Source organism: Hemiscyllium ocellatum (genome assembly GCF_020745735.1).
Source record: "Hemiscyllium ocellatum isolate sHemOce1 chromosome 38 unlocalized genomic scaffold, sHemOce1.pat.X.cur. SUPER_38_unloc_1, whole genome shotgun sequence".
In the NCBI taxonomy this organism is placed as follows: domain Eukaryota; kingdom Metazoa; phylum Chordata; class Chondrichthyes; order Orectolobiformes; family Hemiscylliidae; genus Hemiscyllium; species Hemiscyllium ocellatum.
In genome coordinates, this window is record NW_026867519.1 from 630765 (window position 1) to 702635 (window position 71871).

Below are 71871 nucleotides of genomic sequence, written 5' to 3' on the forward strand. Positions count from 1 at the left end.
ACAATAATGTCATTCTCTCCCAAACTGGACCATGTGAGGTCTCCTTGTACATTGTCCAAACTATGTCTCCATCATATTCCCTGTTCCATGTTGGTGCATCATTGCTGCTGTTATACACAGAGCCATACCCTGAGCAGAAAATGGTCTCGGTTGATTTGAAGGTATGTTTATATGGCCCTGCATCATTAAAAAATAAAATGTTTAATGTATTCAGAATACATAGAACATGGAACATAGAACAGTACAGCACAGAACAGGCCCTTCAGCCCACCATGCTGTGCCGACCATTGATCCTCATGTAAGCACCCTCACATTTCTGTGACCATATGCACATCCAGCAGTCTCTTAAATGTCCCAAATGACCCTGCTTCCACAGCTGCTGCTGTGGCAATGCATTCCATGCTCTCACAACTCTGTGTGTAAAGAACCCGCCTCTGACATCCCCTCTATACTTTCCTCTATCCAGCTTAAAACTATGAACCCTTGTGTTAGCCATTTCTGCCCTGGGAAATAGTCTCTGGCTATCAACACTATCTATGCCTCTCAATCTTGAATACCTCAATTAGGTCCCCTCTCCTCCTCCTTTTCTGCAATGAAAGAAGTCCGAGCTCTGTCAACCTCTCCTCAGAAGAGAAGCCCTCCAGTCCAGGCAGCATCCTGGTAAACCTCCTCTGAACCCTCTCCAAAGCATCCACATCTTTCCTACAATCGGGTGACCAGAAATGGACGCAGTATTCCAAGTGCATTCGAACCAATGTTTCATAGAGCTGCAACAAGATCTCACGACTCTTAAACTCAATCCCACTGTTAATGAAAGCCAAAACACCATGTGCTTTCTTAACAACCTTGTCCACTTGGGTGGCCATTTTAAGAGATGTATGTACCTGCACACCAAGATCTCTCTGTTCCTTCACACTGCCAAGAATCCTATTCTTAATCCTGTACTCAGCTTTCAAATTCGACCTTCCAAAATGCATCACCTCGCATTTATCCAGGTTGAACTCCATCTGCCACCTCTCAGCCCATCTCTGCATCCTGTCAATGTCCCGCTGCAGCCTACAACAGCCCTCTACACTGTCAATAACACCTCCAACCTTCGTGTCATCTGTAAACTTGCTTCAATCCCCTCATTCAAATCATTAAATAAAATTACAAACAGTAGACGCCCAAGGACAGAGCCCTGTGGAACACCACTCACCTTTGACTTCCAGGCAGAATATTTTCCTTCCACTACCACTCGCTGTCTTCTGTTGGCCAGCCAATTCTGTATCCAAACAGCTAACATAGATACCTGTGTTAAAATGAATGTTTTGTTTTAACAAATACGGAAATTGCTGGAAAAGCTCGGCAGGTCTGTCAGCATCCAGATGCTTTTTACATGATGTTGTTGTACCAGCCTCCACCACTTCCTCTGGCAGCTCATTCCATACGCACACCACCCTCTGTGTGAAAAGGTGTCCCTTAGGCCTCTTCAAAACCTTTCCCCTCTCACTTTCCACCAATGTCCTCTAGTTTTGAACGCCCCTAACCTGGGGAAAAACCTTGACTACAAACCCTATCCATGACCGTTCTGATTTTATAAACCTTTACTGCTGCGAAATGTGACTTCAATCAACACGAATGGCTGTACTTTCAGTCATCCTGGGCCTAAATTCTGAAATGCAACACTGACACCTCTTCCTTCTCCATCAAGTCACAATTCTAAACCAGTTTCATCAGTTTGTTCAGATATATTAGGAGACACTTCTGTGGGATTTACACCTAGACCTTTGTGCCCGGAGGTAGGGACACGAGCACCACTCGGCAATACCCATAAAGCTTTAACATTATTCTCCTGTGTGTTTGTTCATCAGCCTGTCCTGACATGCTGAGACATACCTCTGCAACAGGCAGGACATGAATCCACACCTTCTGGGCCAGAGCTAGGAACACTACCAAACAATGTCAGGAATTGGAATCAAACCCAGAGCCATGACTCAGAGACAGGGACACTACCCAGTACACTACTATACCCAGATTTTGGGTCACATTTTAAGGGGCAGCATTCAGCTCGGTATGGATTTATTATAAGCAGGTTACCATTACTGAACTACACAAAACATTTTGTTTTGTTGAACAAGTGCAAGATCGAAATTAACTATGAACATCTTTAATCGCTATTATCTGTAGTCTGCAATATTAGGGACAGAAATCCGGCAGACATACTCTGCCCAGTGAAGGCTCTCAAAAATAGATAGTTATTACTGAACACCAGACACGGAGAAAGACCATAATTTCTGGTCCCAAAACACCGATCAGTATAACCCAACTCTCACGTGTGTCTGCCCTCTGCCTAAAACCATGAAATGATACCAGGCAGCTGATTACTGTCCAGCCTCTCCTCCACACTGACTGTGTCTGCAATCCGTCTCTCCTCCGCCTAACCACACAAGGCAAACCAAGCTCAGGGTCTTTGTGAAAATCAAGGCCGGAGTGTGCAGGCCTCCTGGAGAGGGGTGGGCATTTTAAAATTAAACGGGGAAGGTGAGGAGGTGGTAATATCACTCACTGGCCGAGGCGTGGCAGATGGATTTAAGTTTGGATTAATGCGAGGTATTGGATTTGGTAAATCCAACAAGAGCAGGACCTGGACAATTAAACGCAGGGCCTTTGGCAGTGTTGTAGGACAGAGACGAAGGCCGTCAGGTATAATTCTTTAAAAGTTGCATCTCATATAAATAATGTGGTTAAGAAGGTGTTTAACACAATTGTCTTCAATGGTCAGACCTTTGAGTATCGGAATTAGGACGTCATGTTGTGGCTGTACAGGACATTGGTGAGACCTCTACCGGAATACTGTGTCCAGTCTGGACATCCTGCCCACTCATTCCATAGGCACACCACCCTCTGGGTGAAAAAGCTGCCCTTAGGTCACTTTTAAATGTTTCCCCTCTTACAACTATATCCTCTAGTTTTGGTGTCCACCACACTTATAAAATACATTGACTATTCACTTTGATATTATTGATTTTGATATTATTAAGCTGGAGAGGGTTCAGAAGAGTTTAACCTGGATGTTGCTGGAAATGGAGGGATTGAGCTATAAGGAGAGGCTGAATAGGTTGGGACATTTTTCACTGGAGAGTGTGAGATGGAGGGGTAAGTTTGCAGATGTTTATAAAGTGATGAGGGGTACAGATAAGCTGAAGGGCTGATGTCTTTTCCCTAGAGTTAGGGATTCAAAACGGAGGGATATTTTAACGTGCGAGGAAAAAAGATTTACAAAAGTCAGGAAAGGTAATTATTTTAGACAGAAGCTGGCTTGTGTGTGGAATGAACTTGCAGAGCATGTCGAGAAAGCAGGGACAGTTACAACGTTTAAAGGACATTTAGATCAGTACATGGATAAGACATCAGTTTGGATGGTGCTGTGAGCAGCTGCCCTCTCCCTCCCCCTCTCTGAATGAATCCCTGTTGGTTTTCACCCTCTGCCAATGCCTGTGCAGTGGCGTGTGGAGGCCAGCAGAGGGAGGCATTGCATCACTTTCAGCACCACAGAGACTGCCAGACCTGCCCCACACAGAGACACACAGATACACACACAGCAATTGTTAGGACACAACATTGAGCTCTTCTGGTAATTTAAACTAAACATAAATAAATGCTCAATTCGCCTCATAAACTGTTGAAATGTGAGTGACAGAGAACTCCCAAATTCCACTGTTTAAATAAAAACAACAATGTAGTTTTTAACACTGAAAGTGAACTGAAAGAGACCCTCTATCTCTTAACTGCTTATAACCCGACCCAGCTCTACAGCAATATACTGTTTCTGGGTCTGCCATCCTCTCATATCACAGTGACTTGTAAGCTCTCAGTTCAGAGCAGCATTCACCCTCGCTTAAAGGTACAGTACACACTTTCACCTTCATCCCATTACACTCTGATGAATATAGATAAGTGGAACCTATCCGGATTTCTCTTGCTCTGTGGTTTGTCAATATTTCATCTACTCTGTCTCGTATGTGTTAGGACTTTTGTTATTCCATTGACAGTATGTCATTATTCGATTCTGTCCTTGGGAATATATCAGTATTTCACTTGCTCACACTCCTGTGTGTGGGTCAGGATTTCAGATGTTTCATGGGGACTGTGACACTATGACAATCTCAATGTTTGTAAATGGTACCAAACCTGCAAGAATTGTAAAGTCTATGTCTGGCTGGAAGGAGACAGAGGGTAGTAGTTGATGGATTATGTTCATCTTGGAGCGCAGTTACTAGCGGTGTACCACAAGGATCTGTTTTGGGACCATTGCTTTTTGTTATCTTTATAAATGATCTAGAGGAAGGACTTGAAAGCTGGGTAAGCAAGTTTGCGGATGACACGAAAGTCGGTGGAGTTGTGGATAGTGAGGAAGGAAGTGGTAGGTTACAGCGGGATATAGATAAGTTGCAGAGCTGGGCGGAAATGTGGCAAATGGAATTCAATGTAGCTAAGTGCGAAGTCGTTCACTTTGGTAGGAATAACAAGATGATGGATTACTGGGCTAATGGTAGGCTACTTGGTAGTGTAGATGAGCAGAGGGATCTTGGTGTCTATGTACACAGATCTCTGAAAGTTGCCACCCAGGTAAATAGTGCTGTGAGGAAGGCATATGGTGTACTGGGCTTTATTGGCAGAGGAATTGAGTTCCGGAGTCCTGAGGTCATGTTGCAGTTGTATAAGACTCTGGTGAGGCCTCATCTGGAGTATTGTGTGCAGTTTTGGTCGCCATACTATAGGAAGGATGTGGAAGCTTTAGAACGAGTGCAGAGGAGGTTTACCAGGATGTTGCCTGGAATGGTAGGAAGATCGTATGAGGAAAGGCTGAGGCACTTGGGGCTGTTCTCATTGGAGAAGAGAAGGTTTAGGGGAGATCTGATAGAAGTGTATAAGATGATTAGTGGTTTAGATAGGGTAGATACTAAGAACCTTTTACCGCTAATGGAGTCAGGTGTTACTAGGGGACATAGCTTTAAATTAAGGGGTGGTAGGTATAGGACAGATGTTAGGGGTAGATTCTTCACACAGCGGGTTGTGAGTTCATGGAATGCCCTGCCCGTATCAGTGGTGAACTCTCCTTCTTTATGTTCATTTAAGCAGGCATTGGATAGGCATTTGGAAGTTATTGGGCTAGTATAGGTTAGGTAGGACTCGGTCGGCGCAACATCGAGGGCCGAAGGGCCTGTACTGCGCTGTATCCTTCTATGTTCTATGTTCTATGACAGTGTGGAACTCTAACAGGACAGTGACACACTGGTAGACGGGGATCAATGCAGGGCAGTGTGAGGTGATGCACTTTGGTATGAAAGATAAAGAAAGACAATTTAAAACAGGCTGTGCCGTTATAAAGGGGCTGCAGGAACAGAGAGCGCTGGGTGTATATGAACACAGATTGTTGAAGATGTCAGGACAAGTGGGGAGAGCAGTAACTATCACAGATTAGTGTCAGTATCTGAGCTGTTTATAGGGGGCGGTGAGGGAGGGAGCCGCCGTGCTCCCTTCCTGGGAGGCGGTGGTGACGATGTGTTGTGAGCCCACCCTGTTGCCCCCCGAGACCGTGGGGATTCCATTTGTACCAACTCGACACAGAAGGGAGATGGCATCAGGGCCACGGCTTCTAAGTTGTGCCGGGGGGAAACGGAACTGCCAGTGGGTTTAAAGTGAGAATTGCCCCTCACTGAACATTGCTCCTTACTCGGTCGGTGGGACGTGGATGTTTCAGAATCCCCACATGAGGCTTCCAGGGTCGTGCCAGGGCCCTCCCCACATGGCGGGGGGAGAGGGGGCGAGGGAATGGATATTGGGCACTCCACCACCGGCTTGGCCCTTTCTGTCCGACTGCAAGCTGTTTCTCCTGGAATGGGAGAAAGGGAGGGTTGGAGTGGGTGGCCCTGCTGTTAGTGCCGGTGTACATGGGGGACATGGGGAGGGGCTCGGATGGAGTCAGTCCACAGGGTTGTATCCATGAAGTGTTATGAGTGTGAAGGGTAAAGTGGAGGGAGGGAGTGAGAGAGAGGGAGAGAGAGCGGAAGAGAGGTTGGGGAGAGAGAGAGAGGGTGGTGAGGTGTGGCGGGGGGGGGGGGGGGGAGGGGAAGGTGCCATAACAGATATACAGTGAGCAGAGAGAATACAGTGACCCTTACCCTGACAGAGTGGGGAAGGTTATTGATGCTTGTCCTGTATTGCTGGACATTTCTGCAGACCGCAGATACTGCACTGAGCTGGGTGGGGAGCTCAGACCATGCTCAGTGGGTCTGGTGGTGTGGCTCCCTCTGGGAAGAGAATGGTCACCCTCTGTACAAGCCCATCCACCAGAACCGCCGTGGCACCAGTGCCAGGGGTCACAGAATACCGAGGGGCACGCATGATGGGTGGGAGAATCGGGCTAGTATTGAATGAGAGGGACACCATGGGTAGTTAATGAGGTGAGTTCAACACGATAGCACCAAGAAATTAGCACAGCCTCGTGTGGATGATCCTTCTATTCCTGGGGCCGCACGGTGGCACAGTGGTTAGCACTGCTGCCTCACAGCGCCATAGACCCGTGTTCAATTCATGCCTCAGGCGATTGACTGTGTGGAGTTTGCACATTCTCCCCGTGGGTTTCCTCCGGGTGCTCCGGTTTCCTCCCACAGTCCAAAAATGTGCGGGTCAGGTGAATTGGCCATGCTAAATTGCCCGTTGTGTTAGGTAAGGGGTAAATGTAGGGGTATGGGTGGGTTTCACTTCGGCGGGTCAGTGTGGACTTGTTGGTCTGAAGGGCCTGTTTCCACACTGTAAGTAATCTAATCAATGCACTGGGGTGGTGTAGACAGTCCTACATGCTAGCAGGATAACTGCTCCTGGGTTACAGCTTAATTCACGGGTGATCACTGCACAGGTTTCTGTGCTGGTCAGACTGAGTCTGGCTGAGGTTTATAGATAATACAATGATGTGGGATGTGCAGCTCCCCGTGCTGTATGGATATGTAGCCTGTGCACAGTACATCATGTTGGGAGAATGGATAGAGGGGAAAGGTGATGGACAGGTCACAGAGTTCCCCGGAACGTTCTGTCCGACATTCTATAACTGACATTCCCCGGAACGTTCTGCCCCCGACATTCTAAAACTGACATTCCCCGGAACGTTCTGTCCCTGACGTTGTTTGTTTGTGAACGGCCGGACGTCAGTGAATTGAACAAACGATAAGATCCCGAGGGAAGAGATCCCGTTCCAGGGAGAAGGAGGCACTGTTCCGAAGGCCCCTCAGGCTGTTAAAGGGGTGAATACGTTTTTCCCTGCGTTTACATTTCTCCACGACACAGGATCAACCACAATTTAGACCAAAATACAGAAATTCCCAAACTCCGTTTGTCTTCAGGAAACTGGGAGAGAATCCTTCAGGACAGCAACGTTCCCACCCTCCGTATTAGGAACTGGGAAGGAGTGACCTGTGTCTGCTCTCGAGTGATCGAGTGTGTGGGAATGTTCTAGAAACCATCTGTCCTTATGGATGTGTCTCTTTGTGTTTGGGGAGGGAGGGTTTCTTGTGGTTTATGTCATATTTTTGTCAGTAATTCCGACCTTCCCATTTGTTATTCCAGCTCCAATTATTTTAATAAATCCCTGAATATAGGGACACATTTGAAAATCTCACTGGGTCCCTGATCAAACGGGTCCCTTTGCCTCCAGGCTGATGGATAATGGGTTTGTTTTCCTTCCTCACAGTTAACGTAGTGACCATCTACGTCCTGCTTTATAAAGATTGTGGATTGTCTCCATGTGTCAGACGTTACCTGGGGGCCATGGCAGCGGCGGATCTCCTGGTCATTATCCTCGACCTGATCCTGAGACACATTCCCATTGTTTATCGGGAACAGTTTTATTTCCTGTACTCCGTCCCGTGTGTAATATCCACGCCGTCCTGCTTTATGCAGCCACTGACTGCTCTGTCTGGTTCACCGTCACTTTCACCTTTGATCGGTTTGTGGCCATTTGTTGCCAGAAGCTGAAAAGTAAATATTGCAGTGAGAAAACGGCGGCTGTGGTTCTGGGAGCAGTGATTGTGCTGAGCTGTTTAAAGAACATTTCCTGGTATTTTATGCTCACGGCTCGGTATGTGCTGGGGAACGGCCCCTGGTTTTGTGATGTAACAGACGCTGTTCGAGTCTCCAGGGTCTGGGTCACAATCGAGTTCCTCCACCACATTCTAACCCCGTGTGTCCCATTTCTCCTGATTCTGCTGCTCAATGTTCTCACCGTCAGACACATTTTAGTGACCAGCAGAGCCCGCAGGAGACTCCGCGCTCACACCAATGGGGACGCTCAGTCTGACACAGAAATGAGAAACCGAAAAAAATCCATCATTTTACTGTTTGTGATCTCGGCCAATTTCATCCTGTTATGGTCAACGTTAATGCTGTATTCTATATGGAGACGGATGTGGCGGATTGTGTATACCCCTGTGTATCTCCATTACTTTGTGCAGGAATTGGGCTTCATGCTGCAGCTCCTCAGTTGCTGCACAAACACCGCAATTTATGCCGTGACCCAGACTAAGTTCAGGCAGCAGCTGAAGAATGTGCTGAAATATCCCTTCACCCAAATCCATCCATCCATCAAATTCCCTCATTAATCACACCATCCGGGATTTTCTCATTTCAGTTCAGTGTTTCAGCGATGGAGCAGCCTGTCGCTATGGTAACAGACTGTGGGGAGCGCTGGTTTGTCCATCCTTATCCCACAGCGGGGTTACTGGGAAACATTTCAATGTTTCTCTCAACTCAGGGGCCAGTGAGAAAAGGCACATCCCACTGACTGTATCCATCACTTCCATTTGTAACCAATAAAAATGTGGATGAAAGCGTGCCGAGCAGCAGAGGGACCGATGTTGTTGTGTGTCTTTGTGTTGGAGAAGCTGGGCTGGAGAGAGACAGACTCAGCCCAAAGTCCTGGTCCTCAGGGAAGGGGAGGGCACCGCGCCCTGAGCTCAGGAGCTGGGGTTAACTCCCTCTGTTCCCCCCACTGGGCCTGGCCTCCCCATTACCTCTCTCCTACTCTTTCTGCTCAATTCTCTCTCTCTCTCTCTCTCATCACCCCTCCTCTTCACACTCCCTTGTTTCCCCTCTCACACACAATCCCCCCAACCCCGGTTTCTCCACCTGCCCACATCTTCCCTATCCCCTCACCCTCACTCTCTCTGTCCTGCTGTCTCTGTCTCCCTCCAGCAGTTCCATCTCTACCCCATTTTCCACTCCTCCTACCTCCCACATCTCACCCCCCGCCAACACGCAGCCTCACGACCAACCAACCCCGCACCCCCCAGTCTCTGGTTCAGAGGGAGAGGGAAGGACCAGGGGGACAGAATGTGTCTGAGACAGGGGGAGGGAGGGACAGGAGGGAGAGAGATTCAGTCAGAGAGAAACGGAGGAAACTGGGGGAGTGAGAGAGAGACTGATTGAGGGGGGTCAAGAGTGAGAGAAGGTGGAGGGAGAGTGAAGGAGAGGGGGGAAGAGAGAGGGGGCAAGGGAGAGATAGGGTGAGATAGGGGAGTTTGAGAGATGGGATGGAGGTAGTGGAGGGAATGTCAAGAGGGAGGGAGAGGGCGAAAGAGGGGATGGGAGAGAGAGGGAGCGCGAGGGGAGAGGAAAAAGGAGGGAGAGGGCGAGAGATAGGAGGGACGGAGGGGAGGGAGAGAGAGGGGGAGAGGTTGAGAGAGGGAGGATGAAACAGTGGAGTGAGGGAGTGGAGGGCAAGAGAGAGGAGCACGAGAGGGAGGGAGAGTGGGAGAGGGAGGAGAGAGAGGGGGAGGGCGAGAGTGAGGAGGATGAGAGAGGAGACGGCAAGAGAGGGGAGACCGAGAGACGAGAGAGAACGGAGGGGAGGGTGAGACGGGGGGGAGGGCAAGAAAAGAGGGAGGGTGTGAGAGGGGGAGGGCGAGAGATGGGGAGGGCAAGAGAGCGCAGTGCACGAGAGGCGAGAGGAAGGTGAAGGCGAGAGGGAGGGAGAGAGTGAAAGAGGGGAGGGCGAGAGAGGGAGGAGAGGGAGGGTGGGCAAGAGGGAGGGCGAGGGCGAGAGGGAGGGGGAGGGCGAGATAGCGGTGTGCGAGAGAGGGGGAGGGTGAGAGAAGGGATGGTGTGAGAGGCGATGGTGAAAGAGGGGAGGGAGGCGATGGCGAGAGAGGGGAGGGGGTAAGAGAGGGGAGGGAGAGAGAGGAAAGCGAGAGAGGGGAAGGAGAGAGAGAGGAGGGTGAGATAGGGGAGGGAGGGGAGGGTGCGAGGAAGGGAGAGGGCGAGAGAGGATAGGGCGAGAGAGAGGGTGGGCGAGAGTGGGCAAGGAGGGAGGGGAGGGCGTGAGGGAGGGTGAGGGCATGAGAGGGAAGGGAGGGAAGGAGAGGGCGAGAGAGGAGAGGCATGAAGGGGAGGGCGAGAGAGGGGAGGGAAGAGAGGGCGAGAGGAATGGAGAGGGCTAGAGAGGAGGGCGAGAGAGGGGAGGGGGAGGGAAGGGTGAGAGTGGGGAAGGAGGTAGGGGAGGCTGAGAGGGAGGGAGAGGGAGAGAGAGGGGAGGGAGAGGAGGGCGAGAGGAAGGGAGAGAGTGAGTGAGCCGATGGGAGAGAGGGGGAGCGCGAGTGGGGGCAAGAGAGGGGGAGGGTAAGAGAGGGGGAGAGGGAGGGGAAGGCAATATGGATGGAGGTGAGGGAGGATGGGGAGGGCGAGAGAGGGGACCGTCAGAGAGGGGAAGGAGGGAGGGGAGGCCGAGAGGGAGGGAGAGGGCGAGACAGGGAAGGGAGGGAGGGGAGAACAAGAGAAAGGGAGAGTTTGAGAGAGTGGATGGTAGAGAGGGGGAGCGCGAGTGAGGGGGGTAAGAGAGGGGGAGGGTGAGAGAGGTGGAGAGGGAGGGGAAGGCAAGATGGATGGAGAGTGCAAGAGAGAGGTGAGGGAGGGTGGGGAGGGCGAGAGAGAGGGAGAGGGAGCGGAGGGTGAGAGAGGGGAGGACGAGAAGGGGACAAAGAGAAGGGGACAGAGAGAGGGGGACAGAGAGTGGGGGGAAAAGAGAGGGGACAGAGAGAGGGGAACAGTGAGAGTGGAGACAGACAGAGGGGGATAAAGAGAGGGTGACAGAGAGATGGGGCAGAGAAAGGTGGACAGTGAGAGGGGAACAGAGAGAAGGGGACAGAGAGAGTGGGACAGAGAGAGTGCGACAGAGAGAGTGGGACAGAGAGAGGGGGACAGAGAGTGGGGGACAGAGAGTGGGGGACAGAGATTGGGGGACAGAGCGAGGGGGACAGAGAGAGGGGGACAGAGAGAGGGGGACAGAGAGAGGAGGACAGCGAAACCGGGGATCGAGAGAGGGGAACAGAGAGAAGGGCACAACGGAAGGAAACAGAGAGAAGGGAACAGAGAGGGGGATAGAGAGGGTGATAAAGAGAGAGGGGGGCAGAGAGAGGGGAATAGAGAGAGGGGAACAGAGGGGGAGACAGAGAGAGGGGGTACAGAGAGAGTCGAACAGAGAGAGGGGGACAAAGGGAGGCGAACAGAGAGAGGGGGACAAAGGGAGGCGAACAAAGAGGGGGCACAGAGAGAGGCGAACAGAGAGAGGGGGACAGAGAGAGGGGAACAGAGAAAACGGGACAGAGAGAAAGGGGGACAGAGAGAAGGGGACAGAGAGATGGGACAGAGAGAGGAGGACAGTGAGTGGGAACAGAGAGAGGAGTGACCGAGAGAGTGGGGACAAACTTGGGGGACAGACAGAGGGGGATATAGAGAATGGAACAGAAAGAAGGGGACAGAGAGAGGGGGTAAGAGAGAGGGGGCAGAGAGATTTGGGATAGTGAGAAGGGGACAGAGAGAGGTAGGACAGAGAGAGGGACAGAGAGGGGGGCAGACTGAGGGGGCAGAGTGGAAGACTCAGAGGGGGACAGGCAGAGGGGGACATAGAGAGGGGAACAAAGAGAGGCGAACAGTGAGAGGGGCAGAGAGGAGGACAGAGAGAGGGGGACAGAGAGAGGGGCACAGAGAGAGGGGGACATGGAGAGGAGAACAGAGAGAAGGACACAGACCGGGACAGAGAGGGGGGCAGAGAGCGGGGACAGAGCGACGGGGTACAGAGAGAGGGGGGACAGAGAGCAGGGGGACAGAGAGAGGGGGGACAGAGAGAGGGGGGACAGAGAGAGGTTAATAGAGTGAGAAAACAGAGAGTGTGGGACACAGGGGGGACATAAAGGCGGGCACGGAGACACGGGGACAGAGAGAGGAGGACAGAGAGAGGAGGGACAGAGAGTGGGGACAGAGAGAGGGGTGACAGAGAGAGTGGGGACAGATTTGGGGGACAGACAGAGGAGGAAAGAGTAAGGGGAACAGAATGGAGGGGACAGAGAGAGGGGGTTAAGAGAGTGGGGACAGAGAGATGGGGATAGATAAGGGGAACAGAGAGAAGGGGACAGAGAAAAGGGGACAGAGAGAAAGGGGAACAGAGAGAAGGGGACAGAGAGAGGGGATGGACTAGGGGGACAGACAGAGGGGGGAAGAGAGAGGGGATCAGAAAGGAGGGGACAGGGAGAGGGGGTAAGAGTGAGGGGCAGAGAGAGTGGGGACAGAGAGAGAGGGTGACAGAGAGAGAGGGTGACAGAGAGAGGGGAGACAGACAGAGCGGGCTCGAGAGAGGGGAACGGAGAGAAGGGCACAACAGAAGGAAACAGAGAGAAGGGAACAGAGAGGGGACAGAGAGAGGGTGATAAAGAGAGAGGGGACAGAGAGAGAGGGACAGAGAGAGGGGGTAAGAGAGAGGGGAACAGAGGGGGAGACAGAGAGAGGGGGACGGAGAGTGTCGAACAGAGAGAGGGGGACAAAGGGAGGCGAACAGAGAGAGGGGAACAGAGAGAGGAGGACAGTGAGTGGGAACAGAGAGAGGAGTGACCGAGAGAGTGGGGACAAACTTGGGGGACAGACAGAGGGGGATAGAGAGAGTGGAACAGAAAGAAGGGGACTGAGAGAGGGGGGTAAGAGAGAGGGGGCAGAGAGATTTGGGATAGTGAGAAGGGGACAGAGAGAGGTAGGACAGAGAGAGGGACAGAGAGGGGGGCAGACTGAGGGGGCAGAGTGGAGGACTCAGAGGGGGACAGGCAGAGGGGGACATAGAGAGGGGAACAAAGAGAGGCGAACAGAGATGGGGGACAGAGAGAGGGGGACAGAGAGAGGGGGACAGAGAGAAGGGGACAGAGAGAAGGGGACAGAGAGAGGGGGACAGAGAGAAGGGGACAGAGAGAAGGGGACAGAGAGAAGGGGACATGGAGAGGAGAAGAGAGAGAAGGACACAGACCGGGACAGAGAGAGCGGCAGAGAGCGGGGACAGAGAGATGGGGTACAGAGAGAGGGGGGACAGAGAGAGGGGGGACAGAGAAAGGTTAATAGAGTGAGAAAACAGAGAGTTTGAGACACGGGGGGGACATAAAGGGGGGCACGGAGACACGGGGACAGAGAGAGGAGGGACAGAGAGAGGGGGGACAGAGAGAGGGGGGACAGAGAGAGGGGGGACAGACAGAGGAGGAAAGAGTAAGGGGAACAGAAAGGAGGGGACAGAGAGAGGGGGTTAAGAGAGGGTGCACAGAGAGAGGGTGGAGAGAGAGGGGGGACAGAAAGACGGGGGCAGAGAAAAAAGGGGGACAGAGAGGGGGACAGTGAGAACGGGTGAATGAGGGGGACAGAGAGAGGGGGGTAACAGAGTGGGACAGAGAGAGTGGGGACAGAGAGAGAGGGGGACAGAGAGTGGGGACAAACTTGGGGGACAGACAGCGGGTGAAAGAGTAAGGCGAACAGAAAGGAGGGGACAGGGAGAGGGGGTAAGAGAGAGGGGCAGCGAGATTTGGGACAGAGAGAGGGTGACAGAGAGAGAGTGACATTGAGAGGGTGACAGAGAATGGGGGACAGACAGAGGGAGGACAGAGAGAGGGACAGAGCAGGGTGCAGACTGAGGGGGCAGAGTTGGGTACAAATGGGGGGACAGAGAGAGGGAGACAGAGAGAGAGGAACAGAGAGAAGGGGACAGACAGAGGGGGCAGAGAGAGGGGGACAGAGAGAATGGGGACAGAGAGAGGGCGCACAGAAGGGGGACAGAGAGAGAGGAACAGAGAGAAGGGGACAGAGAGAAGGGTCAGAGAGAGGGGTCAGAGAGAGGGGGACAGAGAGAAAGGGACAGGGAAAGAGGTTGGACAGAAATTGGGGACAGAGAGGGGGGTAAGTGGAGAGGGTGGACAGAGAGAGGGAACATAGAGAGGGGGATAGAGAGAAGGAGACAGAGAGAGGGAGGACAGAGAGCGGGGGATAAAGAGAGGGGGGACAGGGAGAGGGGTACAAAGAGAGGGTCAGAGAGATGGGATAGACAGAGAGGAACAGAGAGTGGGGCTACAGAGAGAGGGGACCAGAGAGAGTGGGATAAGGAGAGGGGGACCAGAGAGAAGGGGACAGAGAGAGGGGGACAGAGGGAAGGGGACAGAGAGAAGGGGATAGAGAGAGGGGGATAGAGTGAGGGGAACAGAGAGAAGGGGACAGAGAGAAGGGGACAGAGAGAGGGGAGAAAGTTACGATGACAGAGAGGAGGTGGACAGAGAGTGGGGAACCGAGAGAGGGGGGCAGGGAGAGGGGAGACAGAGGGAGAGGGGAGACAGAGAGAGAGGGGAGAGAGAGAGCGGGAACAGAGAGAAGGTGGACAGAGAGAGGGGGCACAGAGAGAGAGGGGACTGAGAGAGTGGGGAGAGAGAGAGAGGGGGGACAGAGAGAGCGGAACAGAGAGAAGGGGACAGAGAGAGTGGGGACAGAGAGAGGGGTGCATGAGAGTGAGGCAAATAGAGTGGGGACAGAGAAAGGGGAACAGAGATAAGGAGACAGAGAGTGGGGACAAACTTGGGGGACAGACAGAGGGTGAAAGAGTAAGGGGATCAGAAAGGAGGGGACAGAAAGAGGGGGGGTAAGAGTCAAGGGGACAGAGAGAGGGTGACAGACAGAGCATGACATTGAGAGTAGGACAAAGAATGGCGGACAGATAGAGGGAGGATAGAGAGAGGGACAGAGCAGGGTGCAGACTGAGGGGGCAGAGTTGGGTACAAATGGGGATACAGAGAGAGGGAGAAAGAGAGAGAGGGCACAGACAGAATGGGGACAGAGAGAGGGGGCAGAGAGAGGGAGACAGAGAGAGAGGAACATAGAGAAGGGGGGGCAGAGAGGGGGGGAAAGAGAGAAGGGGACAGGGAGAGAGGTTGGACAGAAAGGGGAGACAGGAGGGGGAATGGAGAGGGTGGACAGAGAGAGGGGAACATAGAGAGGGGGACAGAGAGAGGGCGGACAGAGAGAGGGCGGACAGAGAGAGGTGGACAGAGAGAGGGGGACAGAGAGAGGGCGATAGAGAGAGGGGGACAGAGAGAGGGGGCAGAGAGAGGGGGACAGAGAGAGGGGGGACAGAGAGAGGGGGGACAGACAGAGGGGGATAAAGAGAGGTGGGACAGCGAGAGGGGTACAAAGGGAGGTTCAGAGAGATGGGACAGAGAGAGAGGAACAGAGAGCGGGGGTACAGAGAGAGGGGACCAGAGAGAGAGTTGGATAAGGAGAGGGGGAGCAGAGAGAAGGGGAGAGAGAGAGAGAGGGGGACAGAGGGAGGGGGACAGAGAGAAGGGGACAGAGAGAGGGGAGAAAGTTACGAGGACAGAGAGGGGGTGCACAGAGTGTGGGGAACCGGGAGAGGGGGGCAGCGAGAGGGGGGACAGAGAGAGGGGGGACAGAGAGAGGGGGGCACAGAGAGAGGGGACACAGAGAGGGGGAACAGAGAGATTGACAGAGAGAGAGGAGTCAGAGAGAGGGGGACAGAGAGAGGGGGTCGGAGAGAAGGGAGACACAGAGAGAGGAGGGACAGAGAGATAGGGACAGAGAGGGGGGTGCAGACAAGGGGACAGAGCGAGAGTGGACAGAGAGAGTTGGGACAGAGTGAGGGTAACAGAGAGAGCGGAACAGAGGGGGAGACAGAGAGAGGGGGTACAGCGAGAGTCGAACAGAGAGGGGGGGACAGAGAAAGGGGGACAGAGAGAGTGCAACAGAGTAAGTGGGACAGAGGGAGGGGACAGAGTGAGGGGGACAGAGAGAGGGGGACAGAGAGAGGGAGACAGAGAGAGGGCAACAGAGTGAGGGGGACAGAGGGAGGGGACAGAGAGAGGGGGACAGAGAGAGGGGGACAGAGAGAGAGAGGAACAGAGAATGCGGGACAGAGATACGGGGATAGAGTGAGGGAAACAGAGAGAAGGGGATAGAGAGAGTGTGGACGGAGAGAGAGGGACAAAGAGAGGGGACAGAGAGAGGGGAACAGCGAGAGTGGAGACAGACAGAGGGGGCTCGAGAGAGAAGGGCACAACAGAAGGAAACAGAGAGAAGGGAACAGAGAGGGGACAGAGAGAGGGGGGACAGAGAGAGGAGTGACAGAGAGAGGGAGACAGAGAGAGGGGGGACAGAGAGAGGGGGCAGAGAGAGGGGGACAGAGAGGCATTAATAGAGTGAGAAAACAGAGTGTGGGACATGGGGGAACATAAAGTGGGGCACAGAGACACGGGGACAGAGAAAGGGGACAGAGAGAAGGGGACAGAGAGATGAGACAGAGAGAGGAGGACAGTGAGTGGGGACAGAGAGAGGAGTGACAGAGAGAGTGGGGACAAACTTGGGGGACAGACAGTGGGGGACAGAGAGAGGGGGTACAGAGAGAGGGAGACAGAGAGAGGGAGACAGAGAGTGGGGGACAGAGAGGCGTTAATGGAGTGAGAAAACAGAGTGTGGGACACGGGGGGAACATAAAGTGGGCACAGAGACACGGGGACAGAGAGAGGGGGACAGAGAGAGGAGGACAGAGAGAGGAGCACAGAGAGAGGAGGGACAGAGAGTGGGGACAGAGAGAGGGGTGACAGAGAGAGTGGGGACAGACGTGGGGGACAGACAGTGGGGTAAAGAGTAAGGGGATCAGAAAGGAGGGGACAGAGAGAGGGGGGTAAGAGTCAGGGGGACAGAGAGAGGGTGACAGAGAGAGCGTGACATTGAGAGGGGGACAGAGAATGGCGGACAGATAGAGGGAGGACAGAGAGAGGGACAGAGCAGGGTGCAGACTGAGGGGGCAGAGTTGGGTACAAATGGGGGTACAGAGAGAGGGAGAAAGAGAGAGAGGGCACAGACAGAATGTGGACAGAGAGAGGGGGCAGAGAGAGGGAGACAGAGAGAGAGGAACATAGAGAAGGGGACAGAGATGGGGGCGGAGAGAGGGGGAAAGAGAGAAGGGGACAGGGAGAGAGGTTGGACAGAAAGGGGGGACAGAGAGGGGGGGAAATAGAGAGGGTGGACAGAGAGAGGGGAACATAGAGAGGGGGATAGAGAGAAGGGGACAGAGATAGGGCGGACCGAGAGAGGGGGATAGAGAGAGGGGGATAGAGAGAGAGGGGGACAGAGAGAGGGGGACAGAGAGAGGGGGACAGAGAGAGGATGGACAGCGAGTGGGGAACAAAGAGAGAGGACAGAGAGAGAGGACAGAGAGAGGGGAACAGAGAGAGTGGGGACAGACAGAGGGGGATAAAGAGAGGGGGGCAGGGAGACGGGTACAAAGAGAGGGTCAGAGAGATGGGACAGAGAGAGATGAACAGAGAGCGGGAGTACAGAGAGAGGGGAACAGAGAGAGGGGGATAAGGAGAGGTGGAGCAGAGAGAAGGGGAGAGAGAGGGGGACAGAGGGAGGGGGACAGAGAGAAGGGAATAGAGAGGGGGGGATAGAGTGACGGGAACAGAGAGAGGGGAGGAAGTTACGAGGACAGAGAGGGGGTGGACAGAGAGTGGGGAACCGAGAGAGGGGGCCAGGGAGAGTGGGACAGAGAGAGAGGGGACAGAGAGGGGGGGACAGAGAGAGGGGGGACAGAGAGGGGGAACAGAGAGAGGGGGGACAGAGAGAGGGAGTCAGAGAGAGTGGCGACAGAGAGAGGGGGACAGAGAGAGGGGGACAGAGAGAGGGGGGCAGAGAGATGTGGGACAGAGAGATGTGGGACAGAGAGGGGGCAGAGAGAGGGGGACAGAGAGAGGAGGACAGAGAAAGTGTGGACAGAGAGAAGGGAACAGAGAGAAGGGAACAGAGAGAAGGGGACAGAGAGAGGGGAACGTGGAGAGGGGAACAGAGAGAGGGGATAGAGTTACGAGGACAGAGTGAGGGTGCACAGAGAGTGGGGAACAGAGAGAGGGGGTCAGAGAACGGGGGATTCAGTGAGAGGGGGACAGAGAGAGGGGGATAGAGAGAGGGGGGACAGAGAGAGGGGGACAGAGAGAGGTGGACAGTGGGTGGGTGATGGAGGGGGGCAGAGAGAGGGGGGCAGAGAGAGGGGGCAGAGAGAGAGGTGTCAGAGAGAGGGGGACAGAGCGAGAGTGGACAGAGAGAGTTGGGACAGAGAGATGGAAAGAGAGAGAGCGGAACAGAGGGGGAGACAGAGAGAGGGGGTACAGAGAGAGTCGAACAGAGAGAGGGGGGACAGAGAAAGGGTGACAGAGAGAGGGCAACAGAGTGAGGGGAACAGAGGGAGGGAACAGAGTGAGGGGGACAGAGGGAGAGGGACAGTGAGAGGGGGCAGGGATGGGGGGACAGCGTGAGGAGGGACAGAAGATATGAGGTCAGGGAGGGTGGACAGAGCGTGGGTGGGACAGAGAGAGGGGGACACAGAGAGAGGGGAACAGAGAGCGCGGGACAGAGATATGGGGATAGAGTGAGGGAAACAGACAGAAGGGGATAGAGAGAGGTCGGACAGGGAGAGAGGGACAAAGAGACGGGACAGAGAGAGGGGAACAGTGAGAGTGGAGACAGACAGAGGGGGATAAAGAGAGGGGGACAGAGAGAAGGGGACAGAGAGAGGGGGCCAGAGAGAGGGGGACAGAGAGAGGGGGACAGAGAGAGGGGGATGGGGGGGACAGAGAGAGGGGAACAGACAGAGGGGGACAGAGAGAGGGGGACAGAGAGAGGGGGATAGAGAGAGGGGGATAGAGAGAGGGGGACAGTAGGAGGGGAACAGTAAGACGGGAACAGTAAGAGGGGAACAGACAGAGGGGGACAGACAGAGGGGGACAGAGAGAGGGGAACAGACAGAGGGGGACAGAGAGAGGGGGACAGAGAGAGGGGGATAGAGAGAGGGGGATAGAGAGAGGGGGACAGTAGGAGGGGAACAGTAAGACGGGAACAGTAAGAGGGGAACAGAGAGATTGGCCCCAGAAAGAGCGTGACAGAGCGAGCGGAGGCTGGAGAGGGGACACAGAGAGGGGGAACAGAGACAGGGGGTCAGAGAGACGGGTTTAAAGGGGTCAGAGAGAGGGATTCAGGGAGAGTGGGGATAGACAGAGGGGGTAGAGAAAGGGGGCACGGAGAGGGGCGTAGAGAGAGGAGGAGGAACATCGAGCGGGTACAGAGAGAGCAGGGACAGAGAGGGGTGACAGAGAGTATGGGACAGAGGGAAGGGGACAGAGAGAAGGTGTCAGAAAGAGGGGGACAGAGAGAGGGAGCAGAGTGAAAGGGACAGAGAAAAAGAGACATATAGAGAGGGGCAGAGAGAGGGGGCTCAGAGAGAGTGGGGACAGAGAGAGGGGTGTCAGAGAAAGGGAGACAGAGATAGAGGGGGGACAGAGAGAGGGGGACAGAGAGAGGTGGGACAGAGAGAGGGGTGACAGAGAGGGGGACAGAGAGAGGGGTGACAGAGAGAGGTGGGACAGAGAGATGGTGGTCAGAGAGAGAATGGGACAGAGAAGGGGACAGAGAAAGAGGAGGGGAGAGAAAGAGAGGAAAGAGAGGACTGAGAGGGGCGAACAGGGAGAAGGGGACAGAGACAGGGGAACAGAGACAGCGGAACCGAGAGAGGGGAACCGAGAGAGGGCGACAGAGAGAGGTGGGACAAAGAGAGGGGGGGCAGAGAGAGAGGGGACAGAGAAAGAGGGACAGAGAAAGGGGACAGACAAAGAGGGAGAGAGAAAGAGGGGCAGAGAGAGGGAGGACAGAGAGAGGGAGACAGAGAGAGGGGAGCAGAGAGGGGGTGGCAGAGCGAGGGGGCACAGAGAGATGGGGACAGAGATGGGAGACAGAAATGGGAGACACAGAGATGCGGGACCGAGAGAGGCGTCGCAGGAGGGCAGAGAGAGGGGTTCAGGGAGAGGCCTACTTCTCTGTCCCCATTTCTCTGTCTCCCTCTCTCTGTCCCCACTCTCTCTGTCCAACCCTCTCCCTTTCCCCCTCTCTCTGCCCCCTCCCATTATCCCCCCTCTCTCCGTACCTCCCCTCCGACCCCCATCCGCCCCCCTCTCTGTCTCCGACCTCTCTCTGTCTCCCGTGTCTCTGTACCTCCCTCTATGTCCCCCCGTGACACCCGCTCTCAGTTTTCCATCTCTCTTAACCACTCTCTGTTCCCCCCTGTGCCCCCATTCCACCATCTGTCTCCCCCCATCCCCCCACACTGTTCCCCCTCTCTGACCCCCGCTCCTCCCTCTGCCCCGCTCTCTGTCACCCCTCCCTCTGTCACCCCTCCCTCTGTCACCCCTCCCTCTGTTCCCTTCTCTCTGTTTCCCCTCTCTCTGTATGCCTCTCACTGTTCCCCCTCTGTCTCTCGCCTCTCTTTTTGTTCCCGTCTCTCCGTCCTCCCTCTCTCTGTCCCCCTCTCTCTCTCTTCACGCTCTCTCTGTCTGCCCTCTCCCTGCCACTGTCTTTGTCCCCCTCTCTCTGTCCCTCCCCCACTCTGTCCCCCACTCTCTGACCCCCTCAACTGTCCCTCTCTTTCTGTCCCCAACTCTGTCACCCACCTCTCACTGTCCCCCCTCTGTATTTCTCTCTGTACCCATTCTCTTTTCCCCCGTCCTCTCTGGACACACCTCTCTGTGCCCACTCTCTCTACCTCCCTCTCTCTGTACCCACTCTCCCTGAACCCCTCCCTGTGTTCCCCTCTTACTGTACCCCTCTCTCTGTCCCCCTCTCTCTGACCCCTCTCTCTTTCCCCCCCCCTCTATTCCCGTCTCTCTGTCCCTCTCTATATGTCCCTTTCTCTCTGTACCCCCCCTCTGACCCCCCACTCTCCTTTCCACCTCTCTCTGTCCCCCGAGACAGAGAGGGGAGAAACTGAGAAGGGGACAGAGTGGCAGGACAGAGAGAAGGGGACAAAGAGGGGGAAAGAGAGAGAGGTGACAGAGAGAGAGGGAGACAGCGTGAGGTGGGACAGAGAGAGGGGACACAGAGAGAGGGGACACAGAGAGGGGGGGACAGTGAGGGGGGTCAGAGAGAGGGGGGCAGAGAGAGGGGGGGCAGAGAGAGGGGGGACAGAGAGAGAAGGGGCAGAGAGAGAACGGGCAGAGAGAGAAGGGGCAGAGAGAGGGGGCAGAGAGAGGGGAGACAGAGTGGGAGACAGAGATGGGAAACAGAGCGACAGGGGACCGAGAGAGGGGTCATAGTGGGGCAGAGAGAGGGGCCAGAGAGAGGGAGGGTACAGAGATCAGGGAGACAGAGCAAGGGGGCACAGAGAGAGGGCAGACAGAGGGGGTACAGAGAGAAGGGAACAGTGAGGGGAGACACAGAGAGAGGGGACACAGAGAGAGGGTGGTCAGAGGTGGGGTACAGAGAGAGGGGGGACAGGGAGAGAAGATGGATAGAGTCGGGGACAGAGAGAGGGGGACAGAGAGGGGGCACAGGGAGAGAGGGCGGACAGAGACGGGGGTCAGTGAGAAGGGGACAAAGGGGGAGGACAGAGAGGGGGGACACAGAGAGGGGGCACAGAGAGAGGGGGGCAGAGACAGATAGGACAGAGAGAGAGGGGGCAGAGAGAGAGAGGGTTCAGAGAGAGGGTATACAGAGAGAAGGGGACAGAGAGAGGGGATCGGAGTGGGGGAACAGAGAGAGAGGGGAAAGAGAGAGAGGGGTCAGAGAGGGGGTACAGAGAGAGGGGGGATGGAGTGGGGGCCACAGAGAGAGGGCGAACAGAGAAGGGGAACAGTGAGAAGGGGATGGGGGTCAGAGAGAAGGACGACAGCGAGAGGGAAGACAGAGAGAGGAGAGACAGAGAGAGCGGGACAGAGAGAGGGGGACAGAGAGAGGGGGACAGAGAGAGGGGGACAGAGAGAGGGGGACAGAGAGAGGGGGACAGAGATGCAGACAGAGAGACGTGGGGATAGAAGTGGGGATCGGGGGGAATTGGAGTGCGGGGACAGAGTGGGGGATAGAGAGTGGGGGACAGAGTGTGGAGGACAGAGTGTGGAGGACAGAGAGTGGTTAAGAGAGATGGAAAACAGAGCGGGGGACACGGGGGTGTGGGGGACATAGAGAGGGTACAGAGACACAGGGGACGGATGGGGGGTCAGAGAGGGGGGTCAGAGAGCGGGGAACAGAGAGAGGGGGAACTGAACGAGGTGTGGACAGAAAGAGGGGTACGGGTGGTCAGAGAGAGGAGGACAGAGAGAAAGGGACAGAAATAGGGGGCAGAAAGAGGGGAGAGAGAGAGGGACAGAGAGAGAGGGGTTACAGAGAGAGGGGAGAGAGATGGGGGGCGGAGAAGGGGGCACAGGGAGAGAGGGGGGACAGAGAACGGGGACAGTGAGAAGAGGACAGAGGGGGAGGGCAGAGAGAGGGGGGACAGAGAGTGGAGGACAGAGAGAGTGGAGGACAGAGAGAGGGGTGACAGAGAGAGGGGTGACAGAGAGTGGGGTGACAGAGAGTGGGGTGACAGAGAGTGGGGGACAGAGAGTGGGGGACAGAGAGAGGGGGACAGAGAGAGGGGGACAGAGAGAGCAGTGAAAGAGAGAGGGGGACAGAGAGAGGAGTGAAAGAGAGAGGGGACAGAGAGAGGGGGACAGACAGAGGGGGACAGAGAGAGGGGGACAGAGAGAGGGGGACAGAGAGAGGAGTGACAGAGAGAGGGGGACAGAGAGAGGAGTGAAAGAGAGAGGGGACAGAGAGAGGGGGACAGACAGAGGGGGACAGAGAGAGGGGGACAGAGAGTGGAGGACAGAGAGTGGAGGACAGAGAGAGGGGGACAGAGAGAGGGGGACAGAGAGAGGGGGACAGAGAGAGGAGTGAAAGAGAGAGGGGACAGAGAGAGGGGGACAGAGAGTGGAGGACAGGGAGTAGAGGACAGAGTGTGGAGGACAGAGAGTGGTTAAGAGAGATGGAAAACAGAGCGGGGGACACGGGGGGAAATAGAGGGGGTACAGAGACACGGTGGACAGAGAGAGGTGGTAAGGAGAAAGGGGGGTCAGAGAGGGGGGACAGAGAGAGGTGATAGAGATGAGGGACAGAGAGGGTGGGAATGGAGCGAGGGGTGGACAGAATATGGAGGACCCGGGGGCAGAGAGAGGGGGACAGCGAGAGGGGGACAGCGAGAGAGGGACAGCGAGAGAGGGACAGCGAGAGAGGGGTGACAGAGAGTGGGGGAGACAGTGGGGGACAGAGCATGGGGACAGTGAGAGGTGGTAAGGAGAGAGGGGGGTCTGAGAGGTGGGATAGAGAGGGGGGACAGAGAGGGGGGAACGAAGCGAGGGGTGTACAGAAATTGAGGGACCCGGGGGCTGAGACAGGGGGACCGAGAAAGGGCGAGAGACAGCGGGGGACAGAGAGAGAGGGACAGCGAGAGAGGGGGGGCAGAGAGTGGGGGACAGAGGGGGGACAGGGCGGGAAACAGAGGGGGCTTCGGGGGGTGCAGAGAGGGGGACAGAGAGTGGTGTTGACAGAGGGAGGAGGCAGAGAGAGGCGGAAAGTGAGAGGGGTGGACAGAGAGAGGGGGGACAGAGAGAGGGGGGACAGAGAGAGGGGGGACAGAGAGAGAGGGACAGAGAGAGAGGGACAGAGAGAGGAGGGCAGAGAGGGGGTGCAGAGAGGGGTGGGCGGCTCAGAGAGAGGTGGTAAGGAGAGAGGGGGTAAAGGGATGGGGAACAGAGAGAGAGGATCGGGGGGGCAGAGTGTGTGGAACAGAGACTGGGAGACAGAGACTGGGAGACAGAGATGGAAAACAGGAGTGACGGGGGAGACAGAGGGGGGAAAGGGGTGGTCAGAGGGGGGGACAGAGAGTGGTTAAGAGAGATGGAAAACAGAGAGCGGGGGACACAGGGTGGGACATAGAGGGGGTACAGAGACACGGGGGACAGAGAGAGGTGGTAAGGAGAGAGGGGGGTCAGAGAGGGGGGACAGAGAGAGGGCATAGAGAGAGGGGAACAGAGAGAGGGGTTATAGGGGGGCAGAGAGAGGGGTTCAGGGAGAGGGGGACAGAGAGCGAGGGCAGGGGGGCGGAGAGAGGGGCAACAGAGAGAGGGGGAACAGAGAGGAAGGGGGACAGAGATGAGGGGGCAAAGATCAGAGAGACAGAGCGAGGGGGCACAGAGAGAGAGAGGGCAGAGAGTGAAGGGGACAGAGAGAGGGGGACAGAGAGAAGGGGACAGTGAGGGGGGGACAGAGTGACGATGGACAGAGAGGGGGAACAGAGAGGGAAAACAGAGAGGGGAAACCAAGAGGGTGGGACAGAGAGGGCGTACAGAGAGGGGGGACAGAGAGAGGGTGGACAGAGAGGGGGTACAGAGAGGGGGACAGAGAGTGGGGGGACAGAGAGAAGAGGACAGAGAGGGGGGACAGAGAGAGGGGGACAGAAAAAGGGGGACAGAAAAAGGGGGACAGAAAAAGGGGGACAGAAAAAGGGGGCAGAGAGAGTGTGGATAGACAGAGGTGGACAGAGCGAATGGGAGATAGAAAGGAGGCACAGAGAGGGGGAACAAATAGAGGGGCAGAGAGAGATGGGGAATAGGGAGAGAGGGTGGACAAAGGCGGGGTACAGAGAGAGGGACAGAGAGAGGGAGACAGAGAGAGGGGGACAGAGAGAGAGGGGACAGAGAGTCAGGGACAGTGAGAGAGGGGACAGAGAAGGGGGGACAGAGAAGGGGACAGAGAAGGGGGGACAGAGAATGGGGGGACAGAGAAGGGGGGCAGAGAAGGGGGGACAGAGAAGGGGGGACAGAGAAGGGCGACAGAGAAGGGGGGACAGAGAAGGGGGGACTGAGAAGGGGGGACAGTGAGAGATGGTGGACAGAGAGGGGCTACAGAGAGAGGGGGACCGAGAGGAGGGGACAGAGAGGGAGGAGATGGAGAGATGGGCACAGAGAGAGAGAGGCGGATATAGAGGTGGGGACAGAGAAGGGGGGACAGTGAGAAGGGGACGGGGGGGACAGAGAAGGGTCAGGGGGAATAGAGAGAGGCTGGACATAGAGGGCCAGACAGAATGAGAGGGACAGGGGGCAGAGCGGGGGGGGGGGGTTGAACAGAGAGTGGGGACAGAAAGTGGTTAAGAGAGATGGAAAACAGAGAGCAGGGTACACGGGGGGAATATAGAGGGGGTACAGAGACACGGGGGACAGAGAGAGGTGGTAAGGAGAGAGGGGGGCCAGAGAGGGGGGACAGAGAGAGGGGATCAGTGGGGGGATCGGTGTGTAGATTCAGAGAGTGGGGAACAGAAAGAGGGGGGCAGAGAGAGGGGGACAGTGTGATGGGGAAAGAGGTGGGGAGAGTGAGAGGGAGGGGAGTGAGAGGGGGAGGGGGGTAAAGAGAGACGGGGACAGGCAGTGGGGTCAGATCGAGGGGGACAGAAAGCGGGGAACAAAGAGTGGGGAACAAGAGAGGGGGCCAGAGAGAGAGTGGTGGACAGAGAGAGGTTGTCAGGGAGAGGGCACAGAGAGAGGGGGGATAGAGTGAGGGTGGCAGAGAGAGGGGTATAGAACATAGGGGAGAGAGAGAGGGCGAATTGAGGGGGGAAGAGAGAAAGGGCGGGTGGGGGAGAGAGAGAAGGGGAAGGGAGATGGGGACAGAGCGAGAGGGGGAGAGAGGGGTGACAGAGAGAGGGGGACAGAGAGGAGGGGGGTAGAGACGAGGGGCACAGAGAGGAGGGGGAAGGGCGGATTGGGATAGAGTGGAGGTGGCCCAGAGAGAGGGGACCGCATGAGGAATAGAGAGGTGGGGGGAGAGCGAGTGGAGTGACGGGGGGAGAGATGGAAGGGGTACAGAGAGCGGGGAACAGAGCGAGAGGGACAGAGAGAGTGTGACAAGTTGCGGGGGACAGAAAGCGGGGAACAGAGAGCGGGGAACATAGAGCAGGGGACTCAGAGAGAGGCGTCCAGAGAGAGGCGTCCAGAGAGAGGGGTCCAGAGAGAGGGGTCCAGAGAGAGGGGGACAGAGAGAGGGGGACAGAGAGAGGGGGACAGAGAGAGTGGGACAGAGAGAGGGGGACAGAGAGACGGGGACAGAGAGAGTGGGACAGAGAGAGGAGGTCATGGAGAGGGGGGAATAGAGAAGTGGGGGACAGAGTGAGGGGACAGATAGAGGGGTACACAGCGCAGGGATCAGAGAGCGGGGGACAGAGAGGGGTGACAGAGAGCGGAGAATGGAGAGCGCGGGACAGATAGAGGGGGACAGAGCGAGGGGGACAGTGCGAGGGTGGCAGAGAGATGTGACAGTGTGAGGGTGTAGAGAGAGGAGGAAGAGAGAGGGTGACAGAGGCGGGGGCAGAGGGCGGGGACAGAGAGAGAGTGCACAGAAAGAGGGGGATAGAGAGGGAGGATAAAGAGAGTGGGGTAGAGAGATGGGGAAGAAAGATGGGAAGAGAGAGAGGTGGAGAGAGGGGGAGAGAAAAGTGGAATAGAGAGAGGGGGACAGAGAGGGGGGTCAGAGAGAGTGGGACAGAGAGAGGGGGACAGAGAGAGGGGGGACAGAGAGAGGGGGGACAGAGAGAGGTGGGCAAAGAGAAGGGGAACAGAGAGAGGGGGGACAGAGTGAGGTGGACAGAACGAAGGGTCCAGAGAGAGGGGAACAGTGCGAGTGGAACAGTGTGAGGAGGACAGAGAGAGGAGACAGGAGGTGGGCGACAGAGGGCGGGGGACAGAGGGTGGGGGGACAGAGGGTTGGGGGACAGGGAGGGTGGATAGAGAGAGAGAGATGGGTGCCGAGAGATGGGGCAGATAGATGGGGAGAGAGAGACGTGGAGAGACAGAGACGTGCAGGTAGAGGTGGGACAGAGAGGGGGACAGATAGAGGGGGTCAGAGAGATGGGACAGAGCGAGGGGGACAGAGAGAGTTGGGCAGAGAACGGGTGAACAGAGCGAGGGGGAGAGAGCGAGTGGGTGAGAGAGATGGGGAGAGAGAGAGCGTTCAGAGAGACGGGGACAGCGAGAGGGGGCAGAAAGGGGAGAGATAGAGGAGAGTGTGAAGGGGAGAGAGATGGGGAGTGAGATGGGAAGAGAGAGAGGGAGTGAGAGAGAGGGGGGAGAGAGAGGGGGAGAGTTAGCGGGTAGAGAGAGGGGGAGAGAGAGGTCGAGATAGAGAGAGATGGGGAGAGAGAGGGGAAAGAGAGATATGGAGCGACGGGGAGAGAGGGGGGAGAGAGAGATATGAAGAGAGAGGGGGGAGAGAGCGAGGGAGAGTAGGGGCAGAGGTGGGGGAGAGGTAGGAGAGTGGTAGGAGAGAGAGAGACAGGGGGAGATGTAGGAGAGATTTAGGTGAGAGGTGGGGGAGAGGTACGGAGAGAGAGGAGAGAGGTAGGGGCAGATGGGGGTGAGATAACGGAGAAGTAGGAGGAGAGAGGGAGAGAGGGAGGGGGAGAGAGAGGAGTTATGGAGAGATGGATTAGAGAGAGAGATGGATTAGAGAAATAGAGGGGAGAGAGGTGGGTCGAGAGAGGGGTGTAGAGAGGGGCGAGACAGAGGGGAGACAGAGGGGAGACAGAGGGGAGACAGAGGGGAGACAGAGGGGAGACTAGGGGAGACAGAGGGGAGAGAGTGGGGAGAGAGTGGGGAGAGAGTGGGGAGAGAGAGAGGGGGTGGAGAGAGGGGGTGGAGAGAGGGGGCGGAGAGAGGAGGGTGAGAGAGGGGAGAAATAGGGGATAGAGAGAAGAAAGGGGGTGGAGAGAGGGGGTGGAGAGAAAGGCGGAGAGATGTGAGTGTAGGGAGAAGGGAGTAGAGGGGGCAGAGAGAAGGGGTAGAGAGAGGGGCTAGGGAGAGTGGTGTAGGGAGAGGGGGTAGAGAGAAGGGGTAGAGAGAGGGGGTTGAGAGAAAGGGTAGAGAGAGGAGGTTAGAGAGAGGGTGTTAGAGAGAGGGGAGAGAGAGTGGGGATCGAGAGTGAAGCGTGGAGAGAGGAGAGTGGAGAGAGGAGAGTGGAGAGAGGAGGGTGGAGAGAGGGGGGTGGAGAGAGGAGGGTAGAGAGAGGGTGTGGAGAGAGGAGAGTGGAGAGAGGAGAGTGGAGAGAGGAGGGTGGAGAGAGGGGGGTGGAGAGAGGAGGGTAGAGAGAGGGTGTGGAGAGAGGAGAGTGGAGAGAGGTGGTGGAGAGAGGGGGTGGAGAGAGGGGGTGGAGAGAGAGGGGGTGGAGAGAGGGGGGGTGGAGAGAGGGGGGTGGAGAGAGGGTGTGGAGAGAGAGGGGGTAGAAAGAAGGGGAGAGATGGAGTGGAGAGAGGAGGGTGGAGAGAGGAGGGTGGAGAGAGAGGGGTGGAGAGAGAGGGGTGGAGAGAGGAGTGTGCAGAGAGGATGGTGGAGAGCGGGGGTGGAGAGAGGAGGTAGAGAGAGGGGGTGAAGAGAGGGGGTTGGAGAATAGGAGGTTGGAGCGAAGGGGTTGGAGAGACGGGGTGGAGAGAGAGGGGGTGGAGAGAGGAGGGTAGAGAGAGAGGGGGTGGAGAGATGGTGTGGAGAGAGGAGGGTGGAGACAGGAGGGTGGAAAGAGTGCGTGGGGAGAGAGGTTAGAGGGAGGGGATGGAGAGAGACGGGTGGAGAGAGGAGTGTGGAGAGAAAGGTGTCAAGAGAAGGGTGTCGGGAGAGAGGGCAGAGAGAGTGGGAAGAGAGAACAGGCAGAGAGAGGGGGCAGAGAGAGGGGGCAGAGAGAGAGGGCAGAGAGAGTGGGCAGAGAGAGTGGGCAGAGAGAGTGGGCAGAGAGAGGGGGCAGAGAGAGGGGGCAGAGAGAGGGCGGGCAGAGAGGGCGGGCAGAGGGAGGGCGGGCAGAGAGAGGGCGGGCAGAGAGAGGGCGGGCAGAGAGGGCGGGCAGAGAGAGGGCGGGCAGAGAGAGGGTGGGCAGAGAGGGCGGGCAGAGAGAACGGGCAGAGAGAGGGGGCAGAGAGAGGGGGCAGAGAGAGGGGGCAGAGAGAACAGGCAGAGAGAGGGGGCAGAGAGAGGGGGCAGAGAAAGAAGTTAGAGAGAGGGGTAGAGAGATGAGTGAGAAGATGAGAGAGAGGAGAGGGGTGCACGTGTGAGTAAGAGAGGGGACGGAAATGAGAGAGAGGGTCTGAGAGTGCGAGAGAGAGAGTGTGAGAAGGGGACGAGGGGGAGAGAGAGAAATATAGATAGAGAGGGGGGGCAGCGAGATTGGGAGAGATAGATGGCGAGCTGAACATGTGTTGCTGGAAAAGCGCAGCATTTCAGGCAGCATCCAAGCATGCCCGAAACATCGAATTTCCTGTTCCTTTGATGCTGCCTGACCTGCTGCGCTTTTCCAGCAAAACATTTTCAGCTCTGATCTCCAGCATCTGCAGACTTCACTTTCTCCTCAGAGATAGATGGCGAGCCAGAGAGAGAGGGACACGAGGGTGAGGCACACAAGAGAGAGAGAGTGAGAGAGAGTCAGGTGAGAGAGAGGGCTGAGGTGGAGAGTGTGTGAGGGGGTGGGAGCGAGAGTGAATAAGGGGAAGAGAGATAGAGAAAGAGGGTGAGGGGTTGAGATAGAGAGAGAGAAGGGTTGAAAGAGGGGATAGAGAAAAAGAGACAGAGTCTCAGAGAGAGAGAGTGGGAGAGACTGAGAGTCAGAGAGAGAGAGAGAGAGAGAGAGAGACGGATAGAGAGACAGAGAAAGAGAGAGACAGAGAGATGTCTCAGTGAGGACCAGTACAGCGGAGATGAGAGCACAAGATGGTGGGAATGAAGCCTAGAATGTTGCTGTTCCTTGCCCAGCTCTGTGCCTATATCCTGTCTTCTGGGTCTGAATACAGAAACCACTAACTCCTCCCTGTGCTGTTTACTGTGAGTGATCTTACCGGCTGCAGGATTTACTGAAGGCTCCAGATCTCCCTCTCCATCTCTCTCTGGCTGACCAACTGGCTTTGATGCGGTTATGGACGAGACAGGAGTTAGGAATTCGGCTGAGACAGGAAATTCCTGAGTACTTACAGGAGACAGAGAAATAGACAAAATGGGAAATTAGACTGATGTAGTGAGGGTTACACATGGAGGATGGCACTGAGTCTCACAGAGATCTGGAAAACCCCAGTCTCCATCCATGGCCTGTGCTGCTGCGTCTCTCTAGAGTAGAGAATTCTGCTGGCTCAGGATCTGGATTGGATGCAAGAGTGAGAGGCACTGACAGAGGCAGAAATTACACCCACACAGTGAGGCATACCACATGGAGAGAGACTGAGTGATATCACCAGCGTGCAGGAAGGAATCAGGATCACACAATGGTCATGGTGAAAGGGGTTTGATTGATGCTACACTGGGATCAGTACTCACTGACGGGTGAGCTTTGAGTGGGACAGCTGATGGCCTCGTGCTATTCTCACCCGACCGTTCATCCAGAAGTTATTGCCGGTGTCCAGTACACCCATCTAACTGCCTCATATCCTTTCAGGAAGGAAATCTGTTACAGGCAGCGGGTCTGGCCTACACATGATCCAGACCCAGAGCAATGGGGTTGACTCTCAATTCCTGCCAAAACGATCCAGGAAGCCACTCAGCTCAAGGGCAGCTCGGGGTGGGAAATACACACTGGCCAGTAGGAGGCAGCAATATCTCACAAGAGAATTAGAAACAACCCTGCTGGGAGCAGTGTCCTGGCCAGTCACGGCTTATGTACAGGGCTGTATACTGACAGAGAGGATGCAGAGAGTTCAGGTGAAAGGAGCTTTCCAAATCCAAACAGAAAATGGCGATGTAGCTGAAGACAAGCAGAAAGGAACAGGAAGACGCAGAGTTTAACTGAAACTGTACATCATTAAACAGGACTGTGACAAGAAATTGTGGAAATAATCAATTGTAATGTTCTTTTTTTGGAATGGACAAAGTCTCTGCAATAAGGTGGCTGGACTGTGGCACAGAGGTAAATGAGATTTAGTGGTGTCAGGGTGAACAAATGGTGGAACATGTATATTCTACTGTACCCCTCCTTGAGGAGTCTCAGGGAGTGCAGGATAGGCAACCCTGACAGTACTGGGTAATAAAGGCATTACAGAGAAAGCATTTGAACTCAGATGATGAAGCTGTATCAGCCTGAATACAGATTCTGGGTAACATGTCACAAAACCACAACCAGGAGAATAGTTTTGATGCTGCCGAACAGCATTTCATTGTTCAACACTGTTACACATTCCAATGAATTCCTGTGTAATGCAAAGGCACTGCGATAATTTTGGGAGAGTTCAGTCTTTGTATAATCTCGGACAGTCACATCGGCAAAAGTGATGTTCTCCAAACTCCTCTTTGTTTGTGTCGGTGTTTCTTTAAATAACACATTCTGTAAATGGCCAGGGACGTGACTATCTCAGATCGACCGTTGGGTGATGACACTGAGTGAAGGAGTAACGTCCCACTGAAATATCCTCTGGGAAATTGTAGTGTAGTGGAATTCTGTGAGATGATGCATTGTTAAAGTGACCCTAAAGCACACCCTACAATCACAACCAAAGCCATTGACATGTGCTGAGGGGAGAACTGACCAAGGTAAAGAGGGGAAACAGTGAAGTGTATGGCTGGTAATGGATAGTGGTAAACATTTACAGTCATAGAGATGTACAGCACAGAAACAGAGCCTTACGTTCCAACTCATCCACACCACCCACATATCCTAACATAATCTCGTCATATCTGCCAGTACTTGGCTCAAATCCGTTTCAACCCTTCCTGTTCGTATACCCATCCAGATGCCTTTTAAATGCAGTAATTGTACCAGACTCCGCCACTTCCTCTGGCAGCTCATTCCATACACACAACACCCTCTACATCAAAACGTTGTCCCTTACATTCCTTTTATATCTTTCCCCTCTCACCCAAAGCCCTCCAGTTCTGGACTACCCCACCCCAGGGAAAGAGACCATGTCTGTTAATCCTAACTATGCCTCTCATGGTTTTATAAGCCTCCTTATGGGTTCCCCCTCAGCCTCAGATATTCCAGGGAAAACAGGCCCAACCCATTTAACCTCTCCCTGTAACTCAAATCTTCCAATCCTGGCAGCATCTTTGTATATCTTTTCTGAACCCTTTCAATTTACATGATATCCTTTCGATAGGGAGGAGACAACAATTGCACGCAATATTCCAAAAGTGGCTTATCCAATGTCCTGTACAGCCAGACAATGACCTCCCAACTCCTCTCCTCAATGCTCTGATCAGTAAACAGAAGCATACCAAACACCTTCTTCACTATCCTATCGACCCACAATTCTGCTTTCAAGGAATAATGAACCTGCAATCTCAGGTCTCTTTATTCAGAAACACTCTTTGGGACCTGAACATGAAGTGCATTAGTCCCGCGAAGCGTTGCTTTTCCAAAATTCAACACATCCCATTTGTCTAAATTAAACTCCATCTGCCACTCTTCAGTCCATTGGCCCAACTGATCTAGTTCCCGTTGTAATGTGAAGTAACATATTTTACTGTCCACTATACCTCCAATGTTGGTGTCATCTGCAAACTTACTAACTATACCTGCTATGCTCACATCCAAATCATTTATATCATTAATGGAAAGTAGTGGACGCCGCACAGATCCTTGCGGCACACCACTGCTCACAAGCCTCCAGTCTGAAATGCAACCCTCCACCACCACCCTCGGTCTTCTCCCTTAAAGCCAGTTTTGTATCCAAATGGCTGGTTTTCCCTGTTTTCCATGAGATCTATCCTTGCTAACCAAGCTCCCGTGTGCAAACATTTCGTCTACCTTACTGAAGTCCATATCACTCACATCCACCGCTCTGCCCTCATCAATCTTTATGTTCCTTCTTCAAAAAAACTCAATATCTTGAGACATGATTTCCCACACACAAAGAAATGCTGATTATCCCCAATTAGACAGTGCATTTCTAAACACATGTAACTCCTGTCCCTCATGTATCCGTCCTTCAACGTGCCCACGACTGACGTCAGGTGAACCAGTCTGTAGTTCCCTGGCTTTTCCTTACACCCCTTCTTAAACAGTGGCACCACGTTTGCCAACCTCCAGTCTTCCGCCACCTCACCCGTGACTATCGATGATACAAATATCTCAGCAAGAGGCCCAGCAATCACTTCTCTCGCTTCCCACAGAGTTCTCAGGTACACCTGATCAGGTCCTGAGGGTTTATCCACCTTTAACCTTTCCAAGATATCCAACACCTCCTCCTCTGTAATATCGACATTTTGCAAGGAGACATCATCTATTTCCCAATGCAGTTTCCCAAACCATCATCCTGTTCTATATCTTCCATGTCCTTCTCTACAGGAACTACGTGTTCAGTATCTCCCCCATCACCTGCAGCTCCACGTGCAGACTGTCTTGGTCTTTGAGGGGCCCTATTCACTCCCCAGTGAACCTTTTGTCCTTTTTGCATTTGTAAAAACACTCTGGATTCTCCCTAAACCTATTTGCCAAAGCAATCTCATGTCCACTTTTTGCCCTCAGCATTTCCCTCTGTCCCTGCACAACAAAAAAATCACCCCCTCCCGACTGATCCCTACACAACACTACAATCTCCCCCTTGACTGATCCCTACCCAACACTACAATCTCCCCCCTTGACTGATCCCTACCCAACACTACAATCTCCCCCTCCCTGACTGATCCCTACCCAACACTACAATCTCCCCCTCCCTGACTGATCCCTACCCAACACTGCACTCACCTCCTCCCTCACTGATCCCTACCCAACACTGCAGTCTCCCCCTCCCTGACTGATTCCTACCCACCACTGCACTCACGCCCTCCCTGACTGATCCCTACCCAACACTACAATCTCCCCCGCCCTGACAGATCCCTACCCAACACTGTAATCTCCCCCTCCCTGACTGATCTCTACCCAACACTGCAATCTCCCCCTCCCTGACTGATCCCTACCCAACACTGCACTCACCCCCTCCCTGACTGATCCCTACCCAACACTGCAATCTCCCCCTCCCTGACGGATCCCTACCCAACACTACAATCTCCCCCGCCCTGACTGATCCCTACCCAACACTGTAATCACCCCCTCCCTGACTGATCTCTACCCAACACTGCAGTCTCTCCCTGACTGATCGCTACCCAACACTGCAATCTCCCCCTCCCTGACTGATCCCTACCCAGCACTGTTCTCACCCCCTCCCTGACTGATCCTAACCCAACACTGCAATCTCCCCCTCCCTGAATGATCCCTGCACAACAATAAATCACCCCCTCCCTGACTAATCTCTATCCAACTCTTCAATCTGCATCTCCTTAGCTAGACCCCATCCTGGCTCATCTCTTTCCAACAGTCTCCCTCCCTGACTGATCCCCACCCAACAAAGCAATCTACCTCTCACTGACCCACCTCTCCCAGATCAGCTCAGTGAGATGGAAATATGAATATTTAAGCCTGTCCTTTGTGTATGTGACTGTGACAACATTGAGAGGCTGTGACATTTATGTTGTTAATCTCGAGCGTGTTCGATGGAGACACTTCGAGGAAACTTTCTTCCAGATCTAAGTCCTTTCTCAAACTAATCTGTGATATTTACTTGAGAACAGTTTCGGTGAAATTCACTTTGAACCCTTACTGTGCCTTGCTTCAGTTAACCTGGCGCACTGATAATCTGGGCCGTACTGTTCCTGGGAATTTTGATGGGAGCCAGATTAAATGGAGATTTGTGGGTCCCATTCCTTCACATAGAAGAGATAAAGTGTCACAAGTGCACTTTGAGATGCTGGTGGTGTTGTCCAGTTACTTCCATAAACAAGGTAAACAACCCAACCAGAGTGTTTGGAGTTGAGGAGACAATGGCGGAGCACTTTGGAAACAGTGGCCATAGTTCTATTAATATTGTAATCATTGTGGAGTAAGACAACATATTCCCCAGGTGCTAGATCTACATTGGGGCACAGCACATTCTGACGGAATTAAACAGCAGCTTGCAGGGGTTGGTTTGAGAAGTTTGTTTGCAGGCAAAGTGACCTCTTGCACGTGGAAGTTCTTCAACTGTGGGATAGCTCCAGTTCAAGATCTGTCCGTTCCTGTGAATGTGAAGAGTAAGGTTGGCAGGAAGAAGGAACCCTGGATGACAACAGACATTGAGGCTTTAAACAGGAAAAAAGCAAGTATGGCTCAGGTACAGGCAGCTGGGGTCAAGGGAATCCCTGGGGATACAAGAGTTTTCTGAACAAGGGAATCAGGAGGGCAGATGACCTTGGCTGAGAAGATTTGGGTGAATCCAAAGAGATTCTTGAAGTATATTAATGGAAAAAGAATAACTAGACAGAGACTAGGACTCTTCAAGGACCAAAGCGGCCATGTATGTGCAGAATCGCAGGAGTTATTTCACCTCTGTGTTGACCTTGGGGAAGGGCACAAAGGCTTGGGAACTTGGGGAAGTTAGTGATGATCTCTTGTGAACAATCCATATCACAGGAGAGGAAGTGTTGAATGCATTAGAATGTATGAAGTTGGATAAATCTCCTGGTCCGGACCAAATATATCCAACAACACTGCAAGAGGCGAGGGAAGAAATTGTGGGGTCCCTGGTTGATCTTTTTGCATCACCGTTAGTCACGGGTGAGGTCCCGGAAGATTGGAGGGAATCAACAATTGCGCCCTTATTCGAGAAGGGCTGCAAAGAAAAACCTGGGAAATACAAATCACTAAGCCGAACATCCATGGTAAGTTAGTTACTTGAGAAGATTCTGAGATATTAGATATATATGCATTTGGAAATATAGCTTTTGATTGGGAGTAGTCAGCATAGCCTTGTGCGTGGGAGACCATGCCTCACAAATTTGTTAGTGTCCTTTGATGCAGTGATCAGGAAGTTTGACGAGGGGAGGCCAGTACATGTAGACTCTACAGATTTCAGGAAGGCCTTTGATAAGGTTCCACATGGTACCTTGCTCTGGAAGGTTAGATCACATGGAATCCAGGGGGCGTTGGCAAACTGGGTACACAATAGGCTTGATGGGAGGAAGCAGAGGGTAACAGTCTGACTGAAGGCCTGTGACTAGCGGTGGGTCTCAGCGGTCATAGAATCATAGAATCCCTTCTCTGTCGAAACAGGCCCTTCGGCCCAACAAGTCCACTGGCCCACTGAAGATTTATCTAACCAAACTCATTCCCTTACCCTACTACTCTACATTTACCCCTGACTAATGGAACGTACTTACACATCCATGAACAATATAGGCAATTGAGCATGGCCAATTTACCTAACCTGCACATCTTTTGTTTGCGGGAGAAAACCGGAGCACCCAGAGGAACCTACGCAGACACAGGGAGAACGTACAAACTCAGTTGGGGTGGCATGGTGGCTCAGTGGTTGGCACTGCTGCCTCACAGCGCCAGGGACTCGGGTTCGACCCCAGCCTCGGGTGACTGTCTGTGTGGCGTTTGCACATTCTCACGGTGTCGGTGTGGGTTTCCTCTGGGTGCTCCGGTTTCCTCCCACAATCTAAAAATGCGCAGGTCAGATGAATTGGTCGTGCTAAATTGTCTGTGGTGCTAGGTGCATTCGTCAAGGATAAATATTGGGAAGGGAGCATGGCTCTGGGTGGGTTACTCTTCGGCAGGTCGGTGTGGACTTGTTGGGACAAATGGCCTGTTTCCACACTGTAGGACTCCTTCCAGAATGGGATAGTGTGTGCCTTTGGAATTCTACCTCCCCAGGGAGCTAACGACAAGCCCCACACTGACACATCTACACCCGCCCATGGACGGGGACTGCTACTGCCTTGCTCCCAGGTAACTGCACTTTTGCCCCCAGCCCTGACCCCCAGCCGAACTCAGATTCCACGAATCCTGTGGTTATCCAGTGTCAGACAGCTGATGGTCTCACTCCGCACACAACAGCCATTCCAGCCACCCAGCTGGGGGGCAGCATCAAAACGTCTACTCTGTCTGATCCTGTCTCAAACTCAGATACATTTTTGGATGAGACAGACCGACAGTCTGTCATACACGGACTGGATGTTGACAAACAAACTAAATTAATCACCATGTGACTTTGTCCACCAGGCCATTCAGCCCTCCCTGAGGGACAACAGTGAGGGCAACGAAGTGATGAAATGAAGGCAACGGTCCTCACTGCTCGAGGAAGGTCCCATCCCGGGTTAGTGACAAACAGCGTCAATATTTGTTCCAGGAGAAGACCCACATCAAGGTCTCTCACTGTCAGTGACAGCAGCTCACCAAGGGCTGGGTTAGTTACAGCTGTAAGGACACTCTCGGTGGGACACCTGGGCTTGGGACGAAGAATTCCAATGATCCCAAGTGACAAAGTTAGGATGGAGATCTTTGAAGTCGAAAGTATCGGAATTATATTAAAAAAGGTATTTGGATGGGTTATCATGATTCCATCCCACATGCTGTGGAGATAGAGGGAACATTGACAGGGACAACACTTATGTAAATGTGAAGGAACACGTCACACCACGGCATTCCCACCGCCTGTCGTTAACGAATTCGGCTCCTCTCACATCGGCTGTGGTCCTAACTGCACTCACCTTGATATATCTCGGGATACCGGTGGTTAGTGTTACAGGCTGCAACACATGGGTACGATCATGCTGAATAATACCTGGATACACCCCCAGGGGCTGGAACTCCCCGGGTGATCACCTTCGTTTCATTCATTTGCAGTGTTTGAGTGTTCCTGGCTGGGCCCAGTATTGACTGCCTGTAAGTCGCTGCTCGGGAGCTGGTTTTGGGTGGTGAGCTGCCTCCTTGAACTATTGCAGGTGGTGGACCCACAATGTCCTTAGGGAGGGAATTCCAGGAGTTTGAGCCAGCAGGTCTCATTCCCTTGCATTTATTCTGCTCACTGGATGTTGTCTATGCATCCCAATTCTGTCTCGATTCTCAGAACGGAATATGTTTTGTCGAAACAGTTAGGAGTGCCACAGTTACTCAGTGGTGAGCACTGTTACCTCACAGCGCCAGAGACCTGGGTTTGATTCCACTCTTGAGCAACTGTCTGTGTGAAGTTTGTACATTCTCCCTGCATCTGCATCGGTTTTCTCCCACTGTTCAATGGTGTACATTTTTGACAGATTGCCCATAATGTCGAGGGATATTCAGGTTAGCTGGAATAGCCATGGGAAATGCAGGGTTTCAGGAATATCATCAGGGGCTGGATCTGAGTTGGATTCTCTTCAGAGGGTCATTGTGGACTCGATGGGCTGAAGGGCCTGTTTCTGCTCTGTAGGGATTCTATGATATCACTTATCAGCCATATGACAATCGGTTTGACCAATATACAAAACGGCTTTCGCTCAAACAGCAGGCTACTCTGACAACAAACATAACCAGCTTTTAAAATTAGGTTTGTAATTCATTGTATAAGCTTCTTTCCATTCAAAAGACTGGGTGGGGGAGGGGGAATGGGTGAAATGTTGCGGCCTCCTTGCTAAAACACAGATAGACAGCCAAGAGATGCTGGGTATATTGGACAAGTTATACACCCAACTCACAAAAACCAGACAGCAGCCAGATGGTTATCCCATCAGCATAATGTCAAAGGCAACAGTTCCCCTGGGCAGACATATCCCTAACAACGTCTCCACCAAACCAAGGAGGGCCCAGACAGGAAGGCACCGGGTCCTGCGACACAAAGAAACTAACAACAACAAGCCATCCAAACGATTGGCAATGCTTCAAACTATTAACGGATTCTCCGAGTTGGCCAGAACGATAGAAAGTTCTGGGAAACCATCCAGAAATGAACAAAACCAGGGATCACCTGCAGACTGATCTCTTGAATTTTCTGGAGGCTTTCTGAGGTGACCAACATGGCAAGGGACAGAGACCGACTCACCATCCAGAGAGCGGGAGAGAGAGAGGGAGAGAAACAAGCTGAAGCAAACCCCAGGAGCGTGGGAGAGAAGGAGTGTGAAAACCCATTGAGAGAGAGATAGCTGGAACCAACTGGAATACTGAGTGTCACCCCTTCAGTCTGTCCATGCTTCAACGCCTGGTTGTCTCAGTCTGATTTCCCTTTCTCTCTTTCTTCTCTCTCCCTGTCTGTCTCTTTCTCTCAATCTGCCTTTCTCTCACACCCTCCCTCTCACTGTCTGTCTCTGCCCCATCTTTCTCTCATCCCCCTTCTCCATCCCCACTCTCTCTACCTGTCTCTCTCTTTTTCTCACCCTCCCTTTCTCTTTTTCTTTATTTCAGACCTGAAATAATTTTGAACCCCCTAAAAACATTTGCCCCTCATTTTCACTGTCCTCCCAAATTTATCCCCTTCCCCAAATACCTTCCCTCCCAAATACCTACCTCACCAAATGTGCCCCCCTCAAACATTTCACTGCCCCCAACACTGCTGTGAGCCCCACTCCCTGGGGCAGAGGGAAATGGGTGGAAAGGTGTGGTGCTGGAAAAGCCCAGCAGGTCAGGCCTGACCCATCGACTCTCCACACTTTGTAACTCTGACTCTCCAACAGCTGCAGTCCTCAATTTCACACACCGGTAAATGAGTCTGGGTTGACTGACTAACCTGTGACATTTTAATGAACAGCAAGATCCCAGTCCCAGAATTACAGAACTGAAAATGTGTTGCTGGTTAAAGCACAGCAGGTTAGGCAGCATCCAAGGAACAGGAAATTCGACGTTTCGGGCCAGAGCCCTTCATCAGGAATGATGAAGGGCTCTGATGAAGGGCTCTGGCCTGAAAGGTCGAATTTCCTGTTCCTTGGATGCTGCCTAACCTGCTGTGCTTTAGCGAGCAACACATTTTCAGCTCTGATCTCCAGCATCTGCAGACCTCACTTTTTATCAGAATTACAGAAGGCTTGTGTCACAGATGGAGTCCTTTCTGCTCATTCCCCCCACCCCACCTCCCCCACGAAATGTTCCTGGTCCTGTTCAGGATCCTCAGGATTGGCCCCTGAATGGCCTCATTGACTATCCTTCTTGTGGAGACCTCTTCTCCACCCAGTCTCAGACTTTGCATCACGTGCTATCCCTCCATCCACCTCTCTCTGACAACAGCCCCTCCTTTCTTCACCAACCCCAAAACCCCATCAAACACTCCCCCTGTCTCTGGCTGGCCCACACCATCCTTGTCTCCCACTCTCCCCCTTCCCATGCAGACTCACAGCCCCTGGGCTGGAGGACATAGTGTAGAGACTAACTCGCCTTTTGACTGACCGCTGTAATGAACAGCAAGATCGCACTCTAAACCCATCGCCAGTCGTACACACTGTCCTTCTCCCTCAATATATATCCTTCTCACTCTATCTCTCTCTATCTCCCTGTCTTCTCACTCTATCCTTTTCTCACTCTACCTCCTTGACTCTTCCTGCTGATCTCTACCTCTCCACTTTCTCCATCTCCACTCTCTCCATGTCTCTCTCTCTTTTTGTCACTCTCCCTTTCTCTTTCTCTTTTTCTCTATTTCAGACGCACTCAAAAGTACTTCATGTTCCTCCCCTACTGTGGGGGTAAAACTTGAGAGAGACCAGGCACTAAGGGAAAATCTTCCCAATGCCCCTTCCCCCAGTCACTGGGACAGAGCAGAGGGGTCCAGGGAGAAAGAGGGAGAGAAACTATAGGCGAGAAAGTAAGATGGACGGGCAGACAGTGAGAGGGAGGGAGAGAACAAGAGAAAGACAGGCAGGCAGTGGGTGGGGGGAGTGTAGGGGAGAGGAAGTGAGAAGAACTGAGAGAGAGCAGAAGAGAGAAAGACAGAGAGAGAGAGAGGGATAGAAACCCCAGGAAGAGAAATATAATGACAGACAGATACAAGGTAAAAATGGGGAGAGAAAGACAGGGAGAGACGTTCAGGCAGACAGCAAGACAGAAATCCCAGGGAGAGATATAGGACAGAGAGAGAGAGGAGTTGCAACAGCAGAGAGATAGAGCTGAGAGAGTGGGGTGGTGGTGGGGGCTGATGTGATGTGGCTAGAGTGATGTACAGACAGGAATAGCAAGATCCCACAGAGCTGAGAGACAGATGCAGAGAGAGATGAGCAAGGTGTTAGTTTTGTGAAAGACTGAATGATTAAGCATTCCTGAAAAATCTAGTGAGGTGACAAAGGGGGAAGGGAATCTACTGGGAAATGAAAACAGGACAGAGATGTGAAGGATGTTGAGAGATAGGGATTGAAGGAAAGATGTGGGAAAGAGAACAGGGAACACAGAAATAGACATGATAGCTGCAGAGAGAGAGAGAGGGAAGCAGTGATATCTGTGTTACCAGATCCCTCTCTAGCATTTTTATCCTTTGTCTCTCCCCGTTCCCACAGACAGCCTGAATCCCACAATTCATGTGTGTGTGTGTGTGTGTGTGTGTGTGTGTGTGTGTGTGTATGTGTGTGTGTGTGTGCGCGCGCGCTCTGATGATTCCTCATGGCAGAATTCTCTGTCTCTTTACTGTCCGGGTTCCGAATCAAATGTTGAATCATCCACGATCCTATTGAATAGCAGAGCAGGCTCGTGGGGCTGAATGATCTCCTCCTGTTCCTATTTCGGATGGTCTTATGTTCTTAGTGCTATTTCCCAGCTCTCGGCCCCCTCACTGGAGGTTATGACTCCACAAGGGCCTGATCTGTAGAGTGCTGCACTCTTCTGTGAGTCTCGGAGGGAACCAGCCTGGTTTGGATTGGAGTTGCAGCCTCTCAGTGAGAAGTGAAATCTCCTCGAGGTTCCCCTCGGTCTCTCACTATAAAGTGGAGCAGGCCAATCCCGGGGAAGCAAACAACAGACCAGGATCCTCCAGATCCATTTCAGAAGGCCACATGGGAGGGGCTTGTTTCCTTCATCAACTTCCCGTGCTCTCCCTTCTGGGTTTAGGGTGGGGGCCGAATGGCCTTGCTCCTGGCTCCTATTGAGGTGCAGGCTGGCAATGATTGGGTTATACAGGGCCTGCCCCTGGAGTGAGGTCCGTTAGCTCAGTTGGCTGGGCGGTTAGCTTACCACACTAGCTAGAGTTACTGTGAAGGACTCTCCTTCCCTCCCTCCCCCCTCAGCTGGGATATGGTGACCCTCTGAATAAAACACCACCAGACACCGCTCTGTAATGAGGAGCTGTCTGGTAAGACTACGGTGACATTACATTGGTTTGTACCTGGAGCACTGTGTGCAGGACTAGTCACTGCATTGCCAGAGGGATGTCAGTGTGTGGGGAAGGTTTACTGGATGAATCCCCACTGGAATGAACAGCACTCTCTTTCCCCCAGTTAAGTCACTCTTGCAGCCTTTGTGTTTTTGGAGACACACGGACCAATTCACCTGAAACAGCAGCTGGGTTTTATATTCATGGGCACCTGATAAGATTGGTTAGTTTACATACACACACACACACTCACACACACACACAGGCACACTCTCTCACGCACACACAGACACACACTCTCTCTCACACAGACACACACACACACACATACACTCTGTCTCTCACACACTCACAGACACTCTCTCACACGCACACATACTCTCTGTCTCTCACACACAGACATTCTCTCTCACACACATACACACAGACAGACTCACAGACACACGATCCCTCAAACAAACACACACTCTCACACGCACACACACTGACACACAATCGCTCACACACTCAGACGCTCTCTGTCACACACACATACATAAATGCACAGTTACTCTCTCTCATACACACATACACACGCAGACACACGCTCCCTCAAACACATATAGACACACACTCTCACACACACACATGAACACTCTCTCTCTCATACACACACATAAACACACAGTTACACTCTCTCTCACACATGCGTACACACGTAGACACACGCTCCCTCAAATACACATAGACACACTCTCTCACACACACACACATGGACACACACATTCTGTCTCTCACACATATACACTGACACACAATCTCTCACACACAGACGCTCTCACACACACACATAAACACACAGTTTCTCTCTCTCTCACACGTACACACGCAGACACATGCTCCCTCAAACACACAGACACACTCTCTCTCACACACACTGGCACACACACTCTCCCACACACACAGACACACTCACTCTCTCACACACACTCTCTCACACACATACACACTCTTTCTCACACAAGATACACTCTCATACACACACATAGACACACAGACACATACACACAGACACACAGACACATAGACACACAGACACATTCTCTCTCACATATACAGACACACTCTCACACACAGATACACTCTCCCTCACACACATAAACACTCTCTCATACACACTCTCACTCACACACATGCACACAGACACACACACACCCTCAAAAACACACACAGCCACACACTCTCACATGAACATGCACTTTCTCTCTCACGCAAACATATACAGACACACAGAAATACACATGCTTCCACTCTTTCACACACACAACCACGGGCAGTCTCTCTCTCTCTCTCTCTCTCTCTCTCTGTTTCTCTGTCATACACACAGCTGTAAAGGCATGGTTGAGGTATTGATAAAGAAATGATTTCTCTGAGGACTGAACCCTGATCTCACATGGTGACTGCTCCACGGAGACAGACAGCAGCTAGAGAGACTTGTTGGATCTTGCCCCACCTCTTGCATCGACAGCATTAGTCTGTTTGGGTGCCTGCATTTCTTAAAAGTCTCCAAGCAACAAGTAACAATAGATTGATGAACGTTTTCCTCCAAACCATGTTTCAGACACATGCTGCTGTTATTTTTCACTGATTGTTTAAAATGATCTGAATCTTCTGAAATGGGGAGTGGTTTCCATTTCAAGTTACAACACCAGAGTGCCTCGGGGACCCTGAGGAAATGATCAGGGAATTGCATCTGTTCCTTTCTATCCTCGGCACTCTGTACCGCCAGATAGTGTTCCCTCAGTACCTCAGATAGTTCTCCCGCAATACCTCAGATAGTGCTCCCTCAATACCTCAGACAGTGCTCCCTCAGTACCTCAGAAAGTGCTCCCTCAGTACCTCAGAAAGTGCTCCCTCAGTACCTCAGAAAGTGCTCCCTCCATGTCTAAGAAAGTTCTCCCTCAATATCTCAGACAGTTCTCCATCAATATCTAAGTAAGTGCTCCCTCAATACCTCAGAACGTGCTCCCTCAGTACCTCAGAAATTGCTCCCTCAATACCTCAGACAGTGCTCCCTCAATACCTCAGACAGTGCTCCCTCAATATCTCAGATAGTTTTCCCTCAATACCTCAGATAGTTTTCCCTCAATACCTCAGATAATGCTCCCTCAATACCTCAGATAATGCTCCCTCAAAACCTCACATAGTGCTCCCTCAAAACCACAGATAGTGCTCCCTCAATACCTCAGAAAGTGCTCCCTCAATACCTTGCTTAGTTCTCCCTCAGTACCTCAGGATGTGCTCCCTCAATACCTGAGATAGTTCTCCCTTAATAACTCAGATATTACACCCTTAATACCTCAGACAGTGCTCCCTCAATACCTCAGAAAGTCCTCCCTCAATACCTCAGATATTTCTCCCTCAATACCTCTGAAAGTGCTCCCTCAATAACTCAGAAAGTGCTCCCTCAATAACTCAGAAAGTGCTCCCTCAATAACTCAGAAAGTGCTCCCTCGGTACCTCAGACAGTGCTCCCTCGGTACCTCAGACAGTGCTCCCTCGGTACCTCAGACAGTGCTCCCTCGGTACCTCAGACAGTGCTCCCTCGGTACCTCAGAAAATACGCCCCCAATATCTAAGAAAGCACCACTTTGTTGGGTTTAACCCCCAAAGTCCCTCAGACAGTAGCTCCACAAAGCATTCACACCCTCAACACTTCAGGTCTCAGCCCAGCTCCCCCCTCAGACTTTGTTCAAACCCCTTCAGGCGGTAAGGACCCACATCCACCCCTGTCCAAGACTGGAGCCCAGATCACCGGAACATGACTTATCTCTCTGGATTAATTTTAGAATTCCTACAGTGTAGAAGCAAGCCATTTCGTCCATTGGCTCCACACTGACTGTGTGAACAGCATCCCACCCAGACTCACATCCTCTACTCTATCCCTGTAATGCTGCATTTCCCATGGCATCTTTGGACTGTGGGAGGAAACTGCAGCACCCGGTGTAAACGCACACAGATACAGAGAGAATGTGTAAACTCCATACAGACTGTCACTGGGAGTTAGAATCAAACCACTGAGGCACCGTGCTGTCCTGTCTCCCTGGATGTCATGCCATCTAACCTTTCACTAAGCAGTCTCCCATGTGAAACCTTCTCATCTGTCTCCTTGGTCATCCCTTCAAAAGCTCAATCAAGTTGGACACATCATTTCCACAAACAAAGCCAAGCTGACCATCCCTAACCAATTCTTGCTTTTCCGAATGTATGTAAGTTGTCTCTCAGAATGCCCTCCAACACCTTACCCACCACTGCCATCAGGCTCACAGCTCCATAGTACAATGGCTGTTCCTTGCAGCCTTACTTCAATAATGGCCCATCATTAACCACCCTCCAGTCTTCAGGCACCTCACCCGTTGTCACTGATCAGTCCATCTGACACGGCCATCTCCATCCTTCTGTAACCTAAGGCTATCCTCCTCAGGATTTATCACCCAACCAATCTTCATATCATTCATGAACCCAATGATTAACCATCCACCATTCAAACCTAAATCTTTTCTATCAACCACATCAGCAAGACCCCAACAGTGAGACATGAACGGACAGAGATTTCTCATTGGGCCATCACTGTCTGCTTCCTGTCACTCAGCATTCTGCGCCAAATTCCTTGGATCTTGAGTTTTTATGTTCATTATCAGTTTCCGGTATGGATCCTGATGAAAGCCTGACTGACCTCCAAGCAGGCGACAGGAAAGTATTGCCCTTATTTACACACCTGGTCACCTCCTTAAACAGTGCAATCCCATTGGTCAGACCTGACCTCCCCTTAACAGAACCATTCTGACTGTTCTTCCTGAACTCCAGTCTCTTTAAATGCTGATTAATTCTATCTCCCAAAATTGCTTCCAACAGACGTCCCACCCACGATATTAGCCTGACCGGCCTGGAGCTGCCTGGTATATCCCTGCTCCTTCTTGAATAACAGTACCACATGGTCAGTCTGCAGACAACTCTCCTGTGGCCAGAGAGGATTTGAAAATGTTTGTAAGTGTACCTGCTACTTCCTCCATCACCTCATTCGGTAAACTGAGATACATTTCCACCGTCTTTGGAGATTTATTGGGTTGTAAGTAGGCCAGACCACTCAGAACCATCTCTCTCTCTATATATGCTAATTCATTTAATTGTATCACAGTGCATCTCCACGATTTATTATCAACCCTGTCCCAATGAGCACTGACAAAATGCATCCATTCACTACACCCTCTGGGTCCATGCACAAACTCTCACTGTCTTCCACAGTCTACTCTTTCTCTCATTATCAATTCACCCTGAATGTCACGGTAAAGTCCTTTCAGATTTTTATTTCCCCTCTTAGCGTTCCTCTCTCCCAGGCAATTAGCCTGCGATACGGTTTGGAGGAGTGTGGGATATCATTCTGGAAGTGGATGAGCATTGGGAAGCTCAGAAATAAGGAACACACGACTGTGCTGAGTGTGGGGCAATGGGATCCATTTGGGATTTGCACACCTAAGCTGAGGAATAAACCTCAGCCCTGCAGCATGAAAATATCCCTTTGAGCTGGCAGGTCAGTCACGTGAAACGAAACCTCCAACCCTGGGAAAAGAGGATGTAACCTCTTCAAGTTCAAAAACCAAATGAAGACGGTCTGTTTGAACACAGTCTCTGGAATCTGGACACGGGAATCATTGCTGAGCAGGGTCTGTAGGAAGCAGAAGCAGAAATGTACTGAACAATTCCAGATATTCCTCGAAGACCACAAGACATGGGAGCAGAAATTAGGCGATTCAGCCCATCTGACAGTGTGGCACTCACTCAGGACTGACTCTCTTACAATGCAGGTATCCCACAGCCTGATGCGCTGACAGTGCAGCACTCCCTCAGTACTGACCCTGTGACAGTGCAGCACGCCCTCAGTACTGACCCTCTGACAGTGCAGCACGCCCTCAGTACTGACCCTCTGACTGTGCTGCACTCCCTCCACACTGACCCTCTGACAATGCTGCACTCCCTCCACACTGACCCTCTGACAATGCTGCACTCCCTCTACACTGACCCTCTGACAATGCTGCACTCCCTCCACATTGATCCTCTGACAATGGTGCAATCCCTCCACAATGATCCTCTGACAGTGCAGCCCACCCTCAGTACTGACCCTCTGACAGTCCAGCCCTCCCTCAGTACTGACCCTCTGACAGTCCAGCCCTCCCTCAGTACTGACCCTCTGACAGTCCAGCACTCCCTCAGTACTGACCTTCCGACAGTCCAGCCCTCCCTCAGTACTGACCCTCTGACAGTCCAGCACTCCCTCAGTACTGACCTTCCGACAGTGCAGCACTCCCTCAGTACTGACCCTCCGACACTGCAGCTCTCCCACAGTTCAGACCCTCTGACAGTGCAGCAATTCATCAGTACTGAACCTCCGAGTGTAGCACTCTCTGGACTGATCCTCTTACAGTGCAGCATTCCCTCAATACTGACCCTCTCACAGTGCGGCACTCCCACAGTACTGACCCTCTGACAGTGCGGCACTCCCACAGTACTGTCCGTTTCATAGTGCAGCACTTTCTCTGTACTGACCCTCTCACAGTGCAGCACTCCCTCAGTACTGATCCTCTGACACTGCAGCACTCCCTCAGTACTGATCCTCTGACACTGCAGCACTCCCTCCACACTGAACCTCTGACAGTGCAGCACTGCCTCAGTACTGACCCTCTGAAACAACACTCCCTCAGAACTGACACACTGACCGTGTCGCACTCTCTCAGTAATGACCCTTTGACAGGCCATCACTCTCTCAGTACTGACCCTCTGACAATGCAGCTCTCTCTCAGTACTGACCCTCCAACACTGCAGAATTCCCTCAGTACTGACCCTCCAACAGTGCAGCTCTCCCTCATTACTGTCCCTCTGACAGTGCAGCTCTCCCTCAGTACTGACCCTCTGACAGTGCAGTATTACATCAGTACTGAGCCTCTGAGTGTTGCACTCTCTCTGGACTGACCCTCCGACAGTGCAGCATTCCCTCAATACTGACCCTCTCACAGTGCAGCACTCCCTCAGTACTGATCCTCTGACAATGCTGCACTCCCTCTACACTGATCCTCTGACAATGGTGCACTCCCTCCATACTGACTCTATGACATTGCAGCACTCCTTCCACAGTGGTCATCTGGCAGTGCAGCACTCCCACAGTACTGATACACTGACAGTGCAGCACTCCCTCAGTACTGATCATCTGACAGTGCTGCACCCCCTCCACACTGACCCTCTGACAATGCTGCACTCCCTCCACACTGACCCTCTGACAATGCTGCACTCCCTCCACACTGACTCTCTGACAGTGCAGCCCTCCCTCAGTACTGACCATCTGAAACAACACTCCCTCAGAACTGACACACTGACCGTGTAGCGCTCCCTCAGTAATGACCCTTTGACAGTCCATCACCCTCTCAGTACTGACCCTCTGGCAATGCGGCAATTACTCAGGACTGACTGTCCGACACATAGTGTGGCGCTCCATCAGTACTGAGTCCCTCACCGCGCGGTGATCACTCAGTACTAACCACCTCAGAGTGTGGCGGTCCATCAGTAGTAACCCTCTCACAGTGCGACACTCTGACAGCATGGCCATCCATTAGCACTGACACTCAGAGAGTGTGCACTTCATCATTACTGACTCTCTCACTGCATAACAATCCCCCGTCCTGACTCTCTGACAATGCTGCACTCCCTCAGTATTGATACACTGACAATGCTGCACTCCCTCCACACTGACCGTCTGACAATGCTGCACTCCCTCCACACTGATCCTCTGACAATGTTGCACTCCCTCCACACTGACCACCTGACAATGCTGCACTCCCTCCATACTGTTCCTCTGACAATTCTGCACTCCCTCCACACTGACCCTCTGACAATGCTGCACTCCCTCCACACTGACCCTCTGACAATGCTGCACTCCCTCCACACTGTTCCTCTGACAATTCTGCACTCCCTCCACACTGACCCTCTGACAATGCTGCACTCCCTCCACACTGACCCTCTGACAATGCTGCACTCCCTCCACACTGACCCTCTGACAATGCTGCACTTCCTCCACACTGATCCTCTGATAGTGATGCACTCCCTCAGTACTGACTCTCTGACAGTGTGGCCCAATCTCAGGACAATACCTCAGACAGTGCAGCGGTCCATCAGAATTGACACTCTGACAGTCCAGCAATCCCTCAGTACTGACCCTCCGACAGTGCAGCTCTCCCCCAGTACTGACCCTCTAACAGCGCAGCTCTCCCTCAGTACTGACCCTTCGACAGTGCAGCTCTCCCACAGTACAGATCATCTGACAGTGCAGCACTGCATCAGTACTGAACCTGAGTGTAGCACTCTCTCTGGACTGACCCTCTTACAGTGCAGCATTCCCTCAATACTGACCCTCTCACAGTGCAGCACTCCCTCAGTACTGACCCTCTGACAGTGCAGCTCTCCCTCAGTACTGACCCTCTCACAGTGCTGCACTCCCTCAGTACTGATACACTCACAGTGCTGCACTCCCTCAGTACTGACCCTGACAGTGCAGCACTCCCTCCACACTGACCCTCTGACAGTGCCGCTCTCCCACAGTACTGATCCTCTGACACTGCTGCACTCCCTCCACACTGACCCTCTGACAATGCTGCACTCCCTCCACACTGACCCTCTGACAGTGCAGCACTGCCTCAGTACTGACCCTCTGAAACAACACTCCCTCAGAACTGACACACTGACCGTGTAGCGCTCCCTCAGTAATGACCCTTTGACAGTCCATCACCCTCTCAGTACTGACCCTCTGGCAATGCGGCAATTACTCAGGACTGACTGTCCGACACATAGTGTGGCCCTCCATCAGTACTGACCCCCTCACAGCGCGGTGATCTCTCAGTACTAACCACCTAAGAGTGTGTCGCTCCATCTGTAGTAACCCTCTCACAGTGCGACACTCTGACAGCATGGCCATCCATTAGCACTGACCCTCAGAGAGTGCGCACTTCATCATTACTGACTCTCTCACTGCATAACAATCCCCCGTCCTGACTCTCTGACAATGCTGCACTCCCTCCACACTGACCCTCTGACAATGCTGCGCTCCCCCCACACTGACCCCCTGACAATGCTGCGCTCCCTCCACTCTGACCCTCTGACAATGTTGCACTCCCTCCACACTGATCCTCTGATAGTGATGCACTCCCTCAGTACTGACCCTCTGACAGTGCAGCTCTCCCTCAGAACTGACTCTGACTGACAGTGCAGCTCTCCTTCCGTCCTGACCCTCTGACAGTGCAGCACTCCCTCAGTACTGAACTTTGGATAGTGCATGCTCCCTCAGTACTGACCCTCTGACAGTACAGCACTCCCTCAGTGTTGACCCTCCGACAGTGCAGCACTACCTCAGCACTGACCCTCCGACAGTGCAGCTCTCCCTCAGCACTGATCCTCTTTTTTCTATTTCATGTCGTGTTGTGGAAATTTAGAGTCATAGGGTTTGCAGATTCTGAGGAAGCATGAGCGAGACACATAGTCCAAGCCCTGTCTGAAACACTCTGTAATAGACTATTCAGAGGCACAGAGTCACAGAGATGCACAGCTTGGAAACAGACCGGCCTATACAACTCGTCCATCCCAACCAGATATTCTCATCTCATTTCATTCCATTTGCTAGCGCTTGGCTGATATCCCTCTAAACCCTTCCTATTCACATACTCATCCTCATGCCTTTTAAATGTCACAATTGTACCAGCCCCCATCACTTCCTCTGGCAGCTACCTGCATGCCCTTGAATAAGTGCTCAAACATTCATACTGTCGATACAAACTCCAATAAACACCAACCTACGAAAGGCTATCATTGTCATCTTCAACCCACCCTTTGCTTCATCGTTATGCTGATTTCAGCACAGGTACAGAAACAGTCTTAGTGACCATCCACCGTCACCCGGTAATAAATTATTTTCAAATGGGGCTTGCATGTGATTCCCACCCCCTCTAATAGTTACCTGGAAGGTGGGGGTGACAGGTACTCTCCTGCTGCAGTCCTTGGGTGTCCCACAGTGATGTCAGGGAGGGAGCTCCAGGATTTTGACCTGAACCATGTAAAAAGTTCTCTTCCTGGAGTGCCTTTTTAAAGTTGGGAAGTTAGTATAGACCAGGAGGACCCGAGAGCTGCTGTCCTGTCAGAGAGAGAGGCCTGGTGGGTGACACACCTCAGGTGAGGGGCGAGGTTGAGAAGCTGGGGCCTTCATGGTAATTTCAGACATGATAGAGATTGAACCAACAGTGTTGGCATCACGAAGCAGTTAGCGGAGGTAACTGACTCCCCTTTGTAGCAGATGGATTCAATCCCTTGAACAGAGCAAGCTTGAGAATTGAACACTAAAACCAATCTGTACGGACCCGCTGGAGACCTGAAACATCAATACAGAGATTGCTGAAGAAGCGAAGCATGTCCGGCAGCATCTCTGATGGGAGAGGGAGAAAGAGACAGAGACAGAGTTCACCTTTCAATCCAGTGATTTCTGCGGGAAAGCTCCTTCAGAACAGACCGTTTTGAGGAAGGGTCACTTCAAATGTGAATTGTTCCTCTCTCTCCTCACCGTTGCTACTGAATATCCCCAGCCATCTGTTTGCTTGAGAATTTGATCTGACCTGATCCAAGCGTCACTGAGTCATTCAGTCTGTGCTCAATGCCCTGAGGCAGCTTCCGCTGAAAGTTGACAAACAGGTTTACGAGGTGTTCTGGGGATAAACATACTGGGGGATGGTTTCTAAGGTATTGAGGGAGCACTATCTGTCAGTACAGGGTGCAGATGGTCGAAAGGTACAGATACACTTCATAGATCATAGGACAGTACAGCACAGAACAGGCCCTTGAGCCCACGATGTTGTGCCGACCATTGATCCTTATGGAACGTAAACCTAATGTACAAACCCTCAAATGTCTGTGACCATATGCATATCCAGCAGTCTCTTAAATATCCCCAATGACCTCGCTTCCACAACTGCTGCTAGCAATGCATTCCATGCTCTCACAACTCTCTGTGTAAAGAACCCGGCTCTGACATCCCCTCTATACTTTCCGCCAAACAGCTTAAAACTATGACCCCTCGTGTTAACAATTTCTGCCCTGGGAAAAAGTCTCTGTGTGGGTGGTAGTGAGGGTCAGGCTGGGGGCGGTGAGTGGACAGCAGTGAGGGTCAGGCTGGGTGCGGTGTGTGGGTGGCAGTGAGGGTCAGGCTGGGTGCGGTGTGTGGGTCGTAGTGAGGGTCAGGCTGTGTGCGGTGTGTGGGTGGTAGTGAGGGTCAGGCTGGGTGCGGTGTGTGGGTGGCAGTGAGGGTCAGGCTGGGTGCGGTGTGTGGGTGGCAGTGAGGGTCAGGTTGGGTGCGGTGTGTGGACGGCAGAGAGGGTCAGGCTGGGTGCGGTGTGTGGACGGCAGTGAGGGTCAGGCTGGGTGCGGTGTGTGGGTGGTAGTGAGGGTCAGGCTGGGGGCGGTGTTTGGGTGGCGGTGAGGGTCAGGCTCGGGATGGTGTGTGGGTGGTAGTGAGGGTCAGGCTGGGTGCGGTGTGTGGACGGCACTGAGGGTCAGGCTGGGGGCGGTGTGTGGACGGCACTGAGGGTCAGGCTGGGTGCGGTGTGTGGACGGCAGTGAGGGTCAGGCTGGGGGCGGTGAGTGTGTGGGAGTAAGGGTCAGGCTGGGTGCGGTGTGTGGGTGGTAGTGAGGGTCAGGCTGGGTGCGGTGTGTGGCTGGTAGTGAGGGTCAGGCTGGGTGCGGTGTGTGGGTGGTCTTGGGGGTCAGGCTGGGGGCGGTGTGTGGGTGGCAGTGAGGGTCAGGTTGGGGGCGGTGTGTGGGTGGTGGTGGGGGTCAGGCTGGGGGCGGTGTGTGGGTGGCAGTGAGGGTCAGGTTGGGTGCGGTGTGTGGGTGGTAGTGAGGGTCAGGTTGGGGGCGGTGTGTGGGTGGCAGTGAGGATCCGGCTGGGGGCGGTGTGTGGACGGCACTGAGGGTCAGGCTGGGGGCGGTGTGTGGACGGCACTGAGGGTCAGGCTGGGTGCGGTGTGTGGGTGCTGGTGGGGGTCAGGCTGGGTGCGGTGTGTGTGTGGTGGTGGGGGTCAGGCTGGGTGCGGTGTGTGGGTGGTGGTAAGGGTCAGGCTGGGTGCGGTGTGTGGGTGGTAGTGAGGGTCAGGCTGGGTGCGGTGTGAGGGTGGTAGTGAGGGTCAGGCTGGGGGCGGTGTGCTGATGGCGGTGAGGGTCAGTCTGAGGGTGGTGTTTGTGTGGTAGTGAGGGTCAGGCTGGGTGCGATGTGTGCGTGGTAGTGAGGGTCAGGCTGGGGGCGGTGAGTGGGTGGTAGTGAGGGTAAGGCTGGGAGCGGTGTGTGTGTGGTAGTGAGGGTCAGGCTGGGTGCGGTGTGTGGGTGGCAGTGAGGGTCAGGTTGGGGGCGGTGTGTGGGTAGTAGTGAGGGTCAGGCTGAGTGCGGTGTGTGGGTGGTAGTGAGGGTCAGGCTGGGTGCGGTGTGTGGGTGGCAGTGAGGGTCAGGCTGGGTGCGGTGTGTGGGTGGCAGTGAGGGTCAGGCTGGGTGCGGTGTGTGGGTTGTAGTGAGGGTCAGGCTGGGGGCGGTGTGTGGGTGGCAGTGTGGGTCAGGCTGGGGGCGCTGTGTGGGTGATGGTGAGGGTCAGGCTGGGGGCGGTGTGTGGGTGGTGGTGGGGGTCAGGCTTGTGGCGGTGTGCGGGTGGTAGTGAGGGTCAGGCTGGGTGCGGTGTGTGGGTGGCAGTGAGGGTCAGGCTGGGTGCGGTGTGTGGATGGCAGTGAGGGTCAGGCTGGGGGCGGTGTGTGGGTCGTATTGAGGGTCAGGCTGGGTGCGGTGTGTGGGTGGTAGTGAGGGTCAGGCTGGGTGCGGTGTGTGGGTGGCAGTGAGGGTCAGGCTGGGTGCGGTGTGTGGGTGGTAGTGTGGGTCAGGCTGGGTGCGGTGTGTGGGTGGCAGTGAGGGTCAGGTTGGGGGCGGTGTGTGGGTGGCAGTGAGGGTCAGGCTGGGTGCGATATGTGGGTGGTAGTGAGGGTCAGGCTGGGGGCGGTGTGTGGGTGGTAGTGAGAGGTCAGTGTGGGTGCGGTGTGTGGGTGGTAGTGAGAGGTCAGGCTGGGTGCGGTGAGTGGGTGGTAGTGAGGGTCAGGTTGGGGGCGGTGTGTGGGTGGTAGTGAGGGTCAGGCTGGGGGCGGTGTGTGGGTGGTAGTGAGGGTCAGGCTGGGGAAAGGTGTGTGGGTGGTAGTGAGAGGTCAGACTGGGTGCTGTGTGTGGGTGGGTGGCAGTGAGGGTCAGGCTGGGTGCGGTGTGTGGGTGGTAGTGAGGGTCATGCTGTGTGCGGTGTGTGGGTGGTAGTGAGGGTCAGGCTGGGGGCGATGTGTGGGTGGTAGTGTGTGTCAGGCTGGGTGCGGTGTGTGGGAGGCAGTGAGGGTCAGGCTGGGTGCGGTGAGTGGGTGGTAGTGAGGGTGAGGCTGGGTGCGGTGTGTGGGTGGTAGTGAGAGGTCAGGCTGGGGGCGGTGTGTGGGTGGTAGTGAGAGGTCAGGCTGGGTGCGGTGTGTGGGTGGTAGTGAGGTTCAGGTTGTGGGCGGTGTGTGGCTGGTAGTGAGGGTCATGCTGGGGCGGTGAGTGGACGGCAGTGAGGGTCAGGCTGGGTGCGGTGTGTGGGTGGTAGTGAGGGTCAGGCTGGGCACTCCGTGGCAATGAATTCCACACGCCCACCTCTGTCTGGCTGAAGAAATGTCTCCGCATTTCTGTTCTGAATTGACCCCCTCTAATTCTAAGGCTGTGTCCACGGGTCCTAGTCTTCTCGCCTAACGGAAACAATTTCCTAGTATCCACCCTTTCCAAGCCATGTGGCCTGTCATATCCCTATATTAATTGTCTCGAGGTTTACAGCACAGAAAAAGGCTCTGTGGGCCATTGAGTCTATTTCAGTAAAGAAAACTATCACCGAACTATCCTAATCCATTTTCCCATACAGTCATTCGCATCACCTATCATGGCATCGCAAGCGTGCACCTAAATACACCCCAAATATTTTCGTGATTTCTGTGTCTCCCACCCTGACAGACAGTGAGGTTCAGTGCAACTGGTGCTCGATGATGCCATCACCCACAGGAACACAGCAGCTGGGTCTGTGCAAACCAGAGATCACCCACACATTGCGAAGGATGGCAGGGTCATTGAGAGGGGGCACAGGAGATTTACCAGGATGGTTCAAGGAATGGGGGATTTTTGGAGTGTGTTTTGGATTTTTTTTTATACTATTCATTTTTATGATATTGGTGATTTTAATACTTAGAGGATATCCATCTACAATAGATGGACTGTCCTTCTCTCCCTCTCCCCTTGCCTGGGCTGGGTAACCTTCAGGTTAATCCACCACCAGCCAACTCTCCCTAATGAGAGAGCAGCCCTATGGTCTGGGAGGACAATGCTGCCTTTCCCTTTTACACAGTGATGCCACTGTACCCCGGGGGTGGGGAGAGGGAATGCTGAAGGTGGGGGATGGGACACCACTCAGGCACAGTGCTTTGTCCTGAAGGATGGTCACTTTCTTTAATATTGTTGAGGGCTGCACTGATGCAGGCAAGTGGAGAATGTTCCAACACAATCCTGATGTGTTCCTTATAGAGAGCAAACAGACATTGGGGAATCAGGGGTTTGGGGAAACTGATTGTTCTCCTTGTAGCAGAGGAAATTGTGGGTGCCCTGTGACAGAGGGGTTTACAGAAATTATACATTAGAATAATCAACCTTACACTCATCAGCTCATCATAAACTGTTGACAAGACATATATGAAAGACTTGGAGGGAGATCTATTGACAGGATGGTTTGATTCAAAGGAGAACTTTTATGCATCAAATCGGAATGAGCTGGAACACAATACTCACAACTAAATGCAAATATCCAGGTCCTGATGAATTGAGTAATTCTGTCAGAGTTTGGTGTTACAATGACTGAGGTTACCATCTGAATGTCCACCTGTAATACAAGTTTATAAACTCCGTCACTGTCAGATCAGGTTAGAAACTCACACCATCCCCTCCCCCTGGCCTAGGATGACCGGACACATTGCCTCCTGAATGACTGGTGACCTCCACAAGGGGTAATCTACTTGGGTTTCTATCAGTTTCCATCTTGGGACTTCATGTGACTAAACAGGGCAGATCTTGGACACATGGGAGAGAATGTTCCAAGTGTCAGTGAGATGTGGATAGCAGGATTTGTTGCTGCTTCTTTCCTTCTGTGCTGCCGCTGTGCCTCATCAATAAGACATGTGGGGAGGGGGGTGAAAGGCTCATGCAGCTTCAGGGGCAAGTTGTCACCATTCTGACCAAACAGGCAGTAAGCTCCTCCCAGTCATTCCATAGAGTATCCCTTAAAAGACAGCAACTCTGTATGCTTCCCACTGCCCAGTGTTCCCAGGAAAGGTTTAGAAGAATGATGGGGAAAATCTCCTAGGAATGGCATAACAGTAAAGTTCCAAAAGGATTATAAACAGTTTACACAGAGGGATTCATTGGAGAAGTGGGCAACAAGTTGGCAAATGGAGTATCACTTGGGAGAATGTGAAGCTGTTCATTTTGGAGGAGATAATAAAAAGAACAGAGGACTATTTAATTGGTGGAAACTGTAGAAAGCTGCACCACAAAGGGACCAAGGGGTAAATGTGCAGGAAACAAAGCAAGCTAGCACAAAGTTACACCAGGTCATCAGGAAGGGGAATGGAATATTGCTCCTGATTTCAAGGGATTTGCAGGATAAGAGTTTCAAGTATATACCTGAGAACACCTTTATAAAGTGTGAGTGAGACCACCTCTGGAGTAATGAGAGAAGTTTTGGTCCCTTTATTTAAGGTAAGACATCACTTCATCGGAGGCATTCAGAGACGATTGACTGGAATGATCCTTGGTTTGAAGGGATTCTCTTTTAAGAAAAGGCTGAAGAAGTCCGGACTCTACTCACTCGATTTGGGAAGAATGAGAAGTGAACTCTTTCAAACATATCGGCTTCCTAAGGGGTTTGACAAGGTAAAGACTGACAGGATGTGTCCCAGCATGAGGGAACCTAGAGCCAGGCTCTGGGTCAGTCGCAGAATCAAGGGTTCTGTTTTAGTTTTGTGAACTTTAATGCAACACCAACACGGGTAAGGGGTTTCAGTAGCAATGGAGCTGGGGCGAGGGGGAAACAAGCAACATTTTACAGATTGGAATTCCTGGTGCTTGTGATTGTGTAGATGTCTGATCAGAAGGTCACCTTGGGGTCAGAATAGGAGAGCAATATTGTGAAGAGTGTAGCTCTGCCTCAGTTCCCAGTGAGAGAGAGGGGCTCAGCAGTGAGGGAAAGGAATTTGTAACATCAACTGAAGGCAATGGGTTGAACCATTGCAATGTTTCATTGGAGGAAATTGCAGCTAATCGAGTAGTGGGAGCATGGTTAGCAGTTTGATAACAGAATAACAGTGGAGTAATGGAGAGGGATGATCGGGAGGTAGAGCTGGACATTGTCAGTGTACATGTGAAACCTAACAGTGCTTTTGGACGATGTCACTTCCTGGCAGTATGTAGGTGAGAAACTGGAGGGACCAAGGATAGATCCTCGAGGGACACCGAATACAAGGACTTCAGAAAGGAAAGGGAGAGTGGAGATGGAGAAAGATTTTCCAACAACCTTGAAGTAAAATATTAGTTGGTAGCAGAATGTGTGAGCAGGACATAACCAGAAAAGACAGACAGAACATGGAACAATATCTGTGAATCGGTGAGGGGGAGTGATGATGATGATGATGAGGAGGAGCCTGACTCTACATTCTATTTCTACATTCGTGAGATCACCCAACCCCACCCTAGTCTCAGCTAATTTACTGAAATACTCGTCCATCCCTGTGTTATCTCCAGACTTCATTATCCAAACACACTCCTGGCCAGCCTCCCACATTCAACTTACATATAATCTCAAGAATATCTAAAACTCTACTGCCCAAGTGCTCACTTGCTCTATAACTTGTTGATCCAACAAAAGGCTCCCGTTTACAAGCAACTTAAAATTCTCACCCTTGATGTAATTCCTGGCTGTGAACATCCCTGTCTCCCTGCACCACACAACCTGTGAGACCTCAACAACTCATTTTCTGTCAGACTCCCAACGATGTGTTTATTCATTGCTTCACCGGATTGGCTGTTTCTACTGTTGCCATGGCAACACGGTCTGGAATTCTTATCCTAACCCTTTCATATCTGTTTTTCTCCTTTAAGGTATTCCCGAAAACCTGCTTATTTGGCAATTCTTTTGATCACCTGACCTAATATACCCATCTGTTGCCTAATGTCAGAAATTATCAATAGTATTTCTGTGAAATTATAAAAAGGATAAAAATACAAATTGTTGTTGATTTGCACATACATTGTCAACTTTTCTCTGTCGCTGAGTGAATAATCTGTAACATCTCCTACCCAACCACATTGTGGGAGCACCTTCACCACACGAACTGCAGCTGTACAGGAAAGTCAAACATCACCCTCTCCACAGGCAATGGGGCATTGGCAGTAATCACTGGGATCTGTGGAAGGAGAAACACAGTCGATAATTCAGGGAGTGCGAAATGTATTACAGGGAATGAAAATGTTGCAGAATTTGATGCTCAGAAATGGAAGGAAAATGCACTCTTTTGTTGTAAAAAGGAATTATTCACTGGCAAAGTGATTGTGGAAAATTCAGTCTGTTTAGAGAGCAGCACGTTGTCAGGGGTTGGGCAGCAGAGGAAAATTAACTTACAAAAGGTCTGTGAAAGTAACAGTAAAACACCCTGTTTCCCAACACTCTAACTCCCCTTCCCGCTCCACCAAGGACATGCAGGTCCTCAGCCACCTCCACCGCCAAATTCCAGGCATCTTGATGCCTGGAGGAAGACCACCTCATCTTCTGTGTTCGGATACTCCAACCACATGGGATCAATGTGGATTTCACTAGTTTCCTCATTTCCACTCGCCCCACCTTATCCCAGATCCAGCCTTCCAACTCTACACCACATTCTTGTCCATCTTCCTTCCCACCGATTGGCTGATGCTTGACCGGCTGTGCTTTTCCAGCATCACACTCTGACACTGGAAACACCCTGACTCTGACACTCTGTAAACCCTGCCCTATCACTCCCTGCCAGGCAAAGCTGCGCATGTGTCCCCCTGAAGCTTGCCCCTCACAAAGTTGGCTGCCACACATGTCCCATGAATCACTGACCCCAATAAAGATGGCGGCGCTCACTCGCACCATTCACCATTTGAAGCATTTTCCCGTTTGCCACAAACACGGTCCTGGGATTTTCAAATTTATGTTTTCCAGTGTGCACTAAGTTCTGTAAAATGTTTCAGCACGTTCCATTAAAATTTCCTTCCCTTCCGGGTCAATATGCCTTTCCTTAAACGTGCCCTGCACCTTCACACATTCCCAATGCCTTGGTCACAACACACACTGTGCTGCCAGTGAAGCTGATCACGTGGTTGCTTATAGCCACGCCCCTCATTCACTCCGATTGGTTGGAGGACCGACAGGCACTGCCTGGTCTTCCAGTCCCATCCCCATCTTCTTATAAGAGGTATAAGAGTGAGGGTTCATTCCTGTTTCTCCTGATGTCAGACATTAACAACAACTACCTGCATTTTATGGAGCCTTTCACACTGACAATTCTCCTAAAGAGTTTCACGAATGCTGGAAACATTGATTAAAGAGAAAAACTTTAAGATACATATTTAAGGAGGACAGAGGGGATTAGGAAAGATATTCAAGAGTTTTTTTAAAGATTAGATTACTTACAGTGTGGAAACAGGCCCTTTGGCCCAACAAGCCCACACCAACCCTCGAAGAGCAACCCATCCAGACCCAATCCCCTACATCTAACACTACGGGCAATTTAGCATGGCCAATTCACCTAATCTGCACACTTTTGGACTGTGGGAGAAAACCGGAGCCCCCGGATGAAACCCACACAGACACGGGGAGAATGTGCAAACTCCACACAGACAGTTACCTGAAGTGGGAATTGAACGCAGGTCTCTGGCGCTGTGATATAATAGTGCTAACCACTGTGCCGCCCATCTGCAGCTCCAATCGTGGAGTGATGTATGTGGGGAACAGCTTACAACGGAGACAGTTAGTGGTTAACCATAGCTTAACAACCCCATGTCCTAGCCCCCTACCCCACACACTAGGCCTTGGTCTCACAGCCTGTCATTACACACTACCTATGGTTAGCCACTAATAGTCTCCATTAACAGCTAGTCACCCTCCCCCAGCCAGATCGTTATCTACTCCTTTATTCAACAGTTCTTCTCGCTCTATCCCTACCTATACCTTACTCCTTACATCCTCCCCTAAACCCTACCTTCTGCATATAAACCAACATTTGTTCTCACAGTAACATCAGCTGTGAGGAAGGGACACCGGATCTGAAACGTTAACTCTGATTTCTCGTCACAGATGCTGCCAGACCTGCTGAGCATTTCCAGAACGTCCTGGTTGTTGTTTCTGATTTACAGCATCCACAGTTCTTTTGGTTTTAATTTACTGGGAGTTTGTAATTCAGGTCCAACAGCCTCTGTCCCAGTCTCTGCTGTCTCTCCTACCCCCACCCAGTGACACCGTATCTGCACAGCTCATGGACAGGTGTCGTCTTGCTGGCCACACCCCTCATTCACTCCCATTGGCTGCAGGACCACACAGACTATCCTCCCATTGGTCTGGAGCTGCCGTCAATCAAGCCATCCCCCATTGTGAGGTGAGTGGTGGGCTCCTCGCTCTCTCTGCCTTGGGATGAGCTTCATCATTCACAGTGAATAGGGCAGTATCACAGAGCACAGGGGCTGGGGGCTATTCAGCCCATTGAGGCTGTGTGCTCTCCCTCTGGAGATGCTGCAAATCCGTCCCAACTCCCCTCGCATTTACCCACAGACTCCCAATCTTTCCGTAAGAAGTAAAATTACAAATCTGTTTGAGAACACCTGCTGAATCTGTGTCCACCCGCTGTTCAGACTGTTCCAGATGCTCAGAATGTACTCAGTAAAATATAGGTTACATATTCACATTATTTTCCATTTAACTTAAAGTAGTTACTCATATTGTGACATTGTTAACAATTCCCCTCTCTCTGCAAATTAAAATATCCTAGAAACAAATCTCCCCCTTGTCGAAATCACTGCTTAACCTTCTCAGATCCAAGAATTATCTGTGCTGAGATGTACAGCTCAGAAACAATGGACCAATTCGCCCATGCGAACTAGGAATCCTAAACTAACGGCGTCCCACTTGCCGGATATTGGTCTGAATTCCTCAAAACCCTTCCTAATCACTTACCCAATCGGATGCCTTTTAAATGTTGTAATTGTATCAGTCTCCACTACTTCATCTGGCAGCTCATTCCATCCACACACCACACTCAGCTTGAAAACGTTGCCCCTTAGATCCCTTTTAAATCTTTGCCCTCTCAACTTAAACCCACATGGTCTTGTTTTGGACTCACCTAACCTGGGGGAAAAAAAAACCCAGCTGTTCACCATATCAACGCCCCTCTTGAATTTATAAATCTCCCAAACGTCACCTCTCATTCTTTGATTCTCAAGGGAATTTAACCCCAGCCTATTTAGCCTCTCCGTGTGGCCCAAATCCTCCAACTGTAACAAATCTTTGTAAATCTTGTCTGAACCATTTCAAGTTTCACAACATCCTTCTCAGAACAGGAACATTCTAACTGAAACCGGAAATCCTGAAATGGCTTTATCATAGAACAAGGAACATAGAAAAATACAGCGCAATACAGGCCCTTTGACCCTCGATGTTGCGCCGACCCAAGCCCACCTAACCTACACGAGCCCACTATCCTCCATTTGCCTATCCAATGCCCATTTAAATGCCCATAAAAAGGGAGAGTCCACCACTGCTCCTGGCAGGGCATTCCATAAACTCACGACTCGCTGAGTAAAGAATCTACCCCTAACATCAGTCCTATACATACCTCCCCTTAATTTAAAGCTATGCCCCCTCGTAATAGCTGACTCCATACATGGAAAAAGGTTCTCATTGTCAAGTGTCCTATCCAGCCACAATATAACGTCCCAGCTTCTGTATTCAATGCATTGACCAATAAATATAAGCATACCAAACACCACCTTCACTACCTGCCGACCTGCGACTCTACATTCAAGGAACAATGTACCTCTTTTTTCAGCAACACTCCCCAGGAACTTACCATTAAATACATTAAGTCCTGTCCTGATTTGCCTTACCAAAGTGCAGCAGCTCACATTTGTCTAAATTGAACTCCATCTGCCATTCCTCACTCGAATGGCCCATCTGATCAAGATCCTGTTGTATTCTAAACTAACCTTCTTCACTGTCCACTCCACCTACAATTTTGTATTTTCTGTAAACCTACCTCATATATTCACATCAAAGTCATTTATTTAAGGACCCAATATCCATTCCTGCAGCACACTGCTTTTCAGAGACTTCCGGTCCACAAAGCAACCCTTCATCACCACCCACTGTCTCCTACCTTCAAGCCTGTTTTGTATCCAAGTAGATAGTTCTCCCTGCATTCCATGTTATCTAACCTTGCTAACCAGTCTGCTTTGTGGAACCTTGTTCAATGCCCATATGTACAATGACCACTGTCTGTCTTCATCAATCTTCCTCGCACTTCTTCAAAATAAAACTCAATCAGGTTAGACCAACAATTTCCCACGCACAAAGCCATGCTGACTCTCGAATCATTCCTTGTCTTTCCAAATACATGTAAATCCTGTCCCTCAGAATCCCTTCCAACAACTTGCCTGCCACTGACTTCAGGCTCACTGTTCTCATGTCCCTTGGCCTTTTGTTACTAGCTATTTTTAAAAAGAAAGAATGGCACCCGTCTTCCATCACCACACCTGTCACGAACGATAATACCAATATGTCAGGGAGGGGCCCAGCAATCACTTCCCGAGCTTCCCACAAATTTCTGGAATACACCTGATCAGGTCCCAAGGCTTTATCCACCTCGATGAAATTTAAGACATCCTGAAACTCCTCCTCTGTAACAGACACTTTTCAAGTTATTACTATTCATTTCTCCAAACTCTCTAGCTTCCACATCCGTCTCCAGTGAAAAAAAGACATGGAATATTAGAGGTGCGAGGTAGGAGCGAAGGACTTCTGGGAAGGTGAGTCTAACTCTGTAGCTGAGAGAGTAGCTCAGACTGAGCTGTCTCAGTCCTCAAGGACATAACTGTTCAAATGGGGTTTGCAGCAGCTGGTGAGGGAAAAAGATACTACACCTTATTGTTATGAATCTACCAGCTGCAAATGCATCTGTCCATGACAGTATCGGTAAGAGCGACCATCCCACAGTCCTTTTGGAGACAAAGCCTCGCCTTAAAGTTGAGAAATCCTCCCTTGTGCTGTGTGCTACTATCACCGTGCTAAATGGGACAGATGTAGGAACTCAATCTGGATCTCTCTGAGGCACTGTGGGATAAAAACAGCAGCAGAACTGTACTCCAGCACAATCTGTAATCTCATGGGTTTGTACGTCGCGCACTCACCCATCACAATGGACAGGAAAGGAGGGCATGCCATGAGCAGCACCAGGCATACCTAAAAATGAAGTGCCAACCTGGTGAAGCTACCAAACAGGACTGTCTGCATATCAAACAGCATCAACAGCAAGCAACAGAGCTAAGTGATCCCACAATCAATGGGTCATATCAGAGCTCTGCAGTTGTGCCATACCCAGTTGTGAATGGTAATGGACAATTAAACAACTAGTTGCAGGAAGCACTACAGATATCCCCACCCTAACTGATGGAGGGGTTTCATACATCCATGCAAAAGATAAGATGACAGCATATGCAGCAATCTTCAGCCAGATGCAAAGTGGGATGATCCATCTCAGCCTTTTCCAGTGGTTCCTAACTTCACAGATGTGAGTTTTAAGCCAGTTCTATTTAGTTTGAATAATATTAACAAAATGGTTAAGTCGTGTAAAGGCTTTGGGTCCTGCTAACATTCTGGCAATAATACTGATAGCTTGTGCTCCAGAACATGCTCCGCACCAAGCCATGTACCGCTCCAGCACTGGCATCTCCCAACAATGTGGAACATTGCCCAGGGATGTTCAAATAAAAACACAGGGCAAATCCAATCCAGGCAATTTCCCTCCATCAGTCCAAGTCGATCAGCAGTAAAGTGATGGAAGATGTCATCATCAGGGCTATCAAGCAGCAGTTGCTCAGCAACAGCCAGCTAAGCGACACTCATTTTAGGGTCCACCAGGGCCACTCAGCTCCCGATTGTATTATCGCCCTGATTCACAACCTGACAACCAGCTGAATCCCAGAGGTGAGGTGAGAGTGACAGCCCAATCCCACTCCAAGACTACTATTTCTAGCTGATTCTACCCTTGTCTCAGCTCATATACTTTCATCCATGTTGTGTTATCTCCAGACTTCATTATCCAAACACACTCCTAGCCAACCTCTCAAATTCAACCTCCCTGTAATCTCAAGAAAAATTGAAAACTGTGCTCACTTCTCCCAAAACATGTTGATCCACCAAAAGGCTCCTATTCATAAGCAACAACAATTTAGAAAACTCACTCTACATATAATTCCTGGCTGTGATCATCCCTAGCTCCCTGCACCACACAGCCTTTGAGACCTCGACAACCCATTTTCTTCGAGACTCCCAATGATTTGTTAATTCATTACTTCAATTGTTTCGCTGATTCTACAGTTCCTAAAACACCATGGTCTGGCATTTGCAAACAAAACCTCAAAGATCAGCTTTCCACTTTTAAGACATCCCTCAAAACCTACTTATTGGCAAACCTTTGGGTTACCTGACCAAATATCTCCATCTCTGGCCTCATATCTAAAGTTCTCAATAATATTTTTGTGAAAGCATGATAATAAAACTACAAACGTTCTTGATTTGGACATTATCTTCAAATCATCACTGTTGCTGTAATGAATAATCTGTAATGTCTCTTACCCAACCACATTGTGGGAGCACCTTCACCACACAAACTGCAGCTGTACAAGAAAGTCAAGCATCACCCTATCCCCAGGCAACAGGGCTTTGGCATTAATCACTGGGATCTGTGGAAGGGGATACACAGTTGATGTTTCAGGGAGTGCAAAATGAATTACAGGGAATGAAAATGGTTCAGAATTTGATAGTCAGAAATGGAAGGAAAATACACTTGCTTATTGGAAAAAAGAATTCTTGACTGTCAAAAATATTGAAGAGAAAAAGTAACCTGATAATAGAGCAGCACATGGTCAGGGGCTGGACCACAGTGAAAAACTCATTTACAAAGGGTCTATAAAAGTAATAATACAGTACCAAACAGACCAAAAATATACCCATGGTTGGAGACTGATGAAGCTCGACATTGACAAAGTGGTCCTGAGGGAGCCCAGAGGTGAATCAGAGCAGGATTGGCTGCTATGATCACAATGACTCTGTACCAGAGAAAGGCTGCACATGCGCCTGGCTGCACCTTGCCCCCTACAAAGATGGCGGCCCCGCACGTGTCCAGTGAATCGTTGCCCCGAATAAAGATGGCGGCGCTCACTCAGGCCTGCAGCCGCTCTGATGCATTTCCTCATTTACTGCAAACACGGGACTGGGACGTTCAAATTTGTGTTTTCCGACGTGCACAATTTGTTTGTAAAACCTCTCCGCTCATAGCAACACAGTTTTTCTCCCGTTTCCCTGTTTATTTCTTTCCTTACCGTATCCTTTCTCTCCATAACTTCCTGAGCATTCATTACAGCGACTCTGCGTCGTGCGCGAGGGTGATCACATGTTCACAATAGTTCCGCCCTTTATTGACTGTGATTGGTTGGAGGATCAACCTCCTGCTAGGTCCTCCAGCTCCGCCCACCGTCGTTTCATTGGTCCGGTGCTGACATCAATCACCCGGGGTCACTGTTGGCTGGAGCATGCGCAGAGTGTCCTGCTTTTGCTGAGATGTTGGGTCATGTGATGGGAGGTAACAACAATGACTGCAGATGCTGGAAACCAGATTCTGGGTCAGTGGTGCTGGAAGAGCACAGCAGTTCATGCAGCATCCAAAGTGTAGAGAAATCGACGTTTCTGGCAAAAGCCCTTCATCAGGAATAAAGGCAGTGAGCCTGAAGCGTGGAGAGGTAAGCGAGAGGAGGGTGGGGAGAAAGTAGCATAGAGTCCAATGGGTGAGTGGGGGAGGGGATGAAGGTGACAGGTCAGGGGGGAGAGGGTGGAGTGGACAGGTGGAAAAGAAGACAGGCAGGTAGAGCAAGTCCGGACAAGTCATGGGGACAGTGCTGAGCTGGAAGTTTAAACTAGGGGGAGGTGGGGAAGGGGAAATGAGGAAACTGTTGAAGTCCACGTTGATGCCCTGGGGTTGAAGTGTTCTGAGGCAGAAGATGAGGCATTCTTCCTCCAGGCATCTGGTGGTGAAGGAGGCCCAGGACCGCCATGTCCTCGGCAGAGTGGGAGGGGGAGTTGAAATGTTGGGCCACAGGGCAGTGTGATGGATTGGTCGGGGTGTCCTGGAGATGTTCCCTGAAGCGCTCTGCTAGGAGGCGCCCCCAGTCTCCCCAATGTACCCCGGGAGCAACAGATACAATAAATGAAATTAGTGGATGTGCAGGTAAAACTTTGATGGATATGGAAGACTCCTTTTGGACCTTGGATAAAGTTGAGGGAGGAGGTGTGGGCACAGGTTTTACAGTTCCTGCGGTGGCAGGGGAAAGTGCCAGCATGGGAGCGTGGGTTGTAGAGGGCCGTGGACCTGACTGGGTAGTCACGGAGGGAACGGTCTTTGTGGAAGGCGGGAAGGGGTGTGGAGGGAAATATATCCCTGGTGGTGGGGTCTTTTTGGAGGTGGCAGAAATGTCGGTGGATGATTTGGTTTATGCGAAGGTTTATAGGGTGGAAGGTGAGCCCCAGGGGCGTTCTGTCCTTGTTACGGTTGGAGGGGTGGGGTGTGGAGGGCGGAGGTGAGGAATGTGGACGAGATGTGTTGGAGGGCATTTTTAACCACGTGGGAAGGGAAATTGCGGTCTCTAAAGAAGGAGGCCATCTGGTTTGTTCTCTGGTGGAACTGGTCCTCCTGGGAGCAGATACATCGGAGGCGGAGGAATTGGAAAACGGGATGGCATTTTTGCAAGAGGTAGGGTGGGTTGAGAGTTTGCTGAGGGTAAGAATTCCCTTTGCGTGAGCTCTGCAGTAGATTTCCTTTATTCATGGAGGGCATTGCCTTCCTACTCATGACTGTATAGCTGTGACTGATGATTCAATGCTATCTGAATCAGTACATAAACACCCCATTTTCACAACATCTGAGATCTTTAGCACATTGTATTACGCTCTTCTTTGGAAACAACAAAAACATGAATTGAAGCCTCAAGGAATCGGAGCAGGCGTAGGCAATTCATCCCTTTCAGCTTGTTCCCCCATTCTATCAGATCATGGCTGGGCCAACCCAGGCCTCAACACCTACTTTTATGCTTGATCCGCATAGCCCTCAACTGCTCAATATTTCAAAAATCTATCTGCCCTCTTTTAAAATAATTTGAGATAGAATCATACATTCCCTACTGTGTGGAAACAGGCCTTTCAGCCCAACAAGCCAGAACAACCCTCCGAAGAGTAACCCAACCATTCCCCTCCCACATTTAACTTCCACTAAAGTTTGTGTGAGAAAATTCTAGCCATTCACTGAGAGAAAAAATTCTTTACTTTTTCTAAAATGAATGTTCCCTTGTTTGAGACTTCATTGGTGCTGGAAGATCTAGTCAACATCTACCCTGTCAAGCTCCTCAGAATCTTGTTTCCATAAGATCACCCCTGCTTATCTATTCTTGATAGGTCAACCCTTTCATCCTCGAAGCAGCTAAGTGAATCTTTTTTGAATGGTCTCCAATGTTGGTTTATCCTTTATTAAATATGGAAGCTAATATTGTATACAGCACTGCAAGTGAGGACTCAGCAACAGCCCCAGTGTGGTTAACCAATCCTCAATCCATGCTAATACATTACCCCAATATCATGAGCTCCTCAATTGTGCAATTAACTTTTATGTAACACCTTATCATTTGCATTTTTAAATTCCAAATAGAGAATATCATGGGATTGCCCTTTATCAGCCCTGCTTGTTATCTCCTCAATGAACTGTCGCAAATTTGTCAAATATAGTTTCTCTTTCACAAAACCCAGACTACCATGTTTAATGATAAGCTTTTCTAAATGTCCTGCTATTTCTTACTTCAATATTCGACTCTGTAGATTCTTTCAGTAGATTTGCTAAGTATGATTCCCCTCTCTTAAATCCATGCGGACTCTGTCCAATCCTGTCACTGTTCAGTAAGAAACTTGACTGTACTCCAATATAGTTAGTAAACGTATATGTATTTATTTTTAAAAATTGATTACTTATAAATGCTGGACCCATGCAACATCAATGAATTTATGACTCTGAATTTGGGTTATAATGTTTTTTACTGTTAATTCCTTTTCATACTGTGTTATGCAGACAGCACCAAGTGATCACTCTTAATTGTGAGTAACTTTGAAAATAATATATTTTAAAAATGACACCCCAAAATGCTGCCTCATTAATGTGCAAGGAGGATTTTATTCAATAGTTTGCAGATAAAATTGAACAGCTTTTGGCTGCAATTTGGCCAGACTGCAGGTTACACCAAAGTATCAGTGCCTCACCTTTAGTGTGTTCCCAGATATCACACAGCTGCAGTATTTTGGTTTGCACTCAGCTATATGTTGTTCTCACTTGTTTCTTTGTGAAAGATTACAAAATTAACTTGGATGAATGAACTTATGACTTCTTTAACCAATGTTGGGAGAAAAAAAAGTCAGTATTTCAAGTGCTGATAAAGTAAAATAAACTGATAATCAGTAGAAAGGATTTAAGATAGATATGGAACAAATGCTGGCAAATGGGACGAGATTAATTTTGAATATCTGGTCAGCATGGGCAAATTGGACTGAAGGGTCTGATTTATGTATTGTACAACTGTGACTTCATTCTCTCAGTTATTCAAGAAGTTGAATACTTCGAGGAGGAAAAGGAGAATTTATGCAGAGAATGCACTTGAAATGCTGACTGAGGTATATCAAACTCACATTGTTTCATCACCTTTTCCTCTGGGTTCTTCAATGAACAAACTTGTTTTGTTCTCTGAATAACTATGTATCATGTGATTTGTTTTACACAAAATATTTCGTTAGGATCGAGTGAACTATTAAGAAGTGTTCATTTTTAAAATTTAGGCAGCTTGATTATTAAGCAAGAAAAGTTTAGTGTTTTACGCCCACTGAATCATTGCTCTATAAAAGATAACAAGCTTTTTATCTGTTCTGGCACAATATATGGAACTCAGTCCTGAAGGAAAACATCCTCGTAGGTAATGTTCCCACATATGGGGAGTAATTGCTTCTGGTCACTCTTCAGGCTATCGAGGCTAGGAAAGAAATGAGTTGGCCAAATTTAGCAACACCATTTGGAAGGACTGTGCTCATTGGGGAAACTTGCAGGATCTGGAGAAGGAACACGTGTTTCAGAGTGTATGCAATAAACCTGAACATGGTTATTGTTTTCACAGAGCTTGGGACCCGACTGGAGCAGCAATGAAGCTCGTATTGTTTTTTAAATTTCCGAGCTTGCCAAATTATTGTTGGTAAATGCAGGTGACTTTGTCAAAGCACACTTCACACTCCCCAGCTAGGAATTTGGTCCCAATTCTGTCAGTCCATCCAATCCTATGGATAACAGGTATTTTAAATGTGAGCACTCCATTTAACTATTTGAATTCAATACTTCAGTGGTTACATCTTCTTGGATTCTTTATTTCAAATTACTCAGTGATTATTGTCCTCCCTGAATTTGCCAAGCACTGGGTAGTTCTGGAATATTCCAAATATTTACAATAGATGCATTCACACTTTTGAAGGCAACCTGGCAGATTTGAATACCATTCAGGTAGTCAACAGCAATACATAAGTAACTTTATGAATTGCTTACTGTACACCAACAACTTAAGCCAAGTACTATTGAACCCACAGGTCGTCTCCCAAGGATTCCCAGATCTAAACAGTGCATTCCAGGTATGCTCACTCACCATCGGGGAGCAGTCTCCCAAAGTGCTCCCAGAATTTAGAAAGCACACACTCTGCCCTCCAAAGCTAAATCTGCTGTCACAGGCTTCACTCTTATTGCACACAGTGACATTTATTGTCCAGTTCTTTAATGTGTCAAATGATTTTACAAACAATTTATCAAATTCTTTAAATCCTGAAGAAATGTGATGTCAGCCCTTTGTAGAAGTGAATGGAAGGTGTGATGTTTGCTTGACCTTTGGCTCTATGTATCAGACCGAACTGAACCTTTAGCAAGATGTGGCATGTTACCCACAATCTTTGTTTAAAAAAGCAAAGATTATGCTCTGAGATTTAAATGTTCAATCAGGTTTGGTCAAAAAGCCTTCCAAAAAGTGAGAGTTTGACTTCAGCTCCTTTAAAGAGACATGCACTTGGCCTTCAATTTTGTGACATGTAATCATTCTTTGGTAAAGGTGGCTGTGTGCAACACTGCAGGATGTTGTGCTGAAGTGCCCCATTGGGTGGATGAGCTTTATTACTGGTGAAACTTGGCTAATTTTGAGATGGAATGTTACTTTGAGTGAAATCTTGTTTTTAAACTGAGGCGTGCTTGTGTAACTTTAGTGTGGAAACTATGCTCATGTTTGCAATGAACCTTTCACCTTTGGAGATTATTTACAAACCAGATCAGAAAAACACTGAAGTTCAATATAGAAAGCACAGTACTGGAGAACTGCAGGTCCAGCAACATCTCTGAGGGGAATAAAACATTGTAAGTTCCAAGTCCAGTGACCTTTTGTCTGTTCAGACGAAGAGTCAGTGAACTTGAAATGTAACATTGTGGGCGGCACGGTGGCACAGTGGTTAGCACTCCTGACTCACAGCACCAGAGACCCGGGTTCAATTCCCGACTCAGGCGACTGACTGTGTGGAGTTTGCACGTTCTCCCCGTGCTCCGGTTTCCTCCCACAGTCCAAAGATGTGCGGGTCAGGTGAATTGGCCATGCTAAAGTGCCCGTAGTGTTAGGTAAGGGGTAAATGTAGGGGTATGGGTGGGTTGCGCTTCGGCGGGTCAGTGTGGACTTGTTGGCCCGAAGGGCCTGTTTCCACACTGTAAGTAATCTAAGTAACGTTGTTTTCTCTTCACCGTTGCCCTCAGAACTGCTGAGTTTCTACAGCACTTTGTTTCTGAGGTACAGATCTCCAGTTCCTGCAGTTTATTGTTTTGTTATAGATCCTATTATTTGACTTGCGATCAACTGGGATAAAACTCCCCAACCATGGGAAAAAAACATAATTCTTTATACTTTGCAAAACACTTCTGTAAATAAGAAATGCAATTCAGCTAAGTGCAAGAAGATATACCATCTGCCGTGTCTCAAACCTGCTACTCATCTTTGAGAACGAATCTGTCAGAAT

General features: G+C 51.4%; 1 long non-coding RNA gene across 2 annotated transcripts; it reads right to left on the minus strand.

Annotated features, from left to right (window-relative positions):
• Positions 1–1208: 1208 nt before the first annotated feature.
• On the minus strand, positions 1209–51989 carry LOC132808755 (uncharacterized). 2 transcript variants are annotated; one of them, XR_009642144.1, is made up of 3 exons: positions 51798–51989; positions 7801–8012; positions 1209–1291 (listed from the first exon to the last, which is right to left on the minus strand). It is a non-coding gene; the product is annotated as an uncharacterized LOC132808755 (long non-coding RNA). The 2 variants fall into 2 exon arrangements; XR_009642143.1 differs by lacking the exon at positions 51798–51989 and adding an exon at positions 30059–30181.
• Between the last annotated feature and the right edge of the window lie 19882 nt (positions 51990–71871).